This window comes from Leiobunum rupestre, chromosome 6, assembly GCF_980474605.1.
Source record: "Leiobunum rupestre chromosome 6, qqLeiRupe1.1.hap1, whole genome shotgun sequence".
Lineage (NCBI taxonomy): Eukaryota > Metazoa > Arthropoda > Arachnida > Opiliones > Sclerosomatidae > Leiobunum > Leiobunum rupestre.
In genome coordinates, this window is record NC_143389.1 from 39,198,376 (window position 1) to 39,270,464 (window position 72,089).

Genomic DNA, 72,089 nt, shown 5'->3' on the forward strand with positions numbered 1-72,089 from the left:
AAAACAATTGTTTTGTCGTTTCTTCAAAGTTTTATTATTTATTTAAAAAAATTATAATTCCCAACATAAATTTCGTTTTATTATCGTCATTCCGTTCACGACGACCCGAGTCGTCCGGCCTTTGACGGCGACGCCCATGTTCATGTTGACATCCATTTCGAGGTCGTTAGGATGGCAATTTATATATCAAACGATAAGAAATCACGTAGCCTCAACAGCTTTTGTATTCGTTTGCCTACCTGTGTCAACTAAAGTTGTATGGGTTTGCCCACCCGAATACCCCGATGTGGAACTAATTTACGGCCTGGGCCGCCTTGTTTTGGTTTGTTCTTTCGTGTTTTGATGGCGGTATCCTTCTCAGCCCTCACCAGGTGGCACTATTTCTACTTGTTAACTTCTTACCCTCCCCTCTCTACTTCCCCTTTTTACTTACTTCTTAAATGTTATCGCGGGAGGTAGTACAGATGAGTATTGTGAATAATACCAGAAGTAAAAATGAGACACGAGGAATTTTTCAATGACAGATAAACATAAATTTACAATACTTGTTGGTTTAGGGGATTGAAACTATTTATTTCCCGTGTGGGTTTACATATTTAAATTTCAATTTACAAGGTTTCCATCAAAGGTATTTTTGAAAAGTAACGTTATCGGGAAAACCATTTTTGGAGGGAATTTTCCTTACAAATTTGGCATTTCGATTTTTCAAAGAATTACAATGAGTGGGACTAGCTTGTAAGTCCTTTTAGTTGATTGCCAATTTTCTTTGACAAACCACGCACTGGAAGGGCTTTATTCCCTACTCTTTTTAATTAATTGTTTTGAGTGAAACAATTAAATTAAAGTTATATTTTGAGATAATACGTTTTCAAGTGATCTGTGGCTTAGGGGCACAAAAGCTGTTGATTCGTCCTTGACTCTAATTTGTTGTTAATAACAGCTCCGTCGTTAATGATCATTACAGATTTAATTTTCCTTATGAGAAAATTAAATGGAATTGTTATTAATTGCATAATTAGCGCCCTTAATTCGTTTACAAATAACTCCATCATATAAATTTCGGAGACCTTAAAATTTAATTACCACGATTGATCACTTTGCCATTGGTATTCATTGTCAGTCTTGAGATTTCGGTGATCGTTTCCAAGAAAACATTTGCCAACCATGCTGCTCAAAGAAATTCTTTCTGTAGGACCTCTAAGAGGATAGCAATTTGGTTGCTTCAATGGCATTGGATTTTTAGTGTTATTATTTCAACTTTATTAAAATATATAATCCTTAGATCCGAATTTAAATGATGTAAATTACGGATATATTATCAAAACGGTTGAAGTAAAATAAACGAATGAATAGACGCACACCATCTGCATAATAATTAAGAAAATAATTAATAAATACCGGTTTGAAAATGGCGTAAAGTATAGGTGTTTTTATGTTTTAACTAGAGCCATAGCGATATCAATTATTCGCGCGGGGTTTCCATTTTGAAATAAAACAACACTTTTATAAAATGGTTTCGCAACATTGAGCACTTCATTTCGTAGCGTTGAACGCTTAATACTGGGAAAAGCCATGTTACGTGTTGGCCTTTGATCTGTTCAAACAGATGGCTTTTACAATTTCACGTTTGCGCATATTCTCAATTTCTCATTACTGTATCGCTCGTGTGTCAGTCGAAAACAGCTCGAAATGGGAAAAATAAATTCATTGGTTTTGTGTAAGATTTTATTCGAAGGAATATTGATGTTAAGAATTCTAATTAATATTTATCTTTCCATTTGACTTTCGAAGATTTATGCTATTTGGCGTTCTTCTCATTTTGCGCCAGAACAGAGGGTGAGTCTAAAAGATTATACATTAATCGACTTAATTTGCGGGGATTTTAAGAATTTTAAATTTGCAAATATATCGGCAATACTTAGCCGTAGATAACTGTACAGAGCCCAACACCGCATTTACTAGTTGCTCCAATTTTTGCCTCGAGATGTGTCCCCAAGGAGATGTTCCGCCAATTTTAGCTTGTAAAGCTCTTTGCAAGACGGGCTGTTTCTGTAAGCCGGATTATTACCGTCCAGACGGGGTTAATTGCGTACCAGTGAAAGATTGTCCCGGTAAGTGACGAGTCGAAGCGGTAAAAGAAATCTGTTTTTAACGCAATTACATTTTCTGGGCAGTGAAATGTTCGGAGAACGCTAGTTTCCGATGCGAATGTTCCGACCAATGCCAGACCGGTGATTGTGATAAATGCTATTGGGCCTGTTTCTGCAATAACGGCTTTAGTCGAATTAACGACGTTTGTAGTCCTAGTGTACAATGTCCCAAGAAGTAGCCCTATGTTACCTTTATCTCTTTCTTCTTCTGGGTTAAAAGGAATGCGCAATTTTTCATCTACACGTTTACAAGCTTCTCTCGCACCTTTAATCCATTTAGCAGAACAATGCGGAGCAAACAGCAAATTCGGAAACGGTTGTCCTGGGCAAGACAGTTGTAGTATAAACCCGGACACGGCCTTCAACTGCCTCGTAAATGTGGAACAATGTTATTGTTTGGATGGATTCAAGAGACTCAATGGAATTTGCCAAGAGTCTAAATTGTGCCCAGAAAACAGTAATGTATGTTTTCTTTATTTTTAAATTGTTAATATTCTCAACCCGAAATAATTCTGTTAATACTTTCTTGTAGTAAATTGTCAGCGGAATAGCGAATTTAAATGTGGTTGCCCGGGAGAAGATGACTGCATGCCGGAAGGTGTCACAACAAAATGTTTTATTTGCACGGACAATTGCTATTGTGTAAAAGGATTTCGTAAAATTAATGGAGCATGTCACCCGTCTAAAAATTGTCCTACAATCGTCCCACCCAGTTAATTTTATAATAATAATGCGAAATATTTAAATCAATGCTTACCTTTCTTAGTTTTTATTAATTAAACCATTATTTGCCTTTTGTTTAGTTGTAATTTACGTAGGTTTAGGTCATAATAAATTTGGTTTTACAGTTTTGCGTTTTGGGTTATTTTAACACCATCGTTCACTAATCTAAGTACTAACAGATCCTGAGATAAAATTTATATTTCTCTATTGTCATTTGTTGATTCGACTATTACCTTAGTTCCAAATTTAGGTAAATCTACTTATGCGTATTTTCTTTCTTTTTTGGCTTTATATGAAAGAGCAATTAAGCCCTTCATGATACTAAAGATATAAAACATAGTGCTAGTATAGATTCAAAGTTATCGATATTTTACCGCTTGTAAAAAGTATTACAAAATACTAGTTTTTCATATTTAAATATTTTTTTTATCTAATTGACCGATGTTAAAATTACGTTTTTGCACTCGACACTACATTTAACTGCTTTTATACCCTAACATGGCGACGTATTTTCACGCGCAAAATTAATTTTAAGATCCACCAATTCATTTTTTGATGTACCTGGTTTTTGAATCAAGGTAGTGATTTGAAATTCGCGCCATAATTTAATTCTGCCGCGCTGTAGTGACATCTGGTAAGAAACTGAGAAACGATTTAATTTCCAGTATGAACCGTATATTTTACAGCGTTTCTTCCATCTTTGCTTTATGAAGTTTTGTTGACAAATTTTAATTAGAATGGCCGCCGTTAATGAACCAAAACCTAAGAAAAGTAAAATAAAATTCGAGGAAGGAGAGTATAGTATCAGAAAACGGTTACCCAATAGATTACCCAAAAGAAACAATGACATTTATATTTCAAACAAGAATTTCAAGTGTCAAATTGAAAAATGCAAGAAACTCTTAGAGAATGGTGAAAATGAAGTGTTTATTCACGGTTTGGGAAATGCCATCAATAGTGCCATTAACTGCTCGCTTCAGATTAAAGCTGAATATGGTGGTGCCCTTGAAATCTCTAGCAACACATCTACGGAGGGGCTAGTTGATGATTTTGAACCATTAATGGATAATCTTGAACCACAAGTTAATTTTCGGAATAACTCTGCTATTCATATCAAATTGTACCGTCTGAACCCCGTTGATTTCAAATTGAAAAAACCAACTTAAAATGATACGCAAAATAAAATAAACAAAATATGTGTATGTAAATGTATTATTTATTCCTGCAAATAGATAGCATTGCAGTTTTACATTATATTTTTGGTACCGGTATATCAAGAAGCAACGCAGATCATATTAGAGATTCAATAATATCCCTGCATAGCAGAGACAGTCAAAATATTATTATTTTGGGGCCTCTACAAAAAAAAAAAAAAATTAACTGGGTTTCAATAATCTATTAATTAGATTTAACAAATTTAGTTAAGGGCCTATGACACATTATATTAAATGAACAATTTAATTAACTAAACTTGGGAAAACTTGATTATTTCCTAAATTATTAATGTAAAATGTAAAATATTGCCTAATATCACAGCTGAGCTAGGCAGAGGTAGTTTTTAATAGTGACTGGTAAATTTAACTCTACAATAAGCGAGTCGGCTTTAATATCCAAATTATTTCGAATGACTATTCGACATTGGGACTTCAATAGTGGAACCAACGCCTTCTGCTCCAAAATCCAACCTCGAAGGTTAAGATTAGAAACTTCCGAGATTCGTTTAGTATCACAGATCCAAGTTTCTTTCGAGAGGTTGACGCCAAGCGCCACCAGCAACTTGACTAATTGAGCTTTCCCATCTTTGGCCAAATGGAATAGGGGTGTCAGGCCCAGGCTATCTTTCGTGTTGGGGTTGCATCCGCAGCGTGCCAGTTTCTCAACCAAATGATCCTGATGAAGAACAATGGCTAAATGAAGAGGCGACTGGCCTAGAGTAGTCTTGTAATTGATGTTGCATCCACTTTCAATCAACGCTGTTAGAATGTCCACGGCTATTTGGCTATCTGGCAATTGCTTCGAACATCTAATAATACTCAATAGAGGAGTCTCTCCCACTTTATTACAAAAATTAACCTGCAAAAGCAGTTTAAATAAGACAACTGTGCAGTTTATGGATAATGGTTTGAGATTCAATACCTTAGCACCTGCGTTTAATAAAATTGTAACGAGGCTAAGTCGACTATGAGGCCCAGATACTGCGTACATCAATGGTGTGTTAAAGGTATGATCAATACTGTTTACGTTGGCTCCTTTTAAAACTAGATAATGGACAATATCTATATAACCCCTAGCTGATGCTAGAGATAAAGGAGTTCGTTCGTCATAGTCTTTTTTGTCAATTTCACTGCCGGAATCAACCAGCATTTTAACTATTTCTATAACAGAATTAAAACAGTTGTAAAAAAAAAAAGGCTGCGTAATATGGCAATGTAAAAAAGCCTTACCTAAAGAGCTTTGTTGACAAGCTAAATGCAAGGGAGTTTGACAGAATGAACTTAATACTTTGACATTGGATCCATTTTTCAGTAGCAATTTGACTACCTCCACGTGTCCGTACAAAGCCGCAATGTGGAGAGCGGTAAACCCACAAACAGGGTCGCTTTGATTGATGCTACATCCATATTTAAGTAATAACTCGGCTGTATTTGAATTTTAAAAATTATTATTTATCAAATGGCTTCAATAATTTTTTTAAAATTATTTTATCTATCTAACCCATTAGAAAATGGCCTCTTTCTACGCAAATACAGATTGCTGGTCTCTTTTCAGGACCAACTTTGAATCTTATATCAGCGTCCACACCAGATTGTAAAAGATTTTCTGCCATTCGCAAGTCACTATTTTGAATGGCAATGAATAGCTTGCTTTCTTGATTCCACATTGCATAAGCTTGCCTAATAAAAATATGTTTATTGTAATATTTTTGTTCAAATATTTAATAAAATCAAGAATCCTAAATGGATTCTTGATAAAATATATTTTAGTCATACATGAGTAGGGATTTGATAGACTTTTTTTTATAAGGTTGATGATTCAGGGATATTGAAGATGCCAAGTGCAGGGAGATAAGTCTGTAGCTGTCGTTCTTGACTTTTTCCTACAAAGTCCGACCAAGCACTCATTATTTCAACATTATTATTATGCCCAATTCAAAAAAACGTTTTTAAAATCTGTTAAAAAAAGAAGTGGAGAGGGGCGGGGAACTTCAAAAGATTCTCTTGCCTTCCAGGCAAACACCACTTTCTCCCATTCTTGCGACCTTGAAAATTTATATTTCGTGTGAAATTTTTAGCGTGTATTTCAGTTATTTAAAAAATATTCAACGATTATGAAAAGTCGATAACATCCCTTTGAAACTTATGTAATAATTTTCGTAAGGGTTACAGTTATACAGAGGTTACGAAACTACTATCTAGATGGCGCTATTATTCTCTAAAAGGTTTTCGAAGAGCCTATTTAAATATTTTCTCGATAGATGGCAAGACAAGCTCTACACCAAATGGAAATTTTACTGCCAGGTTTCTTCATGGAGGAATAGTAACTATTACTATTACTATTCCTCCATGGTTTCTTACTACCATTTTTTTTAGCCTTTTCAGTTTACAGAGAGCCACGTAGCGGCCAACGCGAGAAGCTCATAAACTCCTGCATTATTGTCTGAATTTCACCAGTTTTCCTGCCGTTTGGTTTGTTTTTCCTGATATATCTGTAGCAAAGCCTCATTGATGGGTTAACAGACGGTCTCTCTGGCTAATAAACATATAGTAATTTTTTTGGAGATAAAATGAAGCCTATATATAATATATATAGTATCGAATTTGATTTTTGCAATCTTTTGATTAACCCAAAATCTTAAATTTCAAACTTAAAGGGAATATAACCTCTGGTATTTCTGTCGCCCTCCGAGGGTTCCAATATTGTCCGCTGCCTCCCATGGCCTTTCACACCTGCGGCGCTGATAATCGCTGATTGTGAAGGGAATACAGGAAATTGATGGGGTCTTCCATAAAGAACGCGTTGGAGGTTCTATTCCCTTTAACGAACCAACTCATAACCATAATTTTAAATATTTTGTTAGAATGAAGAAGGAAGGTTTTGTGAAATAGGTAATAAATTAAAATCTGTTCAGAGCACATTTTCATGTATTTCCTTTATTATTTAGTAATGAGACTTCAGAAATTGTTTTAAAATCAAACATTTTGGAGAAACTGTACCTTCTTCTTTTTCTTTTGTTGGATATTTACACGTCTACCGTTTAATGATCAATACATTGCAACGATTTCTGTAAAAGTTTTAACTTTTTATATTCAATATTGAAATAAATTTACATCGTGAATTTAAACCGTTTTCATTTCTTATTATTCATTTTGTTTTGCTTCAGGATGTTCTTCAAAATTGGACCTTAATTATTTGATAAATATTATTTAAAAACGACGTTACAAGTCATACTTGAGTCATAGACAAAGAACTGGCTATTGCTCTCGATACATACAGGGTGTTAATTGTTTTTGTTTGTTCGGACAAATAATTTTTTACAAAAACTACTTGAGGTAGAAATTTAAAATTTTTATGGTTAAGTAAATACACCGGGGGACATTGTTTGGTGAAATTTCATCGTTTTCTGAAAATATTTTCACACTTTCCGAAAAATTATTTTTTCACCGCTAGGTGCTTTCTCAATTTTTTCAATTGAGAATTGGTAGATCATCATCTGAAACCTACGAATACCTTTGATTCGATGAAAATAAACCTATTTTTCACTGAAAAACGTGATTTGAAAAATTGACAAGTTGGGTAAGTCAAAATAAACTTGTTTGATCCGGGAAAGAGATAGCAAAGATATGCACTCATTTGGGTGTCATGGGAATCGGCGGAAACCTCCAAAAGTTGATTTTATAAAATGTCTTTACCCTTGCCCAACTTGTTGAAATGTTGCCCGGGAATAGTTCAGCCAATGCTTAAGAATGAGTTCATAAACTCTTTAGTGGGAGAGAAAACGGATCCACAGCTGAAGCGGGGAGGCAACATTTCAACAAGATGGCCAAGGTTATTTTATAAAAAGAACTATTAAGGAATAAATTTACTAGTTTTAATAAAATGTAAATGCGACACACCCAGAATAGTTGGCACGTTCAAAAACAGTATTCGGATTTTATTAAATACAACAATTTATTTCAAACACGCTAAATAATTGTGGAAGTTAGAGTGTTTGTATTGTGTGGTGACGTATGTTAGAGTGTTTGTATCGTTTGGGGACGTGTGTTAGTATTGTGTGGTGACGTATGTTTGTAAATGTGGTTTGTATGTGTTGTTCGAGTGTATTATGGAGTGTGTTAGTGCTTGCAGTTTGTCTGATATGGCGTATGTTGGGGTTTTTGTATTTTCACTCTCAGTCTTCTACTAGTTATTGACTTTTGGGACGGACGAAGCGCTAGGGGTTAAGTTTAACCATGGGCCAAATAATGATAAATCCAGGACATGACTCTATGCGAAAAACCCAACCAACAGCGCTAACACCCGACCACTATTGCCCCCTATTGGGTAAATTTTTAGGGACAGTTTTCAAAAATAATACACGTGGTCGTCGTAGTAAGTATCGTGGAATATTTGTTCACAGTTGTCGTATATAGTGTGGTTATTAAAGTAAATACTTATTTTTATACGTACCAAGTTCATAATTAGTATAATATAAAAAAATATATAATATTTAACATATACTTTCCTAGAATCGTTAAAATTAATCTAAATTAAGGGGACAAATATGGCAGGATTTTCGAATAACAACCGCCACTTATTTCCGAATTTCGACTTGGCTCGCTTTACTGTATTTAAGGGGGAAGACTACTGTGGCCATTGTCTACTTTCGCGCTATTTCAATCTGAACTCTTGTAATTTTGTATTTTAACTTATAAAATTAATATTTAAGTGTAGAACAGCCTCTTGTTTAGTGCTTAAAATAATTTTGACAATTTTAAATTTAAAAATAATTAAGTTATTACGTTTTAATTCGGACCCCCGGAGCTAAACAAGTTGGACAAGCGCCCAAACTACCCTTTAGTTAGGACCTTATATCTCGTTAACTATTAATATTATAATTATCAAAGTTATTTTAAGCACTAGAGGACTGAGGAAGGTTCAGCCTAATAAGAAAAAGATAATTCGATTATGTAATTGTTAAAACAGAAACGTTCAGCTTGAACGAAAAAGAGGCTTTTACTGTATTCTTCCCCCTAAGGGCGGCCTTTAGTTTGGATGTCGCACTTCAAAAACCTGACACTCTTCTTGGATTTCGGCCACTTTCTCCAAAGAAATGTTGGACATTTTCGTCAAAGAGCCGCTCAGCATACTCACCACTCGCACTCTGTAGCCTAATATCCGCTCACGCTCACTCATTTTTAGCGGTAAAATAAGAGCTCCTCTCTTTTAACTTTTTTTGGGCGTTGAAATTGGCGCTCATTTAAGAAACATCGTGCCCCTCAATTTCGTTCATAATAACAAAAGCACTCATATTGAGAGGAGTGGTGCCAATCACTGCGTACGTTCTTGTTTACTTTGTTCAAGATACTGCAGTTTCATTTATTTTATGTAACTTAGCCACTTAAATTTTTAAATCTACATGTAAATTACCACAATTCATGAAAAGAGCGCTTTTTTCGATTTCCGCTCATTTGATAGTTCAATATCGGTGGTCTTTATTGAGCGGTAAAATGAACGCTCCTCTCTTTCCGCTCTTTTTGAGCGGTAAAATAAGTGCTCCTCTCTTTTCGCTCTTTTTTGAGTGGTAAAATAAGCGCTCCTCTCTTTTCGCTCTTTTTTGGGCGGTAAAATAAGCGCTCCTCAATTTTGGCTCTTTTTTGAGTGGTAAAATAAGCGCTCGTCTCTTTTCGCTCTTTTTAGAGCGGTTAAATAAGCGCTCCTCTCTTTTCGCTCTTTTTAGAGCGAGGAAATTGGTGCTCCTCTCTTTCTCGTTTCGCTCAATTTCACTCATAATAACAAAAGCGCTCACAATGAGAGGAGTGGTGTCCATCACTGCCCCAAAGTACAGGACAACTATTTTTATAATTCGAAAGATCGAAGATCTCGATGATGTTTAAATACCAAAAATCTTTGTGAACTATAAACCATAGATGTCTAATTAGATGTTTCAAAATCTTTTTCCAAGTTTTTAAGGGCTAAAAAACGTTTGCAACCAAAATAATGGTTTAAATTTAGATTAATAAGCTATGCTTTCGTAATAAAGTTCGCGACTATCAGTTTCCAGGATCAAACAAGTTTATTTTGGCTTGCGCAACTTGTCATTTTTTCAAGTCGCGTTTTCAGTGAAAAATTGTTTTCCCCCCCATCGAACCAAAGGTAATCGTAGGTTTCAGATGATGCTCTACGAATTTTCAATTGACAAAATTGATGTAGCACCTAGTGGTGAAAAAATATTGTTTCTAAAAATGTGAAAATATTTTCATAAAACGATGAAATTTCACCAATCAATGCCCCCAGTGTATTTACTTAACGATAAAAATTTAAAATTTCTACGTTAAGTACCACCCAAGGTACCCCCGAAGACACCGCCCAAGGCCCAAGTTATCTAGCGATACTGAAGGAGTCCTTACCTCATCTGGTGACTAAAAACATTACGAAACATTCGTATTTTACTCATTCGTTATCAGTTGTACTTGGTTGTACTTAATTATTCTTTGTATTTTTGGAACCAGCTAGGTCTAGTGTCAGTCAGCGCTATGAAATCACTTGTTTGCGCACGACACTAAAACTTCTGTATTTGGAAAACGACTTATTTACCCATTTTGACCATATCAAAATGAATTTTAAACGCTATCAATTAGATAACTTAATACAAAGAGGTGAAAATGAATATTTTTATGTTACGCCAATTAGGTAGTTTAAAGGGAGTATAATTTTGTATTTATTTTATACACTTTTTATTGCTTTAAATAAATTGTTTATAAATTAAACAAAAAAACAACACAAAATAAAATAAGAAGTGTTTTAAAATCTTCATCGTATTTTGCGTAAAAAGATAATTTGAATTAAAAAAATGATATATAAACATGATTAAATTTAAAATATTTCTATACAACTCCTAGAAGGATAGAAAATTATTTTCTACTACGTTCTAAACTGTAGCGCCATATTAATATGGATTAACTTCTTTTAATAGGAGCGCAGAGCTACCCAAAAAACACTAAGTCTCTGAACCTGCCTCTGTGGGACCTATCATAACTGGACATGAAAACATGGTTAAATTATGTTTAATTAAGATGAGTATTTATTCAACTTTCTCTTTGAATTGGTCTATTTTGTACAATATTAGTGATAGAGATCCGAAATGTGTTGTAGTTGTAGCTGAAAATGTGCTTATAACATAGACAAGTCATGTCCATGGCATCAGCAGAAGCATAAAATAATAAGTAACATAAAACAATAAATACGATATTTAGCATTAATTATAACCGAACTGATTTTCAGATTTAATTCGCAATCAAGGTTTACTTCAGCACAGAGCCCCCTAGCGTCTAAATAAGATGAATGCGAAATATATTAATATAGTACTCAGTTCCGTTGAGAGTCACAGTCGGAGATTGGTGAGAATGCTAGCTAGGAGCAACAAACACAGCACCCCATGCCAGTGTCGAAAAAAAGGTTCGACATTAAAATTAGTAATTTAACGTTAGGAAATGTGATAGTTATTTTTAATTATGCTACTTATGATAAAATGTATATCTTAAGAACTTCGTAGACGCGAAGCCAGTTGCAATGGCTCCGATTTTCTGATAATTTCACCTTTTGAAATGATGCGATGCGTTTTAAAATAGAAAGAAAACAGAGGAAGGGGATATTTCGCCACAGCATATTCTCAAATGCTTCGCGAGAAAAAGCTCTTATCAGTAGTTTTGTTAAGTAAATAATCGTCAATGTGTAATTTGTTATTCGAGACGACTTGTTACGTCTTTCCGTCTAGCAGTCATCCTTCGTATCTCTAAAAACTAGCTGCATCCTTGACCGTTGATCGAAAGGAAATTCCCAGAGTTATTGCAATGGTAAACAATCCCGTCATATTCTTAGAATCGTTTCTAATTTATTCCGCTTATATTCGTTGTGGGCAGACCCAAGCGCGCAATTAAGTAGCATCAAATATTAACATTTTAATTAAAAATTCGTTTTTATTCTTTGATGTAACAATTCCGTTTATCAAATAGGAAAAAAGGCTTAGAATTCATTAAAATTTGGTCTACACGAACTACACGAACCGATTCCGAAATATGTAGTGTTTTGACAAAATAAATGTTATAAAATGTATTAAAAGAACAGCTACTTCATGGGTCCAAAATATTTCGTAGTAAATTTACAGCTTTACAAATAATCCAATTTTTAGCAACGTTTAGTGTTTTTTTCTGGTGTCGCGATCTACAGAATTTATGTGTTTAACGCGATTTTATTGCCTGTCGATGACTTGTATGATCAAGTCGAAACGTACGAAGCATTACGTTTGTTAATAAAGGATTTTTATAATGTACATCCATGGTACGTTTCTTTATATTTTAAATGGAATATAACCTGCAAAGCAACCATTATCGAAGACCCCTTCAATTTTTCAAATTACCCTGTACTGTGGCGCCAAACAATTCTAAAGCCAAAGAACAAGAGTGGCCAGAGCTGCAAACGTTGGTGTTCAACACCAAACACCTGAGGTTATATTCACTTTAAATATGTTTTACAGCAAATAGCCCCAAAGAAAAATAAATATATTTTCTTAGGTTTCTGTCTAACGTGTCAGTTTTAAAACTCTGGCTGTAAATGAATTGACCAAATTCAAGTTAAGCAGTCTAGATTTTGCACGGTGAAATAACGAAACAATGTAAAATTAATGCTGAAATAAATAATTTTTAATCTTAACACTAAATTAAGTCCACCGCTATAATATCATCTGCTAATACGTCACTTCTCACCGTTTTCTCCCGCGGCCGAAAGAGGGCGTAACGATAGATTTCAGTCACGAAAAAAGTTACGCTTGTGATTCACGGTTATTCTCGAATTGGGTTCTGGTGAAGTACGCTAAAGTCTGGCCCTGTTGTAGTGGGCCCCATAGGAGCACGCGTGTGGGCCTTTTTTTCGCTGGGACCAAGGGGTTTTGCTTACCTCACCGCTTTCTGTACGGCTCTGTTCTATGCATGAACTGGCACGGTTCATTAAAAGCTGTAGGGTAGATTCCACTTAATCTTAGTAACTAACACATGGCAATTAGGTTAAAAAAATTCACCCGCATTCTTCACAATGAAAAATATCGAAATAGCGCCACCCGGTAGTGATTTCGTGAACTATACCAGCGAAATTTCAAAATTAGCACGCAACGGAAAAATAGATAAGCCAAACACTGTCATTTTTCGAATTTGATATTTAACCACGTTTTGTATGAAGTCACGGTGTAGTTTATCAACAACCTACATTTCCCGAGTATTATCGAAATAGCTCATCAAATAGAAACACACAAAGACTATTAATTTTGTGTATTATCGATTTGTAAATATTTCTACGACAATGTGGTGAAGAAAGGTGAAACCGTAAGAAATAAATGCAAGGACAAGGCTTCAAGGTTCATACGCTGAAATATCTTTTCAACAAAACAACTTATTTTTCCCAGAAAATTAAGATATACTTTCTTAGTTTCTTAGGGTAAACCATTTGAAATATATTTTCGATGATGGTGCCGGATGAACCCGTTTTTTTCTTATCTTCACAATTTAAGGATTTCATCAGAGGAAGCGGACGCGCATCTTGACTGAAGGAGAGAAACAACTTTCGAGTCCGTTCGCGTCGTCCTGCGGAAACGTTGCGTCTTCGGCGTCTGATTTCTCGGAAAATGAATTTAAAGTGAGAAGGCGCGTAATTATAGGACCTCCGACTCCCACATGACGCCATTGGCGCTTAGACGCGAAATCTCTTATCGCCTCGACAAATATCTCCCGCGAGAGCTCCGCCTGTATATAAATACCAGTAACCCATCCGAACCAAACATCACATCTACATCCAAAGCTACGATCGAAAGACCATCATGAAATCTGTACTCGTTCTACTGGCTTTTGGAGCTTTGGCTCTCGTTGTTGAGGTAAATATCAATCTTTTACAATTTACTTGAAATTGTTTTGGTCAATTTGACAAAATACTCCTTCTCGTAGGGTACCAGTCAGCCCGGACCAGTCTTGGGTTCCATGTGTCCGTGCGGAACGTCGTCTTGTCGCACCGACGCCGATTGCGGGGTCGGTGGCTGTTGCTTCACTTTGAGCCCTCATCTACAGGCCAAATGTTGCGCCAAGTACAATTACATGTCCTTGCTGAGAGGACGAGGTGCCTGTACGCCACCTCCCCAAGAACGTGAACGATTGACCAAAATAGGTAATTATATCTTTACTTAGAATATTACAATCTGATGGCGTTTAATTGACCACTGCCAAAATTAAGCACTTTTAATTGTGTGGTTTTAAGGGTTTATAGCAGATTTGAAAATCGATCAGGAAAAAAGCTTTCAATTTTAGACACAGATGGCTCTGATGTCAATTAAACACGCGTATTTTGTAATTTTCTAAATTTTTTTTGAAAGAGTACGTTAAATTTGACGTTACCATAAAAATTACGGCTTATTTGATGGTAGGCGTGGCTTTGGCATAGTTTATAAAGAAAGTAAGAGCATGTGATAAGATTGAATTTGCTCGTGTTAAAAATTTGGTTATCAGTAGTACTTGTTCTATATAGTGCTTTGGTTGTTATTGGGGAAGCTTTATCAGGTCTGACCAAATCTTAGATAATTTCCAGCTGTTTAGTAAATATAGGCCATAATATTAATGCTTAAAGGGAGTATGTTCTAAATTGATAATTCGTCTGGTAACGTAACTATAGCGCCAGTTGCCACACCTTCGGATAAATCTCGTGGCAGAGATGTGAAACTAGGTACTTAATAATAACTGTAAATGTGGTGGCGGATGCCGAAAGGTGGTTAGCACTTTCGCCTCGCAGCGAGAGTAACCGGGTTCGATCCCAGCTTGTGGCACTGGGTGAAAAACTCGGAGCTACTCCTTCCGCGTAGAGTTTGCAAGTTCTCTACCCACTGGTTAAAGGCGTTTTCCGCCGAGTTCTTTGGTTACCCCTTTCTATAAAAACGGTTAACGATGTAGGGAGCTGTTGGCTCGCGTGGCATGAGGGGCTTGCCACCACCTTCCTACGCAATCAAACCCGGTAAACCTGAATTAAAGGCATTAAAAGTCGCTAGATGACTTATAGGCTTAGAGTGGTGTTTTGGGTATTAGCCTAGCTGATTATTGTTATTATAAAATTTTTAAGGTAATATAATTCCCAACGCGTTCTTTACGGAAAAGCCCATCATGTTTCGGTATTACCCTCCGTAACAAACCACCAAGCGTTAAGGACATAAGAGGTTATATTCCCCTTAACGCTTGTTGTTAGGGTTTTTTTTCGCTACCAAATAATCCGTAGAGTCCTTTGGCAATGAACGTTGATTGTAATCTCTTTGAAGGAATGTGCGCTCCCCGTTACCCTCCGCCGAAAGGAGTCGTGGCCTGCCCTTACATGCTGCCTTCCGACGACTGCCGCACGGACGAAGACTGTCCCGTCGGGGCGGGCAACATCCCCCAATTGTGTTGCCCCACTGATCTCAAACCCGGATGCTACATCGGAAGAAGGTGCTCTCCACCAGTTCTCGCCGGATAATCGGGAAACTTTCGCGTGATTTCACTTCATCGTTGTCCATTCCAAACCTGGCCACTATTGGCTAGCCCACATTGTACTCCTCCTATATATTCCATGACATCGAGGCTCATTCCAAATATTGGACGGATAAATCTAACTACTGTATTATCTTTAATATTGTTTTATTCAATAAATTTCGTGTTTTTAACTTTTGATGCATTTATTATACGACTTAACAAGAAGTTTATTGTACCTAGGAGCAAAAAACGCGAGGAGTACGCAGCTAGCCTTTAAACACGCTAACGCAGGGTTGTGTAAAAATTTCATTGGATGAGGCTTTACGCTGAACGTTTTACGATTTCAGAACTTTCCCCTTCTGACGGCAGTAGGCGCTAAAGAGTCTAACCAATGAAAAATGTACGCAAGAATGAGTTGCTTTCTCCTTGTATTTGTTGCTTCTAGATTATACAGGGTGGGGTTTTTACGATAACTACTTAAAATAGAAATTATAAATTTTGATAGTTAAGTAAATACACCGGAGGGCATTGATTAGTGAAATTTCATAATTTTCTGAAAATATTTTCACTATTATAGAAAAATTATTTTTTCACCACTAGGTGCTGGATCAATTTTGTCAATTGAGAATTTGTTTGAGCATCATCTAAAACCTACGAGTACCTTTGGTTCGATGAAAAAAAACTATTTTCACTGAAAAACGTGATTTGAAAAATTGACAAGTTGGGTAAGCCAAAATAGCTTGTTTGATCCGGGAAAGAGATAGCAAAGATATGCACTCATTTGGGTGTCATGGGAATCGGCGGAAACCTCCAATAGTTGATTTTATAAAATGTCTTTACCCTTGCCCAACTTGTTGAAATGTTGCCCTGGAATAGTTCAGCCAATGCCTAAGAATGAGTTCATAAACTCTTTAGTGGGAGAGAAAACGGATCCACAGCTGAAGCGGGGAATCAACATTTCAACAAGATGGCCAAGGTTATTTTATAAAAAGAACTATTAAGGAATAAATTTACTAGTTTTAATAAAATGTAAATGCGACACACGCAGAATAGTTGGCACGTTCAAAAACAGTATTCGGCTTTTATTAAATACAATAATTTATTTCAAACACGCTAAATAATTATTTACAAAGTGGGTTCAATAATACCCCCATCGGCTGCAACGCGAGCTTGAGCTCTGACAATCATATCATCAAATGCAAGTTCTATCATTTCTGGTGTGACTTCTTGACGAGCAATTTCAATTCTCCGAAGAAGTTCGGCTCTCGTTTCAATCGGTGTTGCGTCAAACCCTTTCTTTGATAAATCCCCACAGAACCAAGTCTAGCGGTGTCAGATCGAACCAAAGGTGTTTGTAGGTTTCAAATGATGCTCTACCAATTCTCAATTGGCAAAATTGATCTAGCACCTAGCGGCGAGGGGCTGATCACTCCGCGTAATCTGTGAAGTCCCTGCCTTTGGCAGTGAAAATCTAAGCGTAATCCGGTGTACAGATTTTCTAAGAGTGGTTAGCTCCTCGCCTAGCGGTGAAAATATAATTTTTTCTAAAAGTGTAAAAATATTAGAAGAAAACGATGAAATTTCACCAATCAATGTCCCCCGTTGTATTTTCTTAGTCATCAGAATTAAATTTTTTTACCTTAAGTAGTTTTCGTAAAAAAATCACTTATCCGAACATCTAGACCGTTAAACTGAAACTTTTACAGGCTTGAAATTTTTGAATTATAAATCCTATTTTCTTCAGTAATAGCTTTAGGAAATAAGTTAATGATGTATTTAGCTCTAGCCTGCAAAGGTACAAGCGAATAACATGGAGGCAGTGATGGGCACTCTCCTCTCACCGTGAGGTCAGTGAGAGCAATTGAGAGGAGGTGAGATGCTCTAAGCTTCCAATGGAGAGGGACGTGAGATAAGTTTCCAAGCTATGAGAGGAGAGTGAGTGGAAATAAGATTTTTCAAAGAATGTATTTGGAGTGTGAGCGAGGTTAATTTAATTAATGAAATGCTATGAGACGAGATCAGCTAAAAAGTTAGTTTGCGGTGGGGAGAGGAGGTGAGTTTGAGTTTAGATGTAAGAAAACCAAAACAAAGGAAATATAAAAACATGACCTTCTTGGAAATAATTATCTAACTTTGGCCAATAACAAAGCTCAATAGTACAATTAGAGAAAATAACATAATATTCTGACGTTAGAATTATAATGAAGTTAAAGACAGTAAATCTAACGTGATGGTCGTTGTTCTATCCCTGTGAGAACAGTGTGAGAATTTGAGAGGAGGTGAGATGCGTAAAACTTCAAAAGGAGAGGAACGTGAGAGGAGTTTCACAAAGTTCACATTTCAGAGAGGGGATTGAAAGGAGTGGTTTTATGACTTCCGTAAACGGAAAAGAGCGTGAGATGAGATCAGAATTTTCAACAAAACTAACTGGAGTGTGCGCTAGGTTAGATTAATTAGCGAAATTCGATGAGAAGAGATGAGATAAAAAGTTGGTTTACGGTAGTTAGAGGAGATGGGTTTGAGTTTAAAATAGAATGGTTAACCAAGTCACACGACGCACTAAATCGGTTCAATACTGAGTTTAAAACTAACTATTGAAAACGGTTTCGATGCTAGTTTCTTCGAAGAAGTTCTTTATTGAATGCTTGTATTTTTTAATAGAGCAGGATTCAGGACGACGAAGTATTAAAGCGTAGATTACAGTCCAATGAGCCTTTCGCCATGGTTAGAGTTTCATCCAAGCACTTAATGTACCGTCGTTTATCGCCAAAATATAGCAACAGCATCCTTCATAACTACCCGCCGAACCGTCTTCCGAAACCAGCGCAGCCGAACCGAATTTACAACATGTATCTTCGTTACTTGTTTTGATGAGATAACGACTCAATTAGGTATATAACTAATGTAAAGTTAAAAGGAACCACCTATGGACTGTAATGCAAAGGATGATAAAATTAGCGAATTAGTAGATTAGTCCATTATAAAAAGGGATAAAAAGCTAAACCCTAAACAAATTTTAAGAAAATTCAAAAACTTACATAGCTCGTACCGATAGGTCTTCGAGCAAACAAAAGACGCGAAACTCGGACCAATAGATCTTCGAGTGAAAAACTAAATTAAAAGTAAATATAAAAAAAGAATTTCCAACGGTAGACCAGTTTCGTCCTAGTTGGATCTATTGGTCCGAGTTTCGCGTCTTTTGTTTGCTCGTAGACCTATCGGTAAGAGCTATTAGAAAGTTTCTGAATTTTTTTCAAATTTGTTTAGGGTTTAGCTTTTTTATCCCTTTTTATAATGGACTAATCTACTAATTCGCTAATTTTATCATCCTAGGTATATAACTAGTTAGTTAGTGGGTTTTATTGGTCGTGGTTTATGTTTACTGGTTTAAAACTAGTTTCTACATCTACGGAAATTATTGTAGGAATAAAAATTAACAAGATTTTTTTCCAGCATTTGTCTTTATATTGTGACTCATTTTTGTTATACATAATTTGAAAACCATTACTGTACAGTAACAAATGTTTATTTTTATCCTAGATTTTTTGGAATAAAATCCTATTTAGCTAGCTCACTTTGATATTCGAGTTCGAGATAATACGATCGCAAAAGATAGAAAATATGGCTGAAACATCACGAACGCGGCTGCTAGCACCGCCAAATAACAATCATCAGTGCTCAAAACTGCGAAAACGTTTTTTAAGATGACGTAATTTGGCCTACCTATCGAAACGCTAACATTGCCCTTACAAAGAAGAAATTATCTTTAACGGTTACTGTAACGTGGTCATTTTTTTAGATATTTACTAAAATGTCTTTTTCTTCGACAACTCTCGCGTGTTTTTTTTGGTAATCTGCTTAAAAATAACTGTTTTTATAAAACAATTTATTTTTTTCTTTATATATATCTGCTTGAGTGGAAAACGTGACAATTTAGAGGCAAAAACAGACAAAGCTTATTTATTTTTCTCTTTTAGATGATTTGGTGAAATTGTTTTTGAAAGGACGCGAGTTTCTTGTATCCGTAGTTTTCTTTAAAATAAGGATAAAATGCTTTAAATATATTTAAAATGATTTTTTAATGCTTTTGATACAACAAACTCTCGTCGTTTCTGTTGAAAGACAAAATGAAAAAAAAAAACACAACAGCGTAATGGAGGGGGGGGGGGAGAAGTTATCATCTCTTCTCCTCTTCATCTTTCCTTTTTAAGAAATAATTTGGCTGGGAGGAAAGAAATTAAAAGGAGTGGGATAAATATATTTTCTTTTGTGTCCAGATAAATCTCCGTGAGATCTTCGTAGTGTCGTAGTTGGTTTTTGTGTATGGTTCTCTGACGATGGTGTGAATGTAGTTTAGGCGGCGGCCTTCTCTAACTTGATGAGCTCCAAAATGCCATCGTGCATTTCCTTGACGGCTTGGTACTCTGTGAGTCCAATACGGCGGATGTTGGAGACATCGTAAACTCCACCTTCTCCTTCCGTGTGCTCTCCTCGAGTTCCTGCAAATAAAAGACCGAGTTTAAGGTAGTGTTCTTGACGTTAACGCAACCAGCGACGTCTAAATCAATAAGTGGTTGACGGATTTCGCGCGATGGTTTGGGGATTTCTAACCTCTGACTTGGAGATTGTACTTCTTGGCGACTCCCTCGAAGGATTTCTTATCACCAGCGATCTTTGGCAGCTTAATGTGCACGCTAGCGCGAATGGTGGTGCCCAAGTTGGTGGGGCAGAAGGTCAAGAATCCCAATCGGTCGTGGTGGGCGAAGGGAAGACCGCTAGCTTCAATTTTCTTCAAACCCTGAAAGCGAAAGGACGGAGTTGAACTTCTGGCCAGCGGGAGATTGATTGGTTCCGAGTAGAATCGAGAGACTTACTTCAACCATCCTTTGGTAGACTTGTTTGACGTTTCCGCCGGGTTGCATGGAAATGATCCTGAGATGATCCTCTTCGTTGCACCAGACCAAGAAGGTTTTGGTTTCATTGTGGAAGATGCCACGGCCAATGGGCCAGAAACGGCAAGCCTGAGCGGCTTGGAGAAACCTGCAACCGCAAAAAATCGAGGATATTTAGCCGCTAATTGTCTATCCCTCCTTCGCGCTTCGGTCCATTTAGTGTCCAAATGACAGTTTATGGCGCGATTAAGCGAGGGGAAGGCAGCCCTGATTTTTGCTTTTCAAAACAGACTAGATACGTATCGTCCCTCCCGAAAGTATACTCCTAATGAACGAGAATGAACGCACTCGTGGATTTGGTAGGCTTTTCTAAATGGCGCTTATTCATTCTCAGACGCGTTTCTATCTATCCTCTCGCTTCTTTCTCCGCCGCGTTCGGTCGCGTGCGCGCCAAAGGCGATAACGTTTTGGGCTTTCCAGCGATACACGCGACCCTCCTACCCTTAATGCTCTATTACCAGAAAGGGTGGGGATATATTACGAGGTGTAAACGGCGTGCTCGATTCTATCAAACAAAAGGGGAAATTATTGATCTTTGTTTTTAGGCTTTAGCTTCGACTAGATTTGGACACTGCTAGCGGGAACTTCATATTTATGCCAATAGCTTATAGGGAATATATCCATTTTTAACCCCACCTTATACAGTAATCGTATGAGACTTTTGGAATTAGCCTTTTTAGATGGGTTTACAAAGAGAAAAAACTACGACACTAACCTGTCACCTTCCTTGAAGAGGAAATGGTCGTCGATGAGCTTTTGCTTGGTGGCATCGTCCATGCCCTTCAAGGGGTAGTAAGTGCCCTTCAACTCTCCGTCCAAGCCCTTTAAGGCCTCGCTCACCCTCTTCTCCATCTCCATGTATTGCTGGACGTACAAGTGTCATTGTTATAAGATTGACAATATAGCTAGAAAGGTGGAAGGCGATTGTACTTACGGCCTCTGTCAAGCAAGGGTTCATGGGGTACTCGCTGAGAGTCCTGCCGCATCGGACGCGAGTGGAGATGATGTATTCGTTGGTGGGGTCGAGATCGGTCAAGGTGCTGATGTCGCCGAAATCGGGGGAGGGTTGCTTGTCGGTCGCCTTGAAGCCCATGTGGTAGTCTTCGATGATTTTGTCGAAAAGGGGAGAGAAGACGGTGTACGCGTCGGGGTCCGGGGCGTAGATTCCGATCTGGGCATCCAAGTTGGAAAAGCCTAAGTCGCAGATACATTATATATAAGTGTGTCACCACTACGCAATTATTTAAGCATCGGGAACACAACGTTAGAACGAAAAATCTTTCGGGCAAAATGGGTAAAGTCATTCTTGGAATAATCTAATACACGTAACACGCAGAAAACCAGATAATTAATTTACGTAGCCCTCTGGGTACTTTGTTCAACGCGAAATGATTTCCCTATTGTGAAAATGATGTATTGGAAGTCGCAGTTTGCTCACGAAGCAACGACGACATTCGTAAGAATCCCGTGTTACTCTAAAGAAAAATGGCTTGAGAAAGTTTATAAACTTGAAAATTTCCAAATCTGGCGAAAATCAGTTCCAAAATCTCGAAATCCGCCTAAAGACCTTTTCACACGAGCCAACTTTTCAAATCAAAATGCTGAGTCAGCAAAAATGGATCAGTGATCCATTTTTTTCTCGCGTACTTTTTTGGTGGATCAACTCATCGAACTTTTATTCACACGAACCAACTAGTTAACTCAACTCAAAGTTGACTCATCTAGTTGGATCAAAAAGTTGGCTCGTGTGAATAGACCTTAAGAATCCAACTATAAACACGAAAATCGTGCTCCGAAATCTCAAAATCAGTCTCTGAATTCTGAAATCATTTTGAGATGCAAAGTTTACAAATGTCAGACCCTCGGTTTAATCCCTTTGAATATGTAATTTTCATCCTGATTTATAGCTATAATGCCTTCTATCCCGAGAAAATACGCCACGAGCACGTTCTCTTTTTCATCATTTTGTTAAAAATTTGCAAACAAGTGCCATTAGGCTCTCGTATCTTCGAATAGCAGGTGTTTGCTCTGGTTTTTCTATCCCTACACTTCGTTATTCCGTTATTAACCTTTGTTGGCGGGGGAAGCTTTGCCGAGGAACTAAATCTTTTATTATAAATATACGAGCTTTAGAATCTTCTTGAAGCGGATATCGTGGTCTATTTTTAGAAATTGAGGCCCTGAGAGAAAAAAATCGGGAAATGCTGCTTTTATAGCTCGTTGCAATTCCTTAACTTCGCCGGATGGAAGAAAAGTATATTTGTTCGCTGGGTTCGGCATTAACTACATCACGAGGCGGGGGGGGGGGGCTGCCTGTAGTGGCATAGCAATGAGAACTATTACCCCCGTTCCTTTATCTCAGTTTGGTACTTTGTTATTTCCCTAGGCCCTGGGAAAAGCTTCGTTAGAACAGACTGAACAGTTCCCTCATTGCACCGCGTGGTAAGCCCAAGAACAATGCACTTTAGGAAATTGAAACCTTATATTCCGGTATCGAATCATTTCAGATATTTTCTCTCGAGGCTATTTTCGAATTGCGGATGTGATATTTTGGGAACTTCATCCAGCGCGTGGTGGAGTATAATACGCAACCTGTGCATTGTGATGGCATTTTCAAAACATATTTTAGGTGTGCGCTATTTATTCGCTAATTTCGCCTCAATGGAAATATCGCTGTGAACTTTCTTTTATGGGAAACTTATACAATGAAACCTTAGATAGGTTTAATTGGAAACTTTGGGCTTCCAAATTAATGGCGTTAAAAGTAATTCCCGAACTGGTGCCTACCGTGCCTTCGATATTAATCCTAACCGCTTTGATACCGGGTACAGTCTGTCTGCTAGTTTTAAACATCAATAAACTTAAAAACCAAGCTGTCGTTTAGGCAGAAGTAAATGAACCGAACTTGTTGAAATAGCGTTCAGAATCGGAGGGCGTTTTCCTTACGAAAATGATGATAAAATCGAGTCAAATAAAAGCTAATTTCCATCCCCGTCTTTTGACGCGATAAATTGCACTTGGGAATTGTAGGTATAGCTATTTCTATGTATAAAAAATGGTTTCATAAAAACAAAAAGTTTTTTTTGGCCTAGGAGCGTGCAAAATTTCAAATTCTAGGTCAAAATCTAACTTCATAAGGAAAACGCCTCTAACATGGTGAGTACAGCAGTCTGATATTTTCGGTTCATTTACTTTTGGTTTAGGTTTATTATCCCTAGAAAGGTTCGTGACTTGTCATATTTTACGTTTGCAATTAAAATATAAAGAGTATCTCTTTGGCAGCGGCGTCAATGGCCAAATAAAGCGAAGACCGTGGCCCCTCTGTACCTCGAGCAAAAACGAAAATAACTTTCTTCGGAAAATAAGAACACTTGGCAAATATTCGGCATTTTGCGCAGTGACGCCCGAGACGAGCCTCTCCGTTTCAATCCCACTCTCGCGGCTATCAGCCACGCGAGCTCCCCTTCCCGGGTAAACTCTATTTTTAACTTCCGCTTTTCTCTCTCGGTGGACGTTTGCTGGGGCAAGTGGTTTTCAAACTGACACTTGTATTCACGCCATTCTTTTCTCTACTTTCCTCTATTCAATTTTATTTCATGTGCCAATTTTATTTGCTAAGACTTTTTCCAATAGAAAAATGTACCAATTTAAGTGACATAGTCCTAATTTTCTACCTTGTCCTTTTCTGATAAATTGGTCTGCGAGGGTTATTTTGTTTCGTAGTGTTCTAATTCCCAATAATTTTTGCGTGGAGTTTGCAAGTTATCTCCCCACTGGTTAACTTATAAAGGTTAACGGTAATAGTAAGTGTAGGGAGCTGTTGGCTCGCGTGGCATGAAGGGCTTGCCACCATCCTCCTACGCATTGTAATCCGGCCACCTGAATTAAAGGCAATAAAAGTCGCTAGATGACTTGGCTCTAGGGTGGTGCCTTGGGTATTAGTCTAGCTGATTATCAATATTTTAGAGTTGGGTGGGGCATATTCCAGTTTTCTAGGATTTCAGGCTTCGATGCTCTTGTCACTTTTTATATTGCGTATATTAAGATTTTAAAATTGATTGGATGATTTCTAAAATCTGTGGGACTCCTCGGCTCTAGCGGTTTTTTGAAATTTGGGAAGGATTTAAAAATGTTTAGTCTAAAACGAAAAGTGCAATGATCATTGAAGACTTAGGCCTATGGTGGTGCCTTGGGTATTAGCCTAGCTGATTATTATTACCATTATTATTATTAATTTCAAGCGTCAAAAGTTAAGGTTACGTTTCTTTACCACAACCAAATTAAGTTTATCTTTTTGCCAATTAAACGAGGTAAAAGTGAACGTGAGCTTACGTAATTAGACGAGATAAGCGTGATTTGTAAGACATAGTAGTCTAAAGTCTGGTATGGTTGTTTTGATGCCGTGGAGTACTTTGTATAACGGAACCGCTGTTTTCAGCGGAAATGATAAATTGTTTTTGGTTCCCGTATCTTGGCCCTGACTGTGACTTTCACAGAAGAGCAACCGCAAAAACGCTCTGGGGCCAAGTTACGTGAAAACATCTTCCCGTTTCTTCCTCAGCCGTGGAAGCGAGACCCCAAATGTACGAATAGATCCTTGGTCAGCGAATAATCAATTTCCTGCCTACAAAGGAGCCGGCACAAAGGACGCGCGGGCCTTTACGGGGATTAAGCGACCGCCTTATCCCACCAAGAATAGATTTCTAGTCAGAGCTACACTTCAAATAAATTCCCTTGAGCCCATCAATTTTGAAAATCGGTAGGAAGCTGTTCGATACATTATTTAAAAGGGGTTAAGTTACTCCGGTCAGTTTTGGAATTTCGGCTCCCGAGACGGAGGAGAAACCATCCCGTTGGCATGGAAACCGGATGCGGGAAAGGGCTGCTAGATTTGATGGGGAATATTGATTTTAGTCTCGACGCGGTTTAGACGGCAGATTCCAACACGGCTTCGCTTCACTTTATACTACAGGCGGGAATGAGTTTGACACTGTAGACTTTTCACTCGGACGACCTTCAACGAGGAAAAACGGCTGGCTTCTCTCTAGACGTAGCTACTTATTGCAAAGTCCATCACTGGTAGCGCGAAAATCTATTCATTTCGGCTTGAATGATGCCTAATGATCGCGAGCCGGTTCGCGCTGTTCAATCATTTCTGAAACTTTTCTCTGTGTTAATTCATTAGAAGAGCACCCATTTTTATAACTAATATACTTATAATGCGCTCCAGATTTAGTATGTACTAGTGTTGTTAGTCAGAAAATTTTCCGTATTTTTCCGCAAAAAATAAAAAAGTTTTAATTCCATGATTAGTCTAATATATTGTTTGCAAAATGAAATAAATCGGCATTTTCGCCTCATTTTTTCGAATCTAAAAGTAAAACTAAACCTCTAGACTAGTTTAAACTGATTAACAATGTAACGCTATTAATGTTTTGTAATATGTTTACTGATAATAGACATTTGTTATCGATAAAATGTGAAAAACATTAAAAACCCTTTAAAGTAATTTATGTTTCAATTTTTATTTTTACGATTTGCGGAAAATTTTCCGCATTTTATTTTTCCAGAAAATGAACAACACTAGAGTACCTATTTATTCTTTTAAGACCCAGAAAACTATGATATAAAAAAATAACGTGGTTAGTAGGAATTGTATTTTATTCATGCTATACAACAATTTGTAGTAAAATTATTTTTGTGGTTTTTCTAGTCTGTGTAAAATGTTAACTTTGGTAATGCACTCTGTAAAGTTAACTTTAAATTTAATTAAAAATTTTGTATATAGTTTAAATATAATTCCTTACGAATTCAAATTTGATTGCAAATTATATCCAAATTTGGTCCCGATCCAAATTAGACTTTGATTGAAAAATACAAACCAAAATGAGCTATATTTGATCCAATTACAATGTATGAAATTCAACTTTGTTCCGATTTAATGTAAATTATTTGATCCAGACAGAATTGGATGACCATTTGGATATTGGATCGAGTGACTTTCGTAAGGAATGTGTATTGAATTTACAATAGTTATAAAATAAAACAGTCGAGCAAAATTCAAAATGAAAACGCAATATTCCGAAGTTGTTAATTATCCAAATTGGGAATTTTATTACAATTTGGTGTAAGGATTACACCGCAAACATAAATTTCTAAATAAACTAATAATACTGGTAGGTATTACAGGATTAACAAAATTATGTTAAATAAAAATCAAATGAAATTAAAAGTAAATGAATTTGGTTCAAATAAAGTAAGGTATACAAGGAATGGTTACGATACCGCGTTATAACCACATTTAGGTACGTGACACGAAACATTTATTGAATTCGGAATTCATGCTATGACAAAATGTGGGGTTAAAAATTCGGTCGGGTGACAGTCGGGGTGGAGTCGTAGTCGGGACCCTACCTGACTGGATGCAGTCGAGGAGAGTGGAGCCCATCTTAGTCTTGAGACCCTTGAGCTGGTCAAAAAGCTCCTTGCTCAGGTTCTTTTTGGTCAGATGTTTGCATTCGGGAGCTTCTTGGATCTTCTTGAATCCAGCATCCAATTTATCAGTAACGGCTTGATCCACCATTTTGCTGTCGAAGAAATTGGGAAGTTCGCTGCGAAAAGAAACGGTAAACTCTTTGAAGCGGCCGGAGGATTGCCTGGCAGACAAGAAGAGACACCGGCTCAGGGGGACAACGGCGCCTTTTATGGCGCGCATGGGCTGATGGGAACGCGGTGGTGCCGCTAGTGGTGCTGCGGGAGGAGGGGGAAAGCTCCTTCACCTTACGACTACGCTCCCACTCCCACCAGCGAGGCTCTCCGCAGCGCGCAAGCTCCATCCCTCTCCTCCTCTTCCGGCTCTCTCGCCACTTCAAACCCTGCTCGCTCCAAACTTCCAGCTAGGATCTCGGATCACCTCCCGTTTCGCCTCACTTTCCCAACCGCGTCTTTTCTTCCAGGTGACAGTGAGCGGAGTACCTTAAAAGTGCCAATTAGTGTCCTTTCGCGGATTTTAGAATCTTACTGCGATGGGAGAATTAAAACCTTTTGGGATTGAAACTACCGATTAGTAGTTTAATCCTTATCTCCTTGTATCCTGACATATATAGTCTCGAAAAACGGAGCCCCTTCGAGACCTTCTCATTCACAAGATTAAATGATCACTGTATAGACGAACTCGGAATATTTAGAGTTTGGATTGGACCCCACGCGTATCGTTACCTATTCCATCAAGCTTCGTTTGGAATATTTCATGTAGGTTAGGTGATTAGTTAATTGTGATAAATAGAATAGCTGACGTTTAGAAAAAAAACCACCCACGGACAGAGAACATTTTCGTGTTCAATTTAAAGTGTTTTCTTTTCCAATTCCTGAGGAATGAAAAGTTTAGGTATTGAATTGAATGTCCTTGGCAATATTTCCTATAAATTAACCATAGCTACTGATTCTCACGCGTAATTTGTATTTCGTAATTTACTCGCTGGAATATGTTTTTCAAATATGAGAATATTTCTACAAAAATAATTCCATCGTTATCGCTAAATTCAATTCCTCCGTTTATAATGCTCCTACATTTATGAAAAATTGCGAATAAATCACCCGTAAGTGGCTTAAAATATAGGCCTAATTTTCCCACATCAAAATTTGGATCGTTGACAAGATTCCATTTCGCGACGACAAGAAAAAAAAACAACTTTATTCCTTCTTTTAACCATTTTTTCTCCATCTTGTTGAGGATGGAAAAAAACCCAGCTTTCCCTCGATTTACTCCTTTCCAAAAAGATATCAAACGTGAAAAAGAAAGAGAATAAAAACGTAAGAAACCATGAATAACTTAAAACGAGAGCGTTGGGAAAACAGGCACGGCTTCGGCGTCTCATCCGCGCCCTTCGCTTCTCCTGCCATCGTAGGAGCTCCGCGGAGAAGCCAATCCACGCGGGACAGAAAGAAAGAGCTATTTTTAGTGCGAAGAGACTTTTACATCGGCGATTTGTGGGCGTAGGCATTCCTTTATCAAATATTTTTTTCCCTTTCTCTCGGTGTAGTGACAGTACAATCGATGGCGTGGTCGAAACTCTAAAAGAGTCAACTCCTAATATTTTTTGACGATGTTACGAAACTACTAATAGTTCCGTAGTTTTCTCTTAGAATTAAAAAAAAACGTTTTTTTTTGTAAATGTGGTCGTAAATTAAATCGGTTTAACTTCTAACGATTTTACCGACAAGTTTATGACTAAGCCTATTTCCTTTACTTCTTTACTGGCATAAAATATCCCTGACGGAAACATTAAATATTTTTCGAAGTCTTAACAACAGTGGCACACGGACCCCTAGTTAAGTAAGAGCTCCGCGGACCCCTAGCCTACTAACAATTGTAAATGATGCTTTCTTGTATTAATTATGTAACAATTATACAACACATTTACTATGCTCAGCACTGCACCGAGAAGTCTTTTAACAATTAAACTGTTTTTATCAATTATATCACTGTGTCTCGCTGGACAAGAATTCGTTGCTTTTATTAACAAAGCCAAAATACCTCTAATTTAAAAACTTTAATTTGAACTTGAGGTACTTTGCCCCAAAACCAGTTGTATTTGACCAAATTTTAAAAATGTAACTAATTTCTGTCTGCCATGATAACGTATCATAACCTAACAAAGAGGATTTTGTTCAGTTATCAAGCTAAGCCATATTACAATTAAGCCACAGTAACACTATAACTTCAAACCAGTTATTATGCGAAGTTCCAATCAATTTTATTGATAAAACTGGCATTTAAAAACTAAGGTTTAAGGTCTCTCTTACGATTGGTTTTTAGTTTCTGGAGCATCCTTCGGTTGATTCTGATGCGGAGAGAATGGTATCGATTTCCCCACATGGGTATTTTGTCCCTGCAGACTCGGGCGAGAGAGATATTAGGGGGAAAATCTATACGGAAAATGACCCTGGCCCGAAACCGAGACGAAATCCTCGGCGAAAAAATCGACTCGAAAATGATTCCCCTTATAAAAATCTCTTTTGATAGAAAATACGCGAAACCTTCTTAATTAGCCGTGGACTAAATTAATTACTCAACTCATTGCGCAATTCGTAATTAGTAATATTTCGAGATTAACAGCTTCGTTTAATATTAATTATGGATCGGTGAATGCTTGATCTAGTCGTAATTACAGTTCTTTTCGCCAACTCTGAATTCAGTCTCCATTTTAAATCTTAGTGGAACTCTTATACGTTTAATAAACGTCTATTCATACGAACCAACCTTTTTGCAAAACATTTTTAACCATCAACACGAGTCGAAAACCCAGTTGTTCCGTGTGAATGCAGTAAAACATTTTCACAACGTGATGGTCGCACTAACGCATTTGTCGGCCAATTTTTAAAGAAATGCCTGTTTTTAGGGCCGAGACTTAGGTCAAATATTTAAATGTAATAATTCTCTATTACATCCTTTTGATTGAATAAAACTAAATGATAATATTCATATAAAATAATTTTATTCAGATAAATTGACTGCAAATTGTGTAGGTCTAGAAGGTTTTACGAGAAATGTCCTTCTTAGTGAAAGGGAAAATTTTCGTGGCACTTGTGAACGAAAACCCAACAACGAATTAGACTCGAAAATTGTGTTCACCAACCAGGTTGGGCACAAATGTTGTCTAGATTGAATAGGCCTGAAGTCATCATAAAAAGATTCAGTGTTGCAATTTTTTACTCTTCACCAATATACGCTCGTAACTGTGATTATGAATTAAACGTGATAAGATTTTCACGAATATAATAAGTTGAAGGACACCTTTTTTTCGCTGATTCTAATTAGACTTTTTTACCGCGTGCTAAACCTCAAAGCGATCGTAGACAATCGCGAAAAGGCTTCCAAGTAGACCAAAGGATGAAGAATACGAAAGATGGTGCCTGCAAAGAGCTATTTAAAAAATTAAATTCAGCGAAATAAATGTTCGGAGGGGGAATGCCAGATGTTGAATTTCGCGTACTTGACAGCAGCCAACCGACTTTGACTCTCCTTGACTCTTGTTGCTAGTCAGTCGCGATGTCTCATTCCCTTCCTTCTCTGAGCCCCGATATCCCAGGGTACAAAACCAAGGTAGCCAAAGGTGAGCCAGCGAAGAGTCAAACGGGCCCTCTTCCCTCGTGGTTTTCTACCTTCGCTGATGTTGGTTTTGTTCGGGAAGAATTCATACGCCTCGTCCGCGCCTCCCTCCCGTCAGAGCGCGTAATCCATTAAGACAGAACAATCTGTTTGGGAACTCCGAAGTTGTTGCCAAAGAATTGTCAAATATTCCGGTTTCGTGGAGTCGAGCCAGTGTCTATCTCTCGTTCCCTTCTTATAATTAGACTCGCACGTAGCCTAGAGAGATCGTGATGGGGCCTCAAGGCTGCAGGGAAATCCTACCGAAATGGCATTTGCCGAAGACATTGCCAAAGTAATCTTGAACTTGCCCTTGCTGCATTAAGCCCCAATACGCGCGGCGTTGCGAGATTGAAGAATATACAGGGTGATTCGGAGCGGTGTCCCTCGTTCGCGATACAGGGTGTAGCGCTACTACAACCTCGTAAAAAAACCTGGTAGCTACACGTGGAAACTTTAAAATTTAAGACAAAAATAGGACAATCGCGTCACTCGATATGGCTTCCCGAAACAAAGGTGTTTTCAGAAGTTGTACGGGTTGTAAAGCTAATTATTTTAGTTACTGGGCTGCGTAACGATTTTTAAACCAAAGCTCACGCTACTTAAAGGGGAAGACTTTCAAATTCCGAATTTTAATCTAGTTTGGGCTACACCGTGTCCCAAAATTGTCGCTTCTACAGCCTGGAGTTATAAATTCAAGTTCTTTATCGCTCATCGATTTGAATGTTTTTGTACACAATAAGTTGAATGATGGTACCGAAGTTTTAGCACTATTCCTAGTTTCCTACTTATTATAGAGAAATAGGCTTAATTGATTTAGATAATTATTTATCAATTTAATTGTCAAACTCGAGGCTAAACTTTAGAGTGTCATAACCCAAAACGAGGGAAGAATTCTTCGCGTTTGATAACGCATTTTTCGTCACGGAACTAGGTATATTTCATTAGAACATCCTTTTCTGGCACATACTTATGAGTTATTATTTTCCATACACCTGTTTTTCACGGGGGGTTTATGTTTTAAAACTCTTTTTATTACTTTCATCGTACTATTATTGTATTATAGGTTCCTATAAAAATAAAATGAATAAGAAGTAAGAAATATATAATATGTTGCTCTTATTAGTATATTCTAGGCACCACCTTAAGCCTAAGTCATCAAGCGACTTTTGAAGCCATTAATTCAGGTGGCCGGGTTAAAATGCCTAGCTGATTATTAGAAACTATGGCGTAAGAAGACCACGTTACTTTATAAAAAAAAACTATTATGGTTTAAAAATTTTATGATCATGTTAGCATGAAACATGTATGAAAAACACTGTACTTAATCCGGTATTATAAGCAGCGCCTGAAAAGGGTATGAGACCTAACACATTTTGTTTTGGTAGACGCTTGTAGTATTTGTAATTTTTTATTTTTTTTCTATATCTTTTATTGCTCGACCATGTTAGTAAATATAACAATAATAAGGTAATAGTTAGTGTAGGGAGCTGTTGGCTAGCGTGGCATGAAGTGCTTGCCACCACCCTCCTACGCGTTGTAACCCGGCCACCGGAAATAATGGCTTTAAAAGTCGTTTGATGACTTAGGCCTAAGGTGGTGCCTAGCTGATTATGTTAGTTTGAAAAGCAACAATTCCCTGAATGGCTTTTAGACTTAAATGTTATCTTTGGTTTTTGTGATTTTTTCTAAAATTAGAGTACTCTCGTGTGTTATATAGTCGCTTTAAAAATTAAGTTAAGTGTGTCTTTTCAGTGGGTGGCTGGTATACATTCCTTAATTTATTGCTTCGATATAGTTTATTTTTATTGGCGCAAAAAAAAACCACCGAAAGCCGACTTGAAAGTACGCGTCCTGATTTTTGAAGCTGCAGTTGCTAAAGTTAGGTGTGACTCCGTAGACGCTATTGTGTTAAAAGACTAAATGTTTTAATTCGCATGAAAATAGATACAATATTGAATATCCTTATTGCGCGCTTGGAATTAGTCAAATTAATACATTTATTCGAAAAATAAACCCTGGTTATTAAATAGCGATAACGACATTTGAAAGTAAAACCGGGGCTGGATCATAGGCCTCGCACAGTTCCGATTTTCCGTGACCTTGATGTTGATTGGTCGGGACGATATTTTAGGCTTAACGTTTGCGCCTCTTCTCTCCATTCAATACTGTACCACCGACTCGTATTTAGAATTAACAATTCCCCGCAACGGAACCCTACAAACCCGCCCATAAACTAAACAGCGTAAAACCTAAATCGACAACAATTTAAGAGCGAGAGAATCGGATTGGGACTGGAAATAGAGTGGTAGAAAGAAGGCGGAATCGGAAGACGCGAAGAGATTGGCGTCATCAAAGTACAGTTAGTGAGATAGTGATAGAGCTCTTACCTTTTTAAAGTCAAGGACAAATACCAGAGCGAAAACATGGAAGAACGAAAAAGAGAGAGAAAGTTGGGAGGGAATAGTTTCGAAGGCTTTGTCTTTCGAACTCAACGAAAAATGGAGCCGATGCTCGACCGAGGGTTAAGACAGTGGCCGCTAGAAAATAAGATTTGGAGATGGGGCTGTGACGATGGGATCTGGGTCCTCCTCTCTCTCTCTCTCTCTCTCTCTCTCGCTCTCGCTCCTGTACCCGGCATCCTCGGCTGCCACGCCGACGCAAAGGTCGGCTTCTCCGTCTCGTCCCCATCCTCTCCTGGCGTTCAATCCTTGGGATTTCTTCCTCCCGCGCTTCCTAATGAATTTTATATTGCATTTAACACGGGCTGATTGAGATATCTTAAGCGTAAGCCCCTTCTCTTAATTAAGTTAATTAATTGTACGGCTATGGGTAAGCCGTTTAATTGGAATTCGTTAAATTGTTGTTGTAGAAGGAGATTTTATTTTTCCAAATGGTATTATATGGCAAAACCTCATCTTTTATCGATTGTTTTATAATTTTGTCCACAAGGAGATGGTTCCAGTGGTAGTATTGGGATGTACTGGTTCACGATAAATCGTAACCAATGTTAAAACCGTGTTTTAGAATACCAGGCATCTCTTTCGAAATCCGCTTATCAGGTATTTTAGACTTACTTACTTGTAAATTTTAAAACATTCTCAAAGTAAGAGTTTTTATTCCTCTTCTATATTTTTATGCTTTTAAATATATCCGAAATTTTAATTCGTTATTAAAAAAGTCTTTCCCCGTACGAAATAGGCTTATTTTAAATAACGATATTTAGATTAAAACCCACAAATCTTTTATAGGTGGCGCTTTGACATTTTTTTGAATTTAATTTATATTAAATAAAATTTTGTACAGTGTCATGTGCCTGTGTTATATTTAGTATAGATCTAAATTTAGATTAAAATTTTATCTGTTCCAATGGCTCCATCTGGTGAGAAAAAGGGAATGAGCTTTACTATCGTAGTTATATTTTCCAACACAGTTTTGTAAAAGCCACATGTTCAATATGATTAGTTAACTATATTTGAGATGAATTAATTCGTTTAATCACCATCAGGATAACTGTCAAACCCGGCGTTCAGATGGCACTAAATTTACTTACAAAATAATCCATAGACTTTTTCGATCGATGCTCGAAACACTGGAGAGTTGTTTATATAAACACAACGATACCTCGGGGAATTGTATGTAACGCAAAAAGTGTCAATTTCGTATTAATAATTCTACTTCATACCAGATATTTTTTATTAATTTGATTTTGGTTTACAATTTAGTACGATATCTAAATAAATCCACTATGTGCTTTGTATGGGTTTGCTGTCACCCCTAACTTTACCAAGAATACGTAGAACTATGAAAATATGAAATATACTATATTAATATCAGAGATGGGCAAAAAATCATTTGACGAATAACGAATAATTTTTTTTCGTGTCAGTTGTTATTTATAAATAAGGTTACAATTAATTTATTTAGAGAAAAATATTTTAAATAAATGTAGAAAAATATTTTTTAATAAAATAAGTTTATAAATAAAAAGGTCAAATATCTGTTTTATTAAATCATTTGAAATAAATGTATTTTGCAAATAAGAAGACTGAAATATTTTGTCATCAGATATTTCGGGTTGGCGTAGTTTACAAATAGATCGTCAAAAATAGCTTTCGTTTATTTTTTATATAGTAGATAACGAATTATTTGAGAGGGCTAGACTCAAGGAAAATAACTGAATACATGTCCAATTTGTAAGAAAATGCAATACAAATTCCAAAGACAAATTAATTCTGGTGTCAGAGACGAAATACAATTTTCGACACTATTTTTATTTTAACAAAGAGTATCAATATTACCCAGCAATGGTGGTCACTATTTAATGGCACAGCGAAGGCACAGCAGACCTGTCGGAGGGGAGGCAGCGACATGTGAGCGAGGCCCCTTCTCACAACACACATGTTTTGCGAAGGAATAAATGAGGGGCCCGAATAAGTGCCGCAAAGTACGGGAACCCCAAAAAGTGCCGGACCTCAATAAGTGCCGCTAAGTAAGGGGACCCCTAAAAGTGCCCTTAGGTGTGGGGACCACAAAACGTGTCGCTAAGTGCGAGGCCCTAGACGCTCGCCTGTTCTAGCACCGGCCCTATAGATACACCACTGTAGCTATTAATTATTTAATTAATGCTACTAATTTTACTTGAAAGCATCATTTACCTTTACTATATACACAAACCTTACGAAGATACGTGAATTTGGTTAATAAAAACATTAATCTAATACTGCCGATCGCATAATTTACGTAGCATCGTCCAAACAGTGGCGTAACTAAGGACCTGCAGACCCCGAGAACGGGGGGGGGGGCTTTTCATTTTCACAAACTAGGGGGCCCTTTCGTTTTAAGTATTTTTACAAGAAAATCTTGTAAAAATGGAGAAAAATCGGTTACGGGACGAACAAAAGACAGGCTTTAAACAATACTAAAATTCAATCTCACTCAATATCCGACGGTAGAAATCGTAAAAAAATATCAAATTTTAATAAATGAAATTCGCGGTTTTTAATTTAAATAGACATATTATATATTGCATTTCATTTACTACGACACTACTAATACCTTATAACAAATACATTTTTTTATAAAGGGGCCTTTTGATATCCTGCGGGGGGCTCGAAATTTGTCATTACGCCACTGCGTCCAAAGCTTCTAACTGGAGGTGCTTTGTCGGTGGCATTAGCGTTAAATGTTGCCATTATCAAGAAGTCAAATATCCCGCAACAGTTTACTCCATATAGTGCGATAAGCATTTTATTATGAACCTTGCGTTTACTCGATTAACTAAAACAAAAAGAACAAAGGTCTCCTTAATCCTTATTCGTTATTTAAATTAAAGAAAATATTTCATTTTTTTTTATTCCGCGAAATAAATGACTGAAAATATTTTGTAAAAAAACAATTTACCAAATGAATGTTCATGAAATATTCGTAAAATATTATTTTCCAGATAATAGTCGAAAATATTATTTTTTAAATTATTTACCAAATAAGACCACGACCAAATATTTGTTTAATTGCCAAATAACTATACCTAAAATATTTAGCCCTTTCAATCGACGAATAAATATGATCAGATATTTTGTTATTTAGTAATTTATTCGTTATTCGCCAAATGATTTTTTGCCCATCTCTGATTAATATTAATACTTCTCAATCTGATAGGAATTGGCTGGCGATCTCTAGTGTCTACATTTTCAAATATAGTCGTTGTGAATGGAGTCTTTATTTTATAATTTATTATTGATTTTAATTTTTATTGTTATTATTATAATTATAAAACATCACACTTTAGTCAACAAATGTAAATCAAAAAATTTTTGAATCTTCAATTTGGGAAAAATATATCGCACTTTTTCATTTTCCAGATGGCGCTAGAGACAGATTTTTATGGTATTTCCATTCCGAGAGGTGGAATCCCTTTATTGCTCGTAACTACAGGGTGTTCAAAAGGTTATGAAAAAATTTTAAGGAGTTGTAGGGGGGGGGGGGGAGTTGAGAAGTGTGCTTGTTTTTTCCCCAATTTCCTACGATGAGTTAAAAGAGCGCCAGAGAGCTTCAAAGTGTGGCCTACTAGCCCCTGTTAGTAGGCTGCAACAAACGCAAAACCAAGCAGCAGGGAAACGCGAACATTAAGGTTTGGGTTCGTGTGATAGGTAAAAAAGGACTTTGTAAACAAATCGAGGTAACCAGCGTAAAAAAGTAAACTTAAACAGCATTTAAAGTCCCTGCTGCTTGGTCTTGAGCTTGTTGCAGCCTAATTGCTAGTAGGCCACACTTTGAAGCTCTCTGGCGCTCTTTTAACTCATCGTAGGGTAATGGGCGGAAAAACAGGCATACTTCTCAACTCACCCCCTACAACTCCTTCAAATTCTTGCATAACCTTTTGAAACACCCTGTATAGTAGAATGCGCTGATTACACCATATTTAGTATCACAAACAATGTCGAATGTACCGACGCGTGCAATTTTATACTAAACAATGTCGCTTCAAGTTTATTCGGAAATTGCGAATGACGCGTGTTTAAATAACACGTCGTAGTAGACAAATAGTCCACATCTTAAGGCTTCGCATTATCTCCGCTTCTGTATCCACAAATCGTGGATTTCGCGTAACAGTCCTGCTGGAAATAGGACGCGATCCTTTGGAGCTCTATTATTCCGCCCAAATGAGAATGTAAAAAATGTAGTTTGACAAATACCATTCGATATGGCCCTGGGGACTAAGCCGCCCTGGCGAGTGAAGGCTGTCTTTGACGGACCTGGTCGCGAGTTTACCCTTTCAAATGAGACCCGGGGCTCGAAAGTTTCTATTTATTCGACTCTGCAAATACCCGCGGGAATCTTTAAATCGGACATGGTCGCGGCCCTATGCAAAATCGGGATGCTTCTAATTAACATTTTTAGTCGCGATGAAGACACCTAGCGGCAAAACACGAACGTAAGGGGCAGTCGGCTGCTACGTCGTCCGCGGACGTAATGGATACATAAATAACAGCTTTTCCGTCGGCCGCTAGATGGCCCCGTAGCGTCTGAAATAAGAGGGCATCTGCTTAATATGCTCCGTTCACCCACTTGACATTTTGCAAGTTCTCACATCATGTCCCAGATCTATTCACAATTGGTTTCTAATTAATTAGACCTGTCGATTGTAGGAACTAAAACAGTGGTGTATGGAAATCAGGGTTGGACATAACGCACTATTCATGGCATTTGACTAACTAATATAAATTAAATGCTCTGACTACTAAAATTAATCGAAATCTGGGGGCTCACTAGTCAATTTGAATAGTGAAAAATTTACCTAAATATTCATAAATTATGGCGAATATGGCATATGATAAATTCATCATTCATCAATCCCATTTTATTTAAAAAAAATTGTGATCGGCCAAAGTCAGATAACTCAATTAAGTGATAATAAACTCATATTTTAATTCTGAGGGGTAAAGCAAAATGTTTGCTGTTTTTTTACCCCCACTAGTCAGTGACTATTAAATTAAATTAAGATAGGGCTCACTAGTCAGGCTAACTACAAAAAATATATAATTTTTATGTCCAACCCTGACTTATGTCCCAGTGGCGCATGCAGAAATGAATTAAAGGGGGGGGGAGGGGGTTCGGTGACTTAATTGTGGAAGACTCAAATGAAACGAATTAAGTAAAAATCCGTATATTCTGGAGGGAGCCCGGGCCCCCTGAGCCCCCGCCTAGGTGCGCCACTGGAAATTTTCTCTAGAGCAATAAATAAAAAGGCTCTAACCACGTAAACAGAATGCGTTCGTGTCAGAACAAATACTGTGGTGGCTGTTAACCGAAACCGACTACGAAGACAAAAAAGATTATATTATTTTATTTACATCAGAGGTCAAATGGAATTCTTTAGTATTGGAAACTGATTTCCATGATTAGAAAGGATCAAAACCCAAACAGGTTAAGACCATCTTTATCGTGTAAGTCATTTTATATATTGCATCACATTTATCATCATAATTACAATATGCACGACACTCACAAGGAGACTACCCGAGGTGCAACTCACCAATTTTGTTCAAACTCGGGGGTTAAGTAGGACTTAATGAATCATGAAAATTCCCAAAGGGAAAAGTTTCGACGGGCATTAGTTTTGCCATGGCAACCAAAAATGTTTTTGACAACACAATTTCGAAAATTGTGTAAGGTAAAAAATCTTGAAAAAATTAAAAATTTTGAAAATGCCAAAAAGAGTAAATATTGATCAAATTTGACGAAAAAAATTAAAATTGGTCAAGTTTTGATCAATTTTGATCAAAATGGGTAAAAGTGGAAAGATGTCATGTAAAACTAATGGTAATCACTTGTATGGATAAAAAAATTTGATGGCAAATCAATTGGTCTATTTATCAAATTACTAGAACAAGATAAATTTGACCAAATTTGATTCTAATGTGAAATATTGCTTAATTTTGATCAAATTTAATAAAAATTAATAAAATATGAAATATTTATCAAAATAATTTATAAATTTAATGAAATAGATAAATTTTAACAATGTCTGATCAAACAAGATAAATTTGACCAAATTTGACCAAGATCATAAATATTAATTAATTTTCATAAAACTTAATAAAAATTTAAAAAAATTTGAAATAATTAACAAAATTAAGGTATAGGTTTGATGAAATCGATATATTTGAATATTTTTTAACAATATTGGTCAATTTGATCAACATAGGTAAAAAAAACAAAGATGTCATGGAAATCTAATGAAAATCGCTTTTACGGATAAAAACTCAAATTTTATAGCAATCATTTGGTGTAATTATAAAAGTAATAGATCAACATAAATTTGACCAAATTTGACCAAATTTGATCAACATTTGAAATATTGCTTAATTTTGATCAAATTCAATTAAAATTAATAAAATAAAACATATTTAAAAAAATAAGGTATACATTTGATGAAATTGATATATTTCAACAATTTCCGATGAAACAAGATCAAGTTGACCTAAGTTATAAATATTAATTTAGATAAAATTTTATAAAAATTAAAAATTTACGAAATAATTAACAAAATAAGGCATAGGTTTGATGAAATCGATATATTTGAACAACGTCTGAACAATATTGGTCAATTTGATCAAAATGGGTAAAAATAAAAAAAAATAATAAAAATTACTTTTTGGGTTTAAAGAATAAATCAAAATTGATAGTACTGGTATATTTTTGAAATTGACACAACAAGATGAATTTCACCAAATTATTCAAAATTATAAATATATCGTGGTGTCTACTTTACCAAATTTTTTTCGGCATCGCTTGCTATATTTTACCAAATATGTTTAGATTTTATTAATATTAGCTGCCGTTGGATAAGTATTTGAACGTAATATAGCATGTCACCTACTGCCAGGAATTTACTTGACGGTAAAATTAATATGTTTGGCACGAATGTGGAAATAACTACCATAATGTTAAAAGTAATACTAATAACACTAATTACGGTTTTGTATGCCTGACTTGATTTGCCGTTTTTATTTGCAATAAATAGCCCTTGTTTCTGAAATTTCCGATGTTTTGTAATATTACGTAAATTACACATCCATTAATATAAATCTTCACAAATCAAATCAAGTTAAACTACGTAAAAATTAATCAAATATACAAAATTTTACTTCCATTTACTGAAATTATTAATGTTATATTTTGAATTTAATTTTTAATTTATATTATAAATATTTATTATAGTTTTGTAATAAAGAAAAACGTCGTTACATTTGCATATATATATATTTTTAAAAAGATTTTTCTTTTTACAAAATTTACATGAGACGCTGATGTAAATTTTGTAAAAAGAAAAATATTTTAAACCTATATATATATATATGCAAATGTAATTAAGTTTTTATTTATTACAAACCTATACTATACTAACAATCGCATATAGTAACAACTGTACCACATCATCTAAGCCATTATAAAAATCTTTACCCATTAAATACAAATTCCTTTTTTAAATCCATTTTTACCCATTTTGATCAAATTGACCAATATTGTTCAGACGTTGTTCAAATATATCGATTTGATCAAACCTATGCCTTATTTTGTTAATTATTTCGTAAATTTTTAATTTTTATTAAATTTTATGAAAATTAATTAATATTTATGATGTTGGTCAAATTTGGTCAAATTTATCTTGTTTGATCAGACATTGTTAAAATTTATCTATTTCATTAAATTTATAAATTATTTTGATAAATATTTCATATTTTATTAATTTTTATTAAATTTGATCAAAATTAAGCAATATTTCATATTAGAATCAAATTTGGTCAAATTTATCTTGTTCTAGTAATTTGATAAATAGACCAATTGATTTGCCATCAATTTTTTTTATCCATACAAGTGATTTCCTTTAGTTTTACATGACATCTTTCCACTTTTACCCATTTTGATCAAAATTGATCAAAACTTGACCAATTTTATTTTTTTTTGTCAATTTTGATCAATATTTATTCTTTTTGGCATTTTCAAAATTTTTAATTTTTTTAAGATTTTTTACAATTTTTCAAAATCCCATGTTATTTTCGGTAAGGAATTTTCGAAATTGTGTTGTCAAAAACATTTTTGGTTGCCATGGCGAAACTAATGCCCGTCGAAACTTTTCCGTTTGGGAATTTTCATGATTCATTAAGGCCTACTTAACCCCCGAGTTTGAACAAAATCGGTGAGTTGCACCTCGGGTAGTCTCCTTGTCAGTATTGTTTAAATGTTAATTTTCTAAACGAAACTTTTTTAGCCACTGAAAGTCTCAGCCATTTCCGACTTGGACTTGAAACGAACTGAGTAGTATGTCCTTGGTAATCGTATATTTCACTACTACTAAATATTTAGACACTAGGGGGCTACAAATCAGTTCGATGATATTTTTTCAAATCATACTTATTGTTTACATATTACTTATGATTGATTAAATACAGTTTGACACTTTAAATCCACCCGTCAGGGTTGTTCAAAATGCTTTTTTTTCAAAATGTAAAATGCAAAATACTTTCTCCATAACTTAAAATGCAAAATGTAAAATGCAAAATACTTTCTCCATAACTTAAAATGCAAAATGTAAAATGCAAAATACTTTCTCCCTAACTCAAAATCCCAATGTAAAATGCAAAATACTTTCTCCATAACTCAAAATGCAAAATGTAAAATGCAAAATACTTTCTCCATATTTCAAAATGCAAAATGTAAAATGCAAAATTCTGTCTCCATAACTTAAAATGGAATGTAAAATGCAAAATACTTTCTCCATAACTCAAAATGTAAAATGCAAAATGTGAAATACTTTCTCCATAACTCAAAATGCAAAATGTAAAATGCAAAATTCTGTCTCCATAACTCAAAATGGAATGTGTTCGGTTGTACACATCGTAATTTTGTATAGTACAGGTACCTATATTCGTTTTCAAATGTTTATATAGCGCACGCGCGCGTGAAAGTGAGTTTTTGGTTGCTGTTAAAAAAGGTGTTATTTTTTGCGCGTGTAAAAATAAATTAACGGCCAGTTCTGTTTTGAAATAAGAGGAAAAAGGTTTACCGGTTTTTATGTCGGAAAAGTTCGCGTCTTTTATTTCGCTGTTCACGACATTTTTTGGTCCGTCGAGCCGGATACATTCGTCAACTTGATTATGTTCCTCAACTAATCATCGAATCGGCTATCTTTCCGTGAGAGACAGTGAAAATTAGCGTGGATTCTCCGTTGGAAACCGTTTAAACCATCGATCATATCCCGATCGTAAACGAATCAACATAAGTCATCATGGATGTTCTGGTGAGAAGAAGAGCAGCTATCAAGGGACAGATCACCAGGATTGAAAATGCGGTGGGTCAAACAGCAACGAATCTATCTGACGTCGCCTTGAAGCTGTATGTAGACAAGGTGGAAAAACTATCGAAAGACTTGGATGAGGTTCACGATGCCGTAGTTGCAAATATCGATCCCGACGACGACGACTTCGCGGATCACGAAGATGTATACAACCCTCTAGTCGCTCGACTCGAAGATCTGACAATCCTACTCGTCACTGAATCAAATGAAAGAGCAGCAAACATTCCAGTGAGACAAGTCAGACCAGCTAGTGATGTACGTTTACCGAAGCTGGAACTTCCATCATTCAGCGGTGGTTACGTCGATTGGCTTCCATTTCATGATCTCTTCACGGCCACCGTACACAACAACGAATCGCTCACCGGAGCTCAGAAGTTGCAGTATTTGAAGTCATCGTTACGAAACGAAGCAGCGCTCCTAGTTCAATCTATTCCGGTAACTGACGCTAATTATCTGGAAGCTTGGGATATCTTAAACAATCGGTTCAACAATACCCGGGAAATCATCGATGCACACGTAAAACGTCTCTTCAGTCAAACTAACGTCATCCAAGAATCTTCATCCGCTTTACGAACGCTCATCGATACCACCGCCGAATGCATAAGGGCGCTCAAGGTTCTCAAAGAACCAGTACAACATTGGGACTCCATACTACTTCATCTTGTAAAGGAAAAACTGGATTCAGAATCTCGCCGACAATGGGAACTTTCCCTGAGGGGGACCGAAAGACCAACTTTCGAGGATCTCGTTACATTTCTTGAACAACGGGCCAGAGCCTTAGCAGCAGCTCCGCCTACAACTACTGCAATCAAGTCGAAGCCTCCATTACATCAGAGACCGAGTACAAAGGCTCATCATGGTGCTCTGAGCGAGACGTGTCACTTTTGCAACGAAACACACTCTGTATACAAATGTACCAATTTTCTGAATGCATCTTCGGACGAGCGTTGGAACATGGTCAAGAGGAGTGCCATGTGTTTCAATTGCTTACGAACCGGTCATCAAAGCAATGACTGCAAATCTGGTCATTGTAGGAAATGCAACGCACGACATAACACACTTCTACATCAAGAGAAGGAATTAACGAAGACGAAGGCAACCTCCGGTGTAGTTTCATGCCCATCTCGTGAAATAATTGGATCAACCCAAGTTATCTTGGCAACCGCAATGGTCCAAGTCAAGGGACTTGACGAGCAACTTTATCCAGCCCGAGCGCTTCTGGACTCGGGTTCTCAAGCCAGTTTCATCACGGAACAATTCACGAGGAAACTAAGATTGAAGCGAACACGTTTCAACGTCTCAGTTGACGGAATTGGAGCAAACGGAATGAACACCTCTCAAGGCAGTGTCATGGTGAATATTCAGTCAAATATCATTAACACGTCGGAGGTCATCGTCGAGGCAATCGTCCTGAAAAAGGTCACGGATTATTTACCTAACAGTCCGTTCGATCCTGGAAATTGTCTACACTTGAAAGGCTTAACACTTGCTGATCCAACTTTTCATAGCCCTGGACAAGTGGATATTTTACTAGGTGCTGACGTGTATCTAGAGCTCTTACAAGATGGCATTTGCAAGGGGAAAGAAGGTCTTCCAGGTGCCTTTAATACTATTTTCGGATGGGCAGTTTCCGGTCCATTGCTGATGTCCGGAAGAAGTTCGAAAATAAAGGTCCACCATTGTACATTGGAAGCAGATTTGAAACATCTTTGGGAGCTAGAAGACATCCAGCCTCGAAGAATACTATCTCCAACAGAAATTCAATGTGAAAAGAACTTTGAAGAATCACATACACGTGACTCTACAGGAAGATTCACTGTACGATTACCAAAGATAAACGATGCACCAAAACTTGGAGATTCTAAACAAATGGCAATCCGTCGATTTTCTCACTTAGAACGACGTCTACGTGTTAACCCGAATCTCTATGAGGAGTACCGCAAGTTCATTGCCCTTGGACATATGGAACTCATTCCCTCGAATGAAATAAAAATCGAAACCAATCCATCTTACTACGTGCCTCATCATGCGGTATTCAAAGAAGACAGTACCACCACGAGAGTTCGTGTGGTGTTCGACGCCTCTGCCAAATCTACAACTGGAGTTTCCCTAAACGATCATCTGCTAGTGGGGCCAAAACTTCAAGATGATTTGGTCAACCTCCTTATTCGCTTTCGTCAACATCGCATTGTAATGAAAGCAGACCTTGCCAAAATGTTTCGTCAAATTAGAGTACATCCAGACGACTCCGATCTTCAAAGAATTGTTTGGCGAAACAACTCACACGAACCCTTGCTCGAATACCGTTTGCTAACGGTTACATATGGAACCGCATCAGCGCCATACCTAGCAACTAAAGTCTTGAAGCAACTCGGCCATGACGTGAAAGAGACACTTCCGTTGGCATCTTCGGCTTTACAAAATGACTTCTACATGGACGATCTAATGACAGGCGACGAAACGATTGAGAACGTTTTAAGACTTCAGTCAGAAATCATTCAAGCTACATCTCAAGCAGGATTTGAAATAAGGAAATGGGCGTCGAATGAAGCTGCATTATTGGATACACTACCAGCCAACATGAAGGATTTACAAAAGCCACTATGCATCGAGAACGACGAATCAGTCAAGACTCTCGGCCTATATTGGACTCCTTCGGCTGATAATTTCTCGTTTATGGTTACTTCTCCAGCGTCAAGAAGTTCAATCACTAAACGTACGATTCTTTCGGATACAGCAAGGATATTCGATCCTCTGGGACTGTTGGCACCAGTAACCGTTCGAGCGAAACTGATGTTACAGGAAATGTGGCAGCTAAAATTGAATTGGGATAAGCAACTTCCCCAACCACTTCAAGCTAAATGGAGGTCGTTTCGAACCGATTTACCAGAAATTGAAAACATTACGGTTCAACGGCACATTTCGCAAGCTAATGCTACAGACTTTTGGCTTCTCTGATTCAACTGATCAGGGAGTCATTGAGATTGGATATAGCTGATGTTCATTGCTGGTCGGACTCAACAATCGTCCTAGCTTGGTTGAAAGCTCCACCGCAACGTTGGAAAACGTTCGTAGCCAATCGAGTGTCAGAGATCCACGAGAAACTACCGAGAGCGCAATGGCATCACATTTCAGGAGATAGCAACCCTGCAGATTGCGCTTCTCGAGGAATATCCGCTAGCGAACTGGGAAATCATGGTCTCTGGTGGCATGGACCGCAGTGCCTTATTTTCGCCGCAACAACGCAAGAACTACATGAACTCTCAGAGCCAAATGAATGTTTATCCGAGGAAAGACGAATTATTTCTTTAGTAACACATCATCAAATGGATTTCACGCTCCTTTCCAAATTTTCAGCGCTTAAAAAACTCATTCATATCACCGCCTACATTCTACGTTTTGTCTTCAATTCGCGAAATGCGACAGAATTGAGGATTACTGGACCTTTATCGAAGGAAGAGAACGAAAAGGCGCTATCCCATTGGATTCGGGTCGTCCAAAGCAACAGTTTTAACGAAGAGATAGCTTGCCTTAAACAAAACAAAGAATTACCACGGAAAAGTAAAATCCTTTCGATGCGTCCGTACATCGATCAAGATGGGATTCTTAGAGTTGGTGGCAGACTTTGCCACTCCAACTTACCATACGAACAAAGGCATCCGGCATTGTTACCGAGACAGAGCAAATTAACAGAACTTCTAATACAACACGAGCACGAGAAAAATTTTCACGGAGGTGCTCAACTACTAACTTCTGTCTTACAGAAACGTTATTGGATCGTCGGTCTTCGTGATGCCATACGTTTCCATATCAGAAGATGTGTTTCATGTGTACGACAGCAGGCAGTCACTGTAAAGCAACTTATGGGCGATTTACCACCAGCGAGAGTAAATCCTGCTCGGCCATTTTTGAAGTGTGGAGTCGACTACGCAGGACCATTTACCCTTAAACTAATGAAGGGACGAAGTCACTTCAGGTTTAAGGGATACATTGCCGTCTTCGCTTGCTTTACCACAAGATCAATTCATCTTGAACTTGTCAGTGACATGACCACCGAAGCATTTCTGGCAGCATTGAAACGCTTTGTTGCTCGACGAGGAAAATGCGCCGACATTTACAGCGACTGTGGAACCAACTTTACAGGAGCCGATCGAGAGATGAAAACATTCATCAAATTCATAGTCTCTACAAACAACAACGATCAAGTGTCACGATGGCTCGCAGACGAAGGAATTAATTGGCACTTCAACCCGCCTGCAGCGCCACATTTTGGAGGCCTCTGGGAAGCCGGGGTGAAGTCCGTCAAGTATCATCTGAAACGAGTTCTTGGCACCATGGTTCTAAACTTTGAAGAAATGCAAACGCTTCTTTGCCAAATCGAAGCTTGCTTAAATTCACGTCCTTTAACGGCGTTAAGCTCGGATCCAAACGACTTCAATGCGTTGACACCTGGACATTTCCTAATCGGAGATGCGCTCACCGCAATACCCGAACCCGATCTCACTTCTGAAAACGTCAACCGCCTGTCACGTTGGCAATTGGGCCAACAAGTACTGCAGCACTTTTGGAACCGTTGGCGAAATGAATTCCTCTCTCGCCTTCAACAACGTCCAAAGTGGACTACACCAAAACCGAATCTACGAGTCGGCGACTTGGTCTTGCTCAAGGATGAAGATTTACCTCCAACCAAGTGGAGAATGGCAAGAATCACTGAACTTCATCCAGGACAAGACAATCAAGTTCGCGTCGTAACTGTCAGAACCTCTGACAAATCACTGAAAAGACACGTAGTTAAATTATGCCAGTTACCACTAGACTGATTTTAATTGTATTCAAACTGTTTACTAAGGGTTATTTATGTATGCAAATGTAACTTTTCGGACTTTTACTATCTCATTTGAAATTCGTTATTTCAAGGCGGGCGGAATGTTCGGTTGTACACATCGTAATTTTGTATAGTACAGGTACCTATATTCGTTTTCAAATGTTTATATAGCGCACGCGCGCGTGAAAGTGAGTTTTTGGTTGCTGTTAAAAAAGGTGTTATTTTTTGCGCGTGTAAAAATAAATTAACGGCCAGTTCTGTTTTGAAATAAGAGGAAAAAGGTTTACCGGTTTTTATGTCGGAAAAGTTCGCGTCTTTTATTTCGCTGTTCACGACAGAATGTAAAATGCAAAATACTTTCTCCATAACTCAAAATTCAAAATACAAAATGCACTTTGAAAATGGTTTTTCTAAATGCAAAAGGTAAAATGGTTTTTGCAGCTCAAAATAAAAATTCAAAATACTATTTTGAATTTTCAAAATGCATTTTGAAAAACCCTGCTACCCGCCCTATCGGGATAATAGTCATTCCTCGAAAACGTGTAGAAGTGTAAATTATACAGAATAAAGTATCTATAATCCTACAAGTTTTCCCTTCTCGTATTCAAGCGCTGGCTTAACCTGTCGATCGAGCAAAACCCTCTAATGTGTTTTAAACAACTATAAGTAAAAAGAGTTTTTTTAAATATTAATTAGCGGCAGGCAGGGCCGGATTAAGACTTTATGGGGCCCTAGGCTCAAGTTAATTTTGGTGCCCCCCTTTCAATAGCGAGCGAAGCGAGCTAGGCGCTTCCTCAATTTATAATTGAGAAATGGAAGGAAAATTCATTTTGCTGCTAGATTTAGTACGTCGTCAGACGTCAGGGGCTAGACGGCAGTCCGTCAGAGAATGTGACAATCAAACGTCTTTGGTTCATAGGGGTGGACGCATTTACTAAATTAACCCCGGAAAATATTTTGTGAAAAGCAAATGATTAAAGTTTTGTACTTTTATTTTTTCGAAGCCTATTGGTGCCCCTTGTAGGCTTGGTGCCCTAGGCCCAGGCCTATTCGGCCTATTGGTTAATCCGGCCCTGGCGGCAGGGCTTCCAAAGTCTAAAGCTACATGAGACACGTCGGAATATACAGCGAAATAAAACATTTTCGGTAATTTCCCGCGCGGTCGTATATTTTACTTTTATCCGCCACGTTTTGTTTTTAAATAGACCGAGCGAAACGTCCGACAGATTTATCGTCGCCTTGTGCTCGAAATTTATCGTCAATTAGTAGTCCGAGCACAATTTAAAGTGTGGATCTCCTTTTGGGAGAGATATGGAAGACTACGGCTCATAAATAGCGGCTATTTTCGTTTCTTTTAGTGTACTCCAGAGATTTGAATGTTGTCCAACCCTTCTTCATTTTGGTCACCCTTGATATTACGGCGGCAGACCGCTTTAAATTAGACCCGAGTTGGACAGGTATTTACACACAATCCAAGGGATTTGTGTCTATTGGTTTCGCGTACCGTGTAGCCGATTCCGCCGTGTCGTACGTAACTCTTTACCAGTTAGGGTTATAAATTTTAACGATATCTAGTTCGATGTACATTTACATCTGAGTCCAAGAAGTTAATCATTTTTCCATTTGAGGGGTTTAAATCTACAAACTTTTTTTTAAATAAGACCGATTTGGTTAAAAATTATATTTTTAGTTACATGTAGTACTGATCATTTCTGAACTACATTTTCGGTTTCATTAAGAATTTTATTTTAAGTGAGATTTCTGGCCATTTTACAGTACCTCATAGCCAACGTACACACTATTGTGATATTTGAATTTCGTACCAATGGATACTGGCACCATCTAACTCCAAAAAACATGGCTACCTTATTTCCAAAACCAGGTAACTTGATAAATTAATTTTCGATAAAATTCCTCTTGGGTTTATTAAGTTGATGTACAAGATGATTGAAAATTTAATATTTAAAATATAGTTATAATATCGGGGCGATAGTGTGTACTTAAATGTCCGTGACATCTTGTTTTTTACCTTACAAATACTACTCGCTGGTTTTACCATTATCTGGACGGGCTTAGAGATTTGGCCTACAAATAACTCCGTACGTCTATTAAGGGACCCTTGTCTAAGTAGTGTCGCGATGTAGCGAAAGTGTTTTCACAGTTATCTTTTCCGGCCGTTTTTATTTATTTTATATTTATACAATAAAAGCCAGTTCACACGAGCCAACATTTTAGTAAAACTTGTAGAGGTTAACGGTAATAGTAAGTGTAGGGAGCTGTTGACTCGCGTGGCATGAAGGGCTTGCCGCCACCATCGTACGTATTGTAACCCGGCCACCTGTTTAAGGCATTAAAAGTCGCTAGATGATTTGGGCCTAAGGTGGTGCCTTGGGTATTATCCTAGCTGATTATTAGAACTTCCGTCTTTTCTGACCGAGGCTTAGCTAATATTTAAATTTAAAAAAATATTTAATTATAATAGTTTTCGTACACATCTTTTTAATTACGTTAAACTAAATTATAATATTAATAATAAATACCTTTATTAATATAAATTGACATATTTTGTAAGATAAGAGGTATTTTTTAAAGAATTTTGAGTACTTTTTCTCCACCAATTAACGCGCGAAATCTCTGCAGCTTTTCATCGAAAATTAAAAATTAACGTGCTTCGCGAACCATATATTAATTAACACCGGGATGCTTCATAGACGAAATTTGTTGGGTTGGAACGATACCTAGCGGACATACAGGAAAAAGTGATTCAAAACCGGAAGTAACGAGGGAAATTGATCTCAAACATTTGTCGTTTGCTTACAGGTTACATGGCTCAAGGTTAACTAGTGTTAGAGGTGAACGGTAGATGGCGTATTCAACTTCCGTATTTGAACACAAGAAGGGGAAAAAAGGGGAGGATTAGAAATCTGGCAGCCTTGTTACGAGCAAATGCTAAATTACAAAAAATATATGGTACCTGTTCGTAAGAGAAGCATCTATGTGTTAATTAATCCATGTGCTTACCAACAAAGTAGGGCAAAAAATGTTGGCTCGTGTGAATAGGCCTTAAGCTTTTGCGTCCGCGGGAATCTGTCCGTGTTCGTAGTTGCCTAAATGAGTAGTTGCTTTACCTTACTTTGGTTGAAAATAGACGGCATTACGCGTGGTTGGCAGAGATAACGCGTGTCGCTGCCTGCTCTGTTGTGGGACTAATTCATCATTGCCACCCAATTTTTGTTCGTGTCCGCCCTTGTCTCAGTTCTTATCAAATGCGGCGTGTATCAGGGGCGACACACGGGCTACGATAAATAAGTAACTTGCCCCCTTTCAAAATGAAAACCACTCACTGGCCACTGTGGCACAGGGGGAAAAGCCCTGTGCCACTGTGGCACAGGTGGAAAACCCCTGACAAATATTTTACTGGAGGTCTATCATCATAGGGCCCTACGCCAGCGTCCACCTACACTCTTAATAAGGTTGGGTTGTTTTCAAACCAAAATGGGTTAAAATTCAGCCCAAACCTGGGTCCGTATTTACCCAGCCCAAAAATTGGGTTGTTTAGATTCAACCCATTAAAGGTTAAAAATTCAACTTGATTTTGGGTTGTTTAGACTCAACCCATTAAAGGTTAAAAATTCAACTTGATTTTGGGTTGAAAACTACCCCGCCTTGGGTTGAAAACTACCCCGCCTTGGGTTGAAAACTACCCCGCCTCGGGTTGAAAACTACTCCGCCTCTGGTTGAAATCTACCCCGCCTCTGGTTGAAATCTACCCCGCCTCTGGTTGAAATCTACCCCGCCTTGGGCTGAAAACTACCGCGCCTTGGGTTGAAATCTACCCCGCCTTGGGCTGAAAACTACCCCGACTTGGGTTGAAAACTACCCCGCCTCGGGTTGAAAACTACCCCGCCTTGGGTTGAAAACTACCCCACCTTGGGCTGAAAACTACCCCGACTTGGGCTGAAAACTACCCCACATTGGGTTGAAAACTACCCCGCCTCTGGTTGAAATCTACCCCGCCTTGGGTTGAAAACTACCCCACATTGGGCTGAAAACTACCCCACCTTGGGCTGAAAACTACCCCGCCTTGGGTTGAAAACTACCCCACATTGGGTTGAAAACTACCCCACATTGGGTTGAAAACTACCCCGCCTCTGGTTGAAATCTACCCCGCCTTGGGCTGAAAACTACCCCGCCTCTGGTTGAAAACTACCCCGCCTTGGGCTGAAAACTACCCCGCCTTGGGCTGAAAACTACCCCGCCTTGGGTTGAAAACTACCCCACATTGGGCTGAAAACTACCCCGCCTTGGGTTGAAAACTACCCCACATTGGGCTGGAAACTACCCCGCCTTGGGTTGAAAACTACCCCGCCTTGGGTTGAAAACTACCCCGCCTTGGGTTGAAAACTACCCCGCCTTGGGCTGAAAACTACCCCGCCTTGGGCTGAAAACTACCCCGCCTCTGGTTGAAAACTACCCCGCCTCTGGTTGAAATCTACCCCGCCTTGGGTTGAAAACTACCCCACCTTGGGCTGAAAACTACCCCACATTGGGTTGAAAACTTACCCCGCCTCTGGTTGAAATCTACCCCGCCTTGGGCTGAAAACTACCCCGCCTCTGGTTGAAAACTACCCCGCCTCTGGTTGAAATCTACCCCGCCTTGGGCTGAAAACTACCCTGCCTTGGGTTGAAAACTACCCCGCCTCGGGTTGAAAACTACCCCGCCTCGGGTTGAAAACTACTCCGCCTCTGGTTGAAATCTACCCCGCCTCTGGTTGAAATCTACCCCGCCTCTGGTTGAAATCTACCCCGCCTTGGGCTGAAAACTACCCCGCCTTGGGTTGAAATCTACCCCGCCTTGGGCTGAAAACTACCCCGACTTGGGTTGAAAACTACCCCGCCTTGGGTTGAAAACTACCCCACCTTGGGCTGAAAACTACCCCGACTTGGGCTGAAAACTACCCCACATTGGGTTGAAAACTACCCCGCCTCTGGTTGAAATCTACCCCGCCTTGGGTTGAAAACTACCCCACATTGGGCTGAAAACTACCCCACCTTGGGCTGAAAACTACCCCGCCTTGGGTTGAAAACTACCCCGCCTTGGGTTGAAAACTACCCCGCCTTGGGCTGAAAACTACCCAGCCTCTGGTTGAAAACTACCCCGCCTCTGGTTGAAATCTACCCCGCCTTGGGCTGAAAACTACCCCGCCTTGGGTTGAAAACTACCCCACATTGGGTTGAAAACTTACCCCGCCTCTGGTTGAAATCTACCCCGCCTTGGGCTGAAAACTACCCCGCCTCTGGTTGAAAACTACCCCGCCTCTGGTTGAAAACTACCCCGCCTCTGGTTGAAAACTACCCCGCCTCTGGTTGAAATCTACCCCGCCTTGGGCTGAAAACTACCCCACATTGGGTTGAATTTTAATCGCGTGATTGCAGCTAGGTAGGTAAATTTTTGACCTGAAAATTTTCGTCTACCTATATAAGTCCAAATGAATGTCCCTCTTAGAGATGAACCATTTAAAGGATCCATGGAGATATTATAGGAAACCAATTTAAATGGAGGACACACATGGATTACTATTTCTCAAGGTAATCACTGTCTTGAGCTTTCGACCCGCAGGTCTTTGTCACACTAAATTGAACGAAACCAATTTTCTTATATATATCGATTCGTAAAAAACCTACAAAGTTATCAATTGTTAAAAATAAAAATAATTTTTTTTAACGATTGATAACTTTGTAGATTTTTTACGATACGATATATATATATAAGAAAATTGGTTTCGTTCAAGTTAGTCCGCCAAAGACCCGCGGGTCGAAAACTCAAGACAGTTTTTACCTTGATAAATAATAATCCATGTGTGTCCTCCATTTAACTTTTACTCCTACAATTTCTCCATGAAAGAACATTCATATCTAAGAAGGTCGTTTAATTTTTATTATACAGGGTGTCTTAATTTGATCGGCCCAGGAATGTTTCTCAAGATCTATGCTTTCTAGAAATTTGAAATATTCACTATGTACGCTCTCGGGGGAGATCGTTATTTTTTTTGTAAATTTCAGAAATATCATGAAATTTTTCACGACTTTAGAAGTGTTAGGTTTTGAACGCTACGTGGTAGTACCAGCGTGTTTGTTTTTCACGACCAATTATTTCAGTCACGAAACGTCCAATTACCACCAGACCAATTCCATTAAAGGTTTTCGAGTATGCTCTACAACTTGATTATTGAAAATTTTCGTCTACCACGTATAGCGTTCAAAAACTAACATTTCTAACACCGTGAAAAATTTCAGGATTTTTCTGAAATTTACAAATAATAACGATTTCCCCCCAGAGAGTACATACTGACAATTTCTATGTCCGTTTCATTGCATTATTTTTATGATTTTTTTTGTATTTTCAACATATTTTTTTAATTATTATAGTAACAAAATATGTACTTTTCAACAAATATGAGAATCGGTAGGAATAAGCTAACCATTGTTAAATTTTTTTAAACCAAATGAGAGTTGAAAAGTTTCTATATGGATTTCAACCCAAATTCTTAACCTAATTTTGGTTTAATAAAACAACCCATAAAAAATTACCCAATTTTTAAAAATTAACTAAGGTTGGGTTGTTATTAACCCAAATTGGGGTTGCAGTGAGACAACCCAATTTTTTTAACTCTTCATTTTTAAGAGTGTAACCCGGACAGGTGACAAATCCAGCATGGGTAATAGTACCCTACTACTAATGGTCCCGTCTTTGACGCGAGCCACTCAACCCAGCAGAAGGTGCAGCAATGGGTGGACCATTTCTTACTTCGCACACAGCAGTGGGAGTAAGAATGGATGCTGTAGCAACTCCAGCCGACACCCCACCTATAAAGGCAGGGAGCCAAGCCCATTGGAAAGAGCTCCTAAAGGGGAACGGCGAGCACACAGCAGTTCAAGTAACCCGGCACAGCTGGCACCGGATATTCCGGTGGGAGTTCAAAAGGCCGGGAAACAGGACCGCCGTGCCCTCATACGGAGGCCCACAGCCCCACAGCAGGCTACCCAATCCGCCGAGGCGGCCAGGTTGCCCGGACCCTCTCCGTTAGCCTGGCCCGAAGCCCAGTTACCAGCCCACACCGGACCGAAGTCGGAGGTGGAGATAGAACCATTTGGACGGAGCTAACATCTCCCAGCGCGCCACCGCCCGTATGGGTTACAAGAGCCGGACCCCGACTCCCCGGTAAAGCCACCAGTTATTGCACACTCTAACGCATTGAGGGCCCCTCTGACAACAACAATTAAATCAGCCCAGTATTTCGTTGAAACAGACATCTTCCGACGAGATTGAAGCATACGCTGGTGACGTTTTTCCTTGCCCTCTCTCGCGGCTGAGGAAAATTCGACCATGATGCTCGCTGATCGTCTCATAATTATCAATAACTGCTCTCGACTTCGGGCTCTGATGTCACGACATTCCATCTTTTTATAAAGTTTCTATACAATTAGATAAAGGCGCGGAAATTAATTGTTTTTCCAAAAGCAAATATTGCACCACGCTTTGTTGTATCTAGTCAATCAGCAAAGAATGGCACCATATTGGGGAGCCGGTAAGTTCGGTGTAAACAAATTCGGTGCATAGGAAAATTTGGTGTGAAAAACAGTTAACTTTTTTAAAATCTCATAAATAAAATTCTTTATTTATTTTATTTAACACTTCACATAGCTGGAAACTTTTCTCAAATACTTCTCTCAAATATTTTAAAATATTGTTTAAATTAAATGTCACAGTAATATTTTTCACTAATTTGGCGATATAGTTTGTTAGTTGAGGTGGAACTAAAGCTAATGCAGGTATCATTCGGCACCACTGCGCCAATTCGTCCTCATTAGAATAAGCTTATATGTCCTTCGGATTGAACACGCCGGTATATTGACTGAGATAGGTGAAAAAAGGATAATTTGACATTGATATTTGGGTACACGTTTCTGATCGCTTAAGCCAAAGCGATTTAGAAGTCAAGTATGATTCCTTTCACAGTTTTTTAGAATTTCCGCGTTAATCAATACATGTATGATAAATAATGCGCGTGAATAGTATACATTTTGAAAAATACCGCTGGTGCAATTTTGAAGGTTCCATCTCCATACCAGAAATACGAGCTTTCCAATCTGGAGTCCGTTGTCACAGCGATCACCACTTCCAATCCCCGAATCGATCGCCCTGTATTGTATATTGCGACGCTTTTGGAATAGAAACCTCCTAGTGGTTTTCAGCCGTTACATTTGGTGGTGCTGAATTGTTGGCGTTTCACTGATTTCTGAATTGAAAAATTAGACTTAAAGATATAATTAATACACTGTGTACGTATCATACCATAGAGTTCTCTATGTGGAAAATACGCTAGGAAGTAGTGGGCCTCTGCTCAGCATGAGCGAACTCGGCTTTAATCTCTGCAACATGTGTGTATGTAATTCATTTACTTCATGAATAGTGATGAACTACCTTCATATCAATGGTATGCGGTAAATAACGGTATTCTGGTAAATAGTGGTAAATAACGGTAGTCTGGTAAATAGTGGTAAATAACGGTATTCTGGTAAGAAGTGGTAAATAGTGGTAAGTAACGGTATTCTGGTAAATAGGGGTAAATAACGTTATTCTGGTAAATAATGGGAAATAACGGAACTCTGGTAGATAGTGGTAAATAACGGAATTCTAGTAAATAACGGTAATCTGGTAAATAATGGTAAATAAAGGTATTCTGGTAAATAGTGGTAAATAACGGTATTCTGGTACATACTAGTAAATAACGGAATTCTGGTAAATAATGGTAAATAACGGTAATCTGGTAAATAAAGGTATTCTGGTAAATAGTGGTAAATAACGTTATTCTGGTAAATAGTGGTAAATAACGGTATTCTGGTACATAGTGGTATATAACGGAATTCTGGTAAATAGTGGTAAATAACGGTATTGTGGTCAAAAATGGTAAATAATGGTATTCTGATAAATAACGGTAAATATTAGTCAATAGTTCGTTTAGTGTAATCGAAACAATAAATTCGAAACCATGAAATCTCCCACATTTTTGTTCTTAATATATCTTGATTTAAAATTAATTTTGTAAATATTTGATGCTAATATATATTTATCATTATCTACCATTTGTATTTGTTATTTTATACTATAAAGTAATTAAGCATTATTTACCACACTATTTAACACCTGTTAAATACGTCGTAATATCCTTCCCATTCGATTTCCCTTTCGAAATCAGTGACATAATAAAAACTAATGAAATAAAATTGATTCCATAAGCTAAAATACGGGAAAATCGTAGTAACTTTGAACATTGAAAAATAACACTAAATATTTACTCTCCGAATTGAAATTTTGATTCGAAAGATGACGGGAGAGGTCTCGTTTCTTTTCACTGGATTTCATCAATGACTTTCTTTTTAAGAAAAAACACTTCGCGCATGCATAAGGACTTTAATTTTCACTTGAAAAAGCAACGGCCTCTGACATCTGAGGCGAGAGAAAATTTAATACGCTCCAAGTGTTTACTAATTTTGCGACCGACCCACGAAAACTAGGGATTCCTACATTTTTTGTCGGTCTTTTCCATCTCCCCATACGTAGGCAGCCATAACGATTATAAACAAGTTCGCTAAGAGCGATAATATTATTTCGTTGCCGTTGTTTAAAAATCGTAATAAGTGAATCAATTCCTTTCAATAACGTATGATGAAATCATGCAAAGCGGCAAAAGTTAGAGTTCAAATCGAACTGGCCTTAAAGCGAGGTTCCACAGTATAGAAAACACTCTCCATTCCACCCGTTCCACCCAAAATGCGTACAAGATTCGGAATCAAGGAATTTTAGAGTTGATTTTCGTTGATTCCAAAAATCCTTTATTCCATTTGATTCCATGATTCCACCTTGATTCCATGATTCTATTCTGATTCTTTCGTAATCCAAATTAATTTTTTTGATTTCACCTTCGATTCCGTGGATTCCTTACAAACCGTTGATTCAGCTTGATTTCAAGATTCTGCTAAAATTCCAAATAATCACAATTTTACGTAAGTTCCGTATTTCCTAGTTGATCCCTCATTCTTTTAGTTGATTCTGATTAAGGTTATTTCTTTGTTTATATTTAAAGGGAACAGGAAATGCTATACGTATATTGCATTTCAATGGGTCTGAAACCTACGTTGCAGCATTGGCAATTATCAGTCTGATAATGATGTTTGTTATCCCTCCACCAGCATCAGCGTTCACTGCGTATTCCCACTACACCCATCTTTTATCAATTTTCTGCAAATTAGGTTGCACATCCCTTTAAAAAGATACCACCTAAAATAAAACTGTGGTCAAACTTAACCTCTATCGAAAGACATACGTGCCCCCCACCATCACCACCGGTCTTGGAAGGCTTACGCCCCATCCCCACACCGACCTCGTTATCAATTTGAAAACTACGTAGCCAACAAAAGAAAAAATAGACGAAGAAGCAAAGATTCAGTGGCGCGATTCTGATTCATATCCTCCATGACAGGAATCCATACCTCTACTTGGAATGCTTATCTTGCCGTATCGTGTATGGTAAGATCACTCGACGGCTTTGGCCCCACCTACGAGAGAGAAAATCCCCTTTGTGCGCTCACTCTCACGTTGTTGTTTGTTAAGTTAACATAGTGACGTCAAAAAAACCGTCAGCCACATCGAGAAGAAATTCTGCCGCGATAAGCATTCCGAGTAAAAGTCCTGTCCATGATTAACGAAAAAGATTCAAAAACTAGAGTTTAATTCCCGAGGTGATTCCACAATTCTGGTATGATTCCATATTCCAGAGATGATTCAGTGATACTCTGTAAGATTCCATGATTCGTTTATGATTCCAGATCCGAAGCTGATTCTTTGATTCCGGAAAAATTTCAGATTCCCGCGATTCGGAATAAGGGATCAGGGCCGGTACATGATTCCTTGAAGTGACGGACCCTCCGCGGCCAGCTGCATTTGAACGTGAGATCGTCGTTCGTGTCTTGTATCTTCCTGCCCTGAAGGTTAAGTTTGATAACGAAGAAGGGTTCTTTCCGAGAGGTAACCTACAGCGCTCTGAGCCAAGTTTCAGTCTGGAGTTCGCCTTTGCAACTACTACGAGGTGATTCCCCCAATCACGGAGGCAGAGGGGATGACTTACCCCCGCATCTATTTCACAGCGGGGGCGTTGCCCCCGTTACTTTTTCCCAGGGCAAACTTTGCGCAGAGCTGTAGTTCACTCAGGATACTTATTTGTGAACCTAACAGATCGACTAAACATGCGACACGCTTGTGTTTTGATTTCTGTATCACGGAATTTTTTCGGACGCACACTATTTAACAAAGTATGTACTTATAACACGGTTTTTCCCCATCTGTCGTAAAAACGTTGGCACGCACCTGTGTAACCCCACAGCTATTTTGCAAACTCCCGAACCGAAACTACGCCTTTGCGGCCGCTACAAGGTAACTGAGTCCTAAGTTCTCGTTCTTCTCTTCACAGTTTCATTCTGAGCGGTTACCATACAGCACCATGTCCAACCCAACGTTCGCTCCAGCACCTTTAGCCCTTTACGAACATAAGGAGGTTACCCTATTCTTAACACCGCTTTTGGGTTCTAATAAAATTTCGTTTAACCCCTTGGGGCATCGAAATAAAAATCCATCTGGCGTAGCCATTTCAAAATGGCCGCTGCCATACTTTAGTAAACAAGTTCACCAAGGGCGATAATATTATTTCGTTGCCTATGTTATCAGATGTAAACGAACCGAAGTTACCAAAGAGCCTTTCTTAAGAAAGGTCAGTTGTTACAAAAATCGTTTAAAAATCCTATTGGGTTTCATTCGCCAAATTATTGTGTGTTTTTCAGAAACTCTTCGTAAAAATCTGTTAGAATTAACCTATCGAAAATTTAGTGGGTAAAGTTTGGCGTCGGAATGAAAGCTAAACAAAGAAATATTTCCCGTTAATCTTTCTCAGTCGGAATTCGGTTTTATTTACCAATTGAATACACTCTTACTGCTATGTTCTCGGAACTGGACTTTCCGTAATCCGTCAATTGTTCGCACCGAAGAAAATTATTGGTATCTCACCCCCCTAGATGATCAGAAAACCGGAGGCGAACATCTTCGAGGTCCGCCTCCGGTTTTTTCGTCCGTCTTTTCGCCGAGCGTTCGGACTGTAAAAATGCTCACCTAGGAGGGTTATTTGACCCTCCTAGGTTACCCTAGCTTCTCCGTGCGAACATGGTATAATAATGGTATAATATAACACTTTATGGTACCTTCTTTTCCTAATATATTGGGAAATATTGAAAAACCCAAAGGAAAAGCCCACTTCAACACTTTTCATTTTAGTTTAAGTACAAATGTGTCACGAGGACATAAAAAGGTGATTTTAATTATACTAATAATTATTCCAGGGCAGGTCACTTCCTTGATCAACGACGCACCCCTCAGATGATTAAATCCGATTTATTCATGTTTATATCGATTAAATCAGTTTTAATCATGATGAATAAAGATTAAATCGTGATTAGAGCACCAGAAAATCGAAATAGCTGTGTGTTGTAAAATCGGTGCAGAAAAAGAACGTGCGAACGGTTTCCGGAGTTACAAAATTCTGAGAAATAGGCGCCACGAATATCAGCCGAATTCGTTGGAAAGGTTCAGGCCCAGGAAAATCGACGACATAGTGAAGCGCATACAAAACAACGGAAGCGGCTCGCTCACCTCACAGAAATTACCCGCTTCAGATTTAAAAAGATAAAAGCGTCGTCGCTGGTCAGAAAAAATACGGTCCTCAAACCATTAAAAGCTTAGCTCCCGCTGGCTGTTTCTTCGTTTTGCCATATTCAAATAGCGCCTTGTAGAAGGCAAAGCTATTACAGAAAGCCACGGTATTTATCATATCACTTTCCCGACTTCTACCGCTAAAGCTTTCAGCGTTTGCCAGATCGTGAAAATAAAATTATTGTACCACGCTTAAAAATGATCTATTTCAGGAAACAAAACCAAACGAGTAAAATTAATAACGCTAAATAATTCGACTACATTATTTATTCTGCCTTTGGCTTGTTGGAAGATTATAAGTTGGCAGTCTGCGTGATAAACTGAAAACGTATGTAGTTAACCTTTAAAAAGAAATCTAGTTGTTCCTAATTTAAAATTTTGACGGGTTTAAAACAGAAATGAAATATTAAAAATGTAGTTTTTAACCATTTTCTTACATTATCGACATGTACCAATAATTATCGTACGGCTGGCAACAATGCTCCAACTTTTTTATGCGGCCTGAAATACGTTACGGATACTCATGCGCTACGGATCCTACCGAGGTCTAAAATAGAAGTTTATAATATAACGATAGGTCAGGTTTTCCAAAAATGTTGTGTTACTTTACATTTGGCTATGGAAAATGCGTGGCAAGATATAGTTACGTTGGTGAGTCCCATAGAAGTATGAGAAATACAGCCTGAATGACGGGCTTAAACCATCAAAATTCCAGCTTGTCCTCGTGAGCAGAAAACGCACATTGGCCAAATATTGACTTCACAACGCACAACTCATTTCACTGAACACAGGCCGCGCAAACGTTTTATAAATCCGTGATATGCTACCAGGCACTAATGTTTACAACGTAAGAAAATCACTGAACACAGGCACCCCAAGCGGGTGGCTCTCGCCCCTTTCCTCTCGGCGTCGGAAAGGGGGGAATCACCCCTTGACCAGGAAACGCTTTCGAGAGATGAAGTTTGAAAAGTAAAAGTTAGTGACGCTATCGCCATCTATGTTTAATGATATTACGTTACTTAAAAAATATTATAATAACTTTTAAACCAAGAGCTTTTATATTTAAGTAATATTTAAGTTAAGTAACAAACATGACAGCGATTTCACAAACGCAGCGCCGCTTCGGCGGTGTTAGCGGAGAATTTTTGAAACTTTCGTAACATAGTCTTCTACAAGGCCAACCCGCAGCGACGGCGCCCAGTGAAACGATGGCGCCAAGCGGAACGATGAACGAAAAGCGGAGGGGGCAGGCTTACCTCGAAGTTGTTGCGTTAAACTGAGACCCTCGAAAAATGCCTTTGCGGCTAGTACAAGGTGACCTGCTCCCTCCCACCACCACCCCTTGATCGGTCGGCCAAGACTCGGACGTTACCCCCGGAGCCCCCTTCACAGCCTCAACCGCAAACTTCACTGAACTCGCGCCTTTACGAACACGGTGAGGTAATCCTATCCAACAACCCTATCCAAGACGACCCGATTCAGGGGGAAACTATAAAATCGTTTCCTCCCCCTTAGGGCAACGAAATAAAAAACGTTCTATCATGGAATTGAATAAAATTATACGAGGCATATGCACTCGTCTGGTTTTACATGAGCTGCAACGGTACAAAATATATTTTTCCCCACTCGAATTTTTGGCTTTCCTTTAGTTTTACACGAGGCCTAGTATAGGCTAGTGTAACGCTCACGTAGCCGCTATGGTCCCCGCCACCACCGCTGCTGTTCGCAGTAACGCGTACGGGAATAACCGCATGCAGACTAAAACAGCGTCCAGACTAAGAGATATAGAAAGGGTTTTTAGGCACGCTTATTTTTACAAACTCGCGGTCATTCTAGATATAACTTTCAGAAATTTTTTAAAGTGCGACAGATATGGGACGGACTCATTTATTGTTATTTACGGATGTCACATAGTTCACTAGGTAAGCTCGTGTGAAACTATTATTCGGGGCACGGCGTGGCCCACTTGTTTCCAGCGTATGTATCCCGAGTCTCTCCAGGCAGAAACTTTCGGTGGGTTGACTCTTAATGCGACGCCCGGCGCGGAGAGCAAGATTCGGGTTGGAGAGTTAAGCTAAATTTAATAAAAGTGAAATGAAGATGCACGATGCATCTCCTTCGGAATCTACTAAGAGAATGCCGAGCCCCTTTTTGGAGGTTTTCGGGGATCGAGGAAGCTCACAGCCGGAGAGATACTAGGGAACACTCATTCTCCATCCGATTATTTTTTTTATTTGAATTTAGGCTTCTTTCTTTAGGATTTACTTGGCCATTTCTCCTCTTTAATTAAGTTCTTACCCCACCCGCTCGACGCTAGTTCTGAGCCTCGTGCGAAATGGCTGTAACAAGTTGACAAACGGCAGAATATAGTCCGTCTATTACGTCGCCATCTACATTTGTGAAACCAAACATTTGGCGATAAAAGTACGGTAATAATATTTTATTATTAATTTCATTCTTAATTTTAATTTAATATTAATTTAACTCTTAATTTAATACTAATTTAACTCTTAATTTAATATTAAATTAACTCTTAATTTAATATTTATTTAAATCTTAATTTAATATGATTTTAACTCTTAATTTAATATTAATTTAACTCTTAATTTAATATTAATTTAACTCTTAATTTAATATTAATTTAACTCTTAATTTAATATCTGTCTAACTCTTAATTTAATATTAACTTAACTCTTAATTTATCCCCAATTCCAGTTTAGCTCTTAATTTCAAATTATTATTCCTTTAATCGTAAAATTACACATTGAAGTTTAACCTGCAGCTTCACTAGATAGATGGCTCCCTGTTCCTAGAACAGACAACGACGAAGCGAAAAACCGTCTATATCCTGTAAGCCAAATTGCGGATATACAAGGGCTACTCTACCTTTGAAAACCATAACAAGCAATTACGAAATTTGATGAAATTTATCCCATTATCGGAGTATAGTTCTTGCGCTTCATAGATGGAGCCGTACAAAAAGGAATCTCTGGCGTTTCGCAGTCGCGGTCAACCCGAGCTTTTGGCCTTTAACCGTGCTCGTGTCCGCCCGGCCTTCATTCTGCTCTTCTTACTTTTGGCTGGTTCCTTTTCTGTTTTGTCGCCGGCTGAAAGGGAACTCTCTCTTTTAAATTTAATTATGAGAGCGTGGCTCTGATTTGGCTGCGCACTTTCTTTTATTTCTACGGAGAACGTGTGTTTTCTCCTCTTAGTTAAGATTTCACGAGTGTTGAGTTTTATAACCGGTGATACGACCGTTTTTATTCGACCTCCGGAAAACTCGCAAATTTAATTATCGTTTGGCAACTCTCCATTTTTTTTCTACGAACATTTTATTGTACTAGAATTCGGGACAAGTCTTAATATAAAATACAAGCAAACGCAATTTCTTGTCGAGTTGTCTTTAATTGCTTTCAATGGAATTCCATTAAGACCGGACGTCGTAGAAAGGCGAAAGTTTATAATAAAATGAAACCTTTCTCGAATTTTTAATGTATCGGCAGCTTAAGACTAATTTCTTTAACGGTATAGGGTAATATTTCATTTTCCATTTCTAATTAAGGGGGAAGAATACAGTAAAAGCCTCTTTTTCGTTCAAGCTGAACGTTTCTGTTTTAATAATTACACAATTTAATTATATTTTTCTTATTAGGCTGAACCTTCCTCTAGTGCTTAAAATAATTTTGATAATTCTAATATTAGTAATTAAAGAGATATAAGGTCCTAACTAAAGGGTAGTTTGGGCGCTTGCCCAGCTTGTTTAGCTCCGGGGGTCCGAATTATAACGTAATAACTTAAAATTGTCAAAATTATTTTAATCTCTAGATTTCTCTGATACCATATTTCTTATTTCTCTAGATTTCTCCGAGACCATATTTCTTATTTCTCTAGATTTCACCGAGACCATATTTCTTATTTCTCTAGATTTCTCCGAGACCATATTTCCTATTTCTCTAGATTTCTCCGAGACCATGTTTCTTATTTCTCTAGGTTTCTCCGAGACCATATTTCCTATTTCTCTAGATTTCTCCGAGAACATATTTCTTATTTCTCGAGATTTCTCCGATAACATGTTTCTTATTTCTAAGAGATTTCTCCGAGACCATATTTCTTATTTCTCTAGATTTCTCCGAGACCATATTTCTTATTTCTCTAGATTTCTCCGAGAACATATTTCTTATTTCTCGAGATTTCTCCGATAACATGTTTCTTATTTCTAAGAGATTTCTCCGAGACCATATTTCTTATTTCTCTAGATTTCTCCGAGACCATATTTCTTATTTCTCTAGATTTCTCCGAGAACATATTTCTTATTTCTCTAGATTTCTCCGAGACCATATTTCTTATTTCTCTAGATTTCTCCGAGACCATATTTCTTATTTCTCTAGATTTCTCAGAAACCATATTTCTTTTTCTCAAGATTTCTCCGAGACCATATTTCTTATTTCTCTAGATTTCACCGAGACCATATTTCTTATTTCTCTAGATTTCTCCGAGACCATATTTCCTATTTCTCTAGATTTCTCCGAGACCATGTTTCTTATTTCTCTAGATTTCTCCGAGACCATATTTCCTATTTCTCTAGATTTCTCCGAGAACATATTTCTTATTTCTCGAGATTTCTCCGATAACATGTTTCTTATTTCTAAGAGATTTCTCCGAGACCATATTTCTTATTTCTCTAGATTTCTCCGAGACCATATTTCTTATTTCTCTAGATTTCTCAGAAACCATATTTCTTTTTCTCAAGATTTCTCCGAGACCATATTTCTTATTTCTTAGATTTCTCCGAGACCATATTTCTTATTTCTCTAGATTTCTCCGAGACCACATTTCTTATTTCTCTAGATTTCTCCGAGACCATATTTCTTATTTCTCAAGATTTCTAAGAGACCATATTTCTTATTTCTCTAGATTTCTCCGAGAACATATTTCTTATTTATCTAGTAAAACTTATAATATTTAAAGGTATTAGAACTGGCTGGCTAACTCGGGTATTCGCCTAGCTGATTATTCTAACATTTCTCCGAATTTCTCAAATGTGCTATATTTATTCAAGGATTCTATATAGAATCCTTGATTTATTGCGGGTTGCTAGGTTTCCAGAAATAATTATTTCGATTTCTCGCACACTAGATGCTTTTAGGGGCTTTATGCCCTCGTTTAGAAATTATACAAAGATAATCTCGTTGTCGATATTTTTTCTCTTTTCACTTAATATTACTCAAAACGTTTACACGAACGAAGTCTTATCTTGATTAAAATAAAACCTAAATTGATATTTAATTGCGCGTGTATTTATTCGGACGAAAACGGTTGAATTATCCCAATTTTTAAGTAAAAGCTAAAATAAAAGAAATAAGTCCAAATCGGCAGAACTAAATTTATAAATTTGAAAAGAAATAATTGCGGCTTCGTACCGTTTTTCGATATTTTTTTTTGGTAAGAAATTACGTTGTTTCGCGAGTGGCGAAGCCGAATAAAACCCGAAAAAATTTGGCAGGCGTCGAGGCGGAAAAGGAAAGTGTATTCATTAATACATTGTCATGAAAAGAGAATTACCGCGAACAAAACAATAAAGTGAGGCGCCTAATTCGACCGTTTTGGCTTAATTGGGGGGAGGTGGATGTCACCCAGTTGAAGCACCCCCCGGATACTCGCCTACTTAATGGGTCTCGCCTTAAAATTAAGAAGAACTCGGAAATTCGACGCATCGACGGACATCTTTTTTCCTAATTGACGACCGGGCTGAAGAAGAGGGGGCGAAGTGGGGGAAAGCGAGGAGTGGTTTTAGCCTCGCTTCTTTAATTTCGCGCGGAACGAAGAATCCCATTCCGCTCCGATAGCGCGTTGTTTCCGTAGCGTTCCACGTACCGTTGGTAACTTCTACAATGTATTGGCCTCATTGTTTCATTCGCTGAGAGGTTCATTTTTCAAGTTTCCCCGATTCCGCTGAGTAGGCTCGAAGATTTCTCTCGATGTACAATCTATACTCTTCTTTATCTTCGCGTTCTCCTCGGGGCCAGCGTGATTTTTGCCTTTTGTTTTATTCCTAATAGCCACCCACTGGCCGCTTCCGAGAAGCCCGGCTTTCTGCCCAATTGATTTATCACATTTGGATGCTTTATCCGCCGATGTATATCTATCTTCGGTTTTTTGATTTCAAGGCAAGTATAAGCGCGTCAGTTATGGCAAAAAACCTAGAACTTGATCGATTGAGAATTGGCTTGAGTGTATACGGATGGTTTATTTCGAATAAATATTTTGGGCGTGTTTGTTTTGTTTATAGAGGAATTATGGTTACAGAAAGGGCAAAAAAAAAGTGTTATTGAATATTATTAGAAGTATGTATTTCTTACTAGAGAAATATGAATATAGGATGTAAAAATGTAAAAACTAAACATGGGCATACAATGGTATTAGCATAATCCTATCAGAAGGTCCCCATAAACAAAGGTCTAGGACAAATTTTGGAAGATCACATACCCGTTATTAAGAGCTAGGTATTCAAAATCTGCACCTCATAGGGGGCTACGTCCTCAACTATGCATTTCTGAAATAAATTTCGCGAAATGCAATATGAATGCGCGCAAGCCGTGCGCGAACGTTTTTAAACTTAGAACCACGCGGGAATCTCCGCCGCGTGCACTTAGCACCGTAGCCAAGGCTTATTCGCAATTTCATCGTTTTAAAACTTAAAATTAACACTTATCTTTGCAAAATTATTCATCAGAACCTAAAACTGGCTATTAGAACTAAGAGTTCTTTTTCCAACGGTATTTATTTTTCAAATTTGAGATTTAGACGCGTTCTGTGTGGCATTTATCAACCCGAGCGTGGCTGCTCTACGAAGTAAGATAATATTTTAGATGAAGAAACTTTGAACTGCCCTATCGTCGTATGTTAATATTCTTCTCGCATGGACAATGCCGTAAACATGCTATAATCCTTTACTTATGATAGGCTTATGGTATTACCGTTACGGGCAAGAGTATCTTGGTGAGTTTCGAATCTTTGACACTAGATGTCACTTAAGGCGGATGCACACATACGGTCGCGAGCGAGTTTCTCGCGAAATATTCGCGCACGATTCGCTCGGTTTCGCGCGACAACCATACACGCGTGGCTTCGTCCGTCACGTGCGCTAAGCAGAAATCTGGATTCATATATTTCATACCGAACAAATTCATTTCTACACCAATGGAATTCCATGAGTTCGTTTTTGACATCTTGATGGTAGAATAATTTATGATTTATGTTATATAGACGTTTTCTAGTAATTTAAGTTATTTTTACATTTTCTAATAATTTAATTTATTTTTACATTTTCTGTTAATTTAATTTCTTTTTACATTTTCTGTTAATTTAATTTCTTTTTACATTTTCTATTAATTTAATTTCTATGTACATTTTCTATTAATTTAATTTATTTTTACATTGGTTTTCGATAAAAAACGACATAACCACTACACGTGCTTAGCTCCAAACAACCATGAAACCACGAAAGAAAAGATTGCATCATGAACGCGACCATTCTATTGGCTAGCTCGGGTGAGACGAGCGAGGCTCGCGCGTGAAAATAGAAAGAAATCCTATTCCCGGCGTCGCTTCGCATGCTCGCTGGCGAGACCGATATTTTTCCACGGCGCATGCGTTCGCGCGAAATTTGCGAGCGAAAGTCGCTCGCGACCGTATGTGTGCATCCGCCTTAAGACAGACACTGTGTTCCTGCTCCTTAAAAAATTTTAGTAGCTTATTTAGGATAATTCCTCTAAAATACCGGGTTCGGTATATTCCAAGGATGGTTCAAATACAAAAAGTCAGCTAGTACACTCATCAAAGGCGTATGAAAAATGAAATCTATTCAAGCGGTTAAAACCGTTAAAGCCTTAGAATCCTTTTTAAAGTGGTACAGCAGCAAGCACCCCCTCGCCCCCGTGCGGTATGTGAAGGATTTTCTCTCTCTTTTTTCTATTGCCTTTCTATAAATTAACGTGGCTGTTTTTTTCTCTCACTTCTACAATGCTTCCCCAGCTCTCCCACTAAAAAGAGCTAATGAATTCATCCACAGGTTTGACTGCACAATTTCAAAACAAGTTCGGCAGTCGTAGCCAATTTATGGAAAGGCCTTTAGCCACCCTTCTGATTTTCGAAGAAGGATGATCGTGCGCCCACCCTCTCAAACTTTTCCTCTTCTCCGGACAATTGACTGCAGAGTGTTGATTAAATTTACTCGTGTCACTAGTCACCACTGGCAAAACAGTTCTGACGGTCGCTTTCACTACGAGGTGATAATCATCCGTAATATAACACGCCTTTGTAGTTTATATGCTTAGCTTATACCATAAGTAACGTAATAAGAATAAGTATGACAATTAACGAGATTTACAACGAAACTGATTTTCATAGTTATTGCGTAATCAAGATGTTTTCTCAGCACAGACTAGTGTCTAAAATATGCGAGACTTCCGCTAAGCCGAAATATCTGGGCCACGTCAAAATTCTGAGAAGGAATTCTTCTCTTGAGAAGAGTTCTTCGTGAGAATTTTTCTCCCCGTGAGAACTCGCTACAATGCGTCAAATATAAAATGATTCTTCTAAAGATGGCGGCTTACGAAGTTACGATAATCCCACGAACGTAGTAAACTAAGCCTTTGACAATAAATATTATTTTTACAGGATTTCACGACAATATATGAAGGAAGGAAAGATTTTATTTATAATTTAAAAGGAAAGGTTTCATAGGAAATTTAACTAACCATATTCTATATTGGTGAGGTTTGACTAACCCTATTTTATTTTAATATTCTATATTCTCTGAAATTAATTTTCGTCCACAATTATATCATAAGTTAAGTTAGAAGAAACCACCTATGGACTGTGAGAAGGATGATAAAATACGCGAAAAGGTAGATAAGTCCATAATTAAAAGGGATAATATATCTAAATCCTAAACAAATTTGAAGAAAATTAAAAACTTACTAATAACTCGTACCGATAGGTCTTCGAGTAACGCGAAACTCGGATCAAATAGATCTTCGAGTAATAAACTAAAGTAAAAATAAATAAAATAGCCAGAAATTCCAACGGTAGACCGGTTTCGTTCTATTTGGAACTCATCAGTACCGTGCGGGAAATCTGGCTGGCGACTATCAAATCGAAAAGAAAAACTAAGCCTAAACATTAAAAATTTTAAAACGCGTTGCGTATAGCAACGGAATTTATTTATTTATTTATTTATTTATTATATCATAATGTTTATTTTCTTCAGCATCAAGCAAACTTATTAGAATATTAGCTGCCATTTTTATTTGTAATTTGACCGAGTGAGAATGCTCGGAGGCATTCTCACTCTTCTCAAGGGAACTCGTGAGAAGAGATGACGTCACCTCCTGCGAGAAGGACCGTCCAAATTTTGAGAAGTGAGAATTCTCAATATCAAGGAAAGAATTCTTAGAATTTTGACGTGCCCCTGGTTTCCGATAGATAGGCGGAATATTAGGCTAAAATGACCAAAATTAAAATGTTATTCTCGCCGCCACGAGCTCATGTTTTTTATCACGCGTGATTCGCACGCGCGCTTCTAAACAAAGCCAAAGCCCCTCGCGACTCCAGAACGTGCTGTCCGATATTAGGCTTAAATTTTTATCAAAAAGAAGTCATCCAAAACGGTAAGTCGCGAGTCCACGTCACAGCTTGAACAGAGTAACAGTGCCGAAATAAAAAGTTTCGGTTAGAAAATTAGCATTAAAGCAATAGGAAGTGTCATACTAATTGTTATTATGTTACTTATGCTTATACCTATTTCAAAAGTGTATTCGGCGCTACCATATACGTTTTCTTGACTTACATCTAACGTTAAATTTGATTTGTGGAAGTTGAACACCAGTCCTTCCCTCCCGCGATAAGGAAAATGATCCAACTAGAATCAAGACACATTCAACTAGATTTTGATCAAATCGGAATAGAGTTGAATTTCATACATTGTAAGTTTTTATAGAAAGGGGAAACTGAAGAACTCGGCGGAAAACCCCTTAACTCTACCTTCATTTCTTCTTGTTCCAATAGAGATAATATAATTTAAACAATTGAATATTTACACGAGACTTATGTAAAAAAGTTTTTTTTTTTAATAATAATAATCAGTATAAGCTCATTGAGTTGGGATTATAGTAATTCTAGAGCCACAATTTTTATCTGCTGCGGCCGGGGTCTCGAGTTACACTTTCTTGAAACCATGTATCGGCGCACACATCTATCATTAGTTGGTGGCGACACCTATCTTTCAAAGAAAATATATATTTTTATACTCTGTTCACGCTAGTGGTAGCGAGAATGTATTGAAGTGACTAAGAGTATTGGACTACAGGATTCTGATTCCTATCCTCGCAGCCTTTGTAGCTTAAATTCGTCTGCTTTCCCATTCAAGTTTGCCATATGGTATGACTTTGAATGCCCCTTAAATGCAGACGAACTTTCTCCACAAAAGCTGTGAGGATGGTACCAGGGGTTAATGCTATTCTGAAATATTATACATTCTTGGTGGTAGATATCGCCACTAGCATAAATTATTCTCAACGTTGGCTTGCCGGTTCGTAGTTCGTAAGACTTCAAGAAAGTGCCCACAGCCATCATATACAAATTTTCGCTCTAGAAGTACTATATTCCCCAGGGTTGTTCAAAATACGTTTTTCTTAAAAATTCAAAATGCAAAATATTTTCTCCATAGCTCAAAATTCAAAATGCAAAATACTTTCTCCGTAACTCAAAATGCAAAATGTAAAATGCAAAATACTTTCACCATAACTCAAAGTGCAAAATGTAAAATGCAAAATACTTTCACCATAACTCAAAAGGCAAAATGTAAAATGCAAAATAATTTATCCATAACTCAAAATGCAAAATACTTTCTCCATAACTCAAAATGCAAAATGTAAAATGCAAAATACTTTTTCTAACTCAAAATGCATTTTGAACAACCCTGATATTCCCAACTCAATGTTTAGACTAAAGCCATTATTTTAGGTGGCCGGGTTACAATGCGTATATAGGAGGATAGTGGCAAACACTTCGTGACACGCGAGCCTACAGCTCCTTACCTCATCGAGGTTTTAATGGCAAATTAATTTATTAAATGATACATCTCAGAAGAGCAGCTGGTATTCTAAAATTATAAATACCAATAATTAGTTTTCTAAACCGTCTCATTTCAACCTCCTTCGTTGTTGTTTGCATAAATAATAACATCATCGTTCGTGATTTGGTCCTTTCTCTCTCAATATAAATTGATCTTTGGTAGCTGAGGATGAGGATGAGGAATGCGCTGTTTTTATGGTAGATTTTTTTTATTGGCTAAAGTGGATCGAACGTCCTCGAGAAGGTGAACCCGAGGCCAGGAGGTAAGACGGGAGAAAATGGGGTTCCCCTTTGACCGAAGTCGGAGGAGTGTGTGGCCTTAATTGAATGCTAAAGATTATTTGGCACCGCCGGTTGAAAGTAATGAAAAGGAGGTTAAGACGATGCGCAGCCGCCGTCGACGCTTCGCTGGAGCGCTTTTTCATCGGCGACCGACAAGAATGGACTTTCGCCATTGACCTTTCACTTGAAAAGACTCACCTATTGGCCACGGGGGAGACATTGATGGGACGGACGAGATAATAGTTACATAGGAGCGAAGAAAAATTGGAAGTCATTTTATTCGTCGCGAAAGAGCTTTATAATAGTGCAACAAATCTACACCTACTTTTATGTTTCCGCGGATAATAGATATAATTTGAATAATTTAAATAATTCTTTAAAACATTTACATTTATGCACGAGTAATTTTATCTGAACATTTCAAATTCAGACGAAATTAACCAATTATATCCATATA

The 72,089-nt window shown here is 37.8% G+C and overlaps 4 protein-coding genes across 6 annotated transcripts; 2 read left to right on the forward strand and 2 right to left on the reverse strand.

Annotated features, from left to right (window-relative positions):
* The first annotated feature begins 1,560 nt into the window (after positions 1-1,560).
* Positions 1,561-2,962, forward strand: LOC149940890 (uncharacterized). Of its 3 annotated transcripts, XM_090178531.1 has the most exons (5): positions 1,561-1,717; positions 1,792-1,836; positions 1,923-2,111; positions 2,175-2,612; positions 2,683-2,962. In XM_090178531.1, the coding sequence occupies exons 1-4, from the start codon at positions 1,690-1,692 to the stop codon at positions 2,327-2,329; spliced, it is 417 nt and encodes a 138-aa protein (XP_090034657.1). In that variant the 5' UTR covers positions 1,561-1,689; the 3' UTR covers positions 2,330-2,612; positions 2,683-2,962. The 3 variants fall into 3 exon arrangements, with proteins under 3 accessions (XP_090034657.1, XP_090034659.1, XP_090034660.1); XM_090178533.1 differs by lacking the exon at positions 1,923-2,111 and having other exon boundaries at positions 1,565-1,717; positions 2,431-2,612; XM_090178534.1 differs by lacking the exon at positions 1,923-2,111 and having other exon boundaries at positions 1,565-1,717; positions 2,434-2,612.
* Positions 2,963-4,075: 1,113 nt separating this feature from the next.
* LOC149940891 (uncharacterized) lies at positions 4,076-6,206 on the reverse strand. Its single transcript, XM_090178941.1, has 5 exons — positions 5,864-6,206; positions 5,589-5,767; positions 5,318-5,512; positions 5,010-5,248; positions 4,076-4,946 (listed from the first exon to the last, which is right to left on the reverse strand). Coding segments are annotated over exons 1-5 (1,158 nt in total). The 5' UTR covers positions 5,866-6,206; the 3' UTR covers positions 4,076-4,403.
* Positions 6,207-13,880: 7,674 nt separating this feature from the next.
* Positions 13,881-15,795, forward strand: LOC149940892 (uncharacterized). Its single transcript, XM_090177888.1, has 3 exons — positions 13,881-13,992; positions 14,063-14,279; positions 15,415-15,795. Exons 1-3 carry the CDS (start codon positions 13,939-13,941, stop codon positions 15,606-15,608), a joined length of 465 nt encoding a protein of 154 aa, XP_090034014.1. The 5' UTR covers positions 13,881-13,938; the 3' UTR covers positions 15,609-15,795.
* Positions 15,796-19,664: 3,869 nt separating this feature from the next.
* On the reverse strand, positions 19,665-27,240 carry Argk1 (Arginine kinase 1). Its single transcript, XM_090179726.1, has 6 exons — positions 26,971-27,240; positions 21,491-21,750; positions 21,272-21,420; positions 20,479-20,644; positions 20,216-20,402; positions 19,665-20,103 (listed from the first exon to the last, which is right to left on the reverse strand). The coding sequence occupies exons 1-6, from the start codon at positions 27,137-27,139 to the stop codon at positions 19,958-19,960; spliced, it is 1,077 nt and encodes a 358-aa protein (XP_090035852.1). The 5' UTR covers positions 27,140-27,240; the 3' UTR covers positions 19,665-19,957.
* Between the last annotated feature and the right edge of the window lie 44,849 nt (positions 27,241-72,089).

Bases quoted from the DNA above. Each gene is read 5' to 3' on its own strand.
- LOC149940890 (XM_090178531.1), top strand. From the start codon at position 1,690: ATGGGAAAAATAAATTCATTGGTTTTGT. The intron at 1,837-1,922 runs GTGAGTCTAAAA...GGCAATACTTAG, and splicing joins ATTTTGCGCCAGAACAGAGG to CCGTAGATAACTGTACAGAG. The intron at 2,112-2,174 runs GTAAGTGACGAG...TTTTCTGGGCAG, and splicing joins ACCAGTGAAAGATTGTCCCG to TGAAATGTTCGGAGAACGCT.
- LOC149940891 (XM_090178941.1), bottom strand. The intron at 5,249-5,317 runs GTAAGGCTTTTT...ATTCTGTTATAG, and splicing joins TTGTCAACAAAGCTCTTTAG to AAATAGTTAAAATGCTGGTT. The intron at 4,947-5,009 runs GTATTGAATCTC...CTGCTTTTGCAG, and splicing joins TATTAAACGCAGGTGCTAAG to GTTAATTTTTGTAATAAAGT.
- LOC149940892 (XM_090177888.1), top strand. From the start codon at position 13,939: ATGAAATCTGTACTCGTTCTACTGGCTTTTGGAGCTTTGGCTCTCGTT. The intron at 13,993-14,062 runs GTAAATATCAAT...TCCTTCTCGTAG, and splicing joins CTTTGGCTCTCGTTGTTGAG to GGTACCAGTCAGCCCGGACC. The intron at 14,280-15,414 runs GTAATTATATCT...ATCTCTTTGAAG, and splicing joins TGAACGATTGACCAAAATAG to GAATGTGCGCTCCCCGTTAC.
- Argk1 (XM_090179726.1), bottom strand. From the start codon at position 27,139: ATGGTGGATCAAGCCGTTACTGATAAATTGGATGCTGGATTCAAGAAG. The intron at 21,751-26,970 runs GTAGGGTCCCGA...TCTGCGACTTAG, and splicing joins CCTCGACTGCATCCAGTCAG to GCTTTTCCAACTTGGATGCC. The intron at 20,403-20,478 runs GTAAGTCTCTCG...TTTCGCTTTCAG, and splicing joins TCTACCAAAGGATGGTTGAA to GGTTTGAAGAAAATTGAAGC.